General features: G+C 37.9%; 1 protein-coding gene across 3 annotated transcripts; it reads right to left on the reverse strand.

Moving 5' to 3' along the window:
* Window positions 1-12,681: 12,681 nt before the first annotated feature.
* LOC149549555 (shaggy-related protein kinase epsilon-like) lies at window positions 12,682-58,183 on the reverse strand. Of its 3 annotated transcripts, none has more exons than XM_089792895.1 (14): window positions 57,745-58,183; window positions 16,148-16,215; window positions 15,724-16,014; window positions 15,319-15,411; window positions 15,181-15,240; window positions 14,733-15,005; window positions 14,558-14,632; window positions 14,419-14,475; window positions 14,085-14,225; window positions 13,908-13,958; window positions 13,730-13,825; window positions 13,572-13,655; window positions 13,336-13,438; window positions 12,682-13,224 (listed from the first exon to the last, which is right to left on the reverse strand). In XM_089792895.1, the coding sequence occupies exons 3-14, from the start codon at window positions 15,994-15,996 to the stop codon at window positions 13,142-13,144; spliced, it is 1,389 nt and encodes a 462-aa protein (XP_089649021.1). In that variant the 5' UTR covers window positions 15,997-16,014; window positions 16,148-16,215; window positions 57,745-58,183; the 3' UTR covers window positions 12,682-13,141. The 3 variants fall into 3 exon arrangements, with proteins under 3 accessions (XP_089649021.1, XP_089649020.1, XP_089649019.1); XM_089792894.1 differs by lacking the exon at window positions 16,148-16,215 and adding an exon at window positions 54,905-55,123; XM_089792893.1 differs by lacking the exon at window positions 16,148-16,215.
* Window positions 58,184-72,089: the final 13,906 nt, after the last annotated feature.

A 72,089-nucleotide genomic window follows, 5' to 3' on the forward strand; every position in this document is an offset into this window, starting at 1 on the left:
ATGACATAATGGATGATAGGCTTTGTAATCTTCACTGGTGAATTCTCCAACCAAATTTTCATGTTGTGGATTTATCTTAATACAACTTTGATCCACTCCACCTTGAAAACCTTTGGGAAATTTAGGGCAAGAGTTAGCCCTCTCTTGGCTACAACCTTGTGTTCATCCTTTAATCTTCCATTCTCACACAATTTTTCATATGCAATCCTCAACTCAAGGTCTCCAATCTCTCCAATCTTGCACATATAACACAATCTAATGTCATGAACCATGATGACCCTTGGTGGAATTGTTGATAATGCTCTTGAAGAATCACCAATTAATGCAATATTGAGGTCTTCCTTGAATTTTGATGGGGGGCATGCTTCCATTCAAACTAATTTAGTATTACTAAACTTCAATGCATATTTTTTTCTCACTTGTAGACAAGGTCAATTCCATTCTTCATATTGGGGTTTGATTTGCAAGAAACTTCACAAATCAATCTCAATTAAACTATACACAACTTCTTTGAGATGTGGACAACAAGCACTAGATCTTCAATAACTTTGCACAAATTCGCTTTACAATTGCATTCTCAATTTTCTCTTATAAATTCTTGAAAGCTTGGTGAATAAAATGATATTTGAAATCCGCTTTATAAGGTTAAATAGTTGAATTAGGTATTTATAAATATTGTGTATGTTTATTAGGTGCTCAACAGATGTCTCGACCAACTCAATGAACCTCATAAAACTAACTTCCTTCTACTTTGCTTGATCAATACCAGTTACTCAGTTCATTTTTACAATCAACTTAACACATTAGTCTTCACTTGGTCAATAATATAGCTTGTTTCATGCTACAACTCAATCTTGACTAGACCCCAATACTGGTACTCAGGCTTTACCAAAATTTTAACTTGGCACCAAAGATGATTATTCTTTTCAAATCTTAGATTTGTCCTTGTAAATCTACTATCATGTTGATTTGGACTTACACGCATATAATATTAGGAACTATTGTATGATTTATCAATTTGAAACATATTTCCATACATACCTCATTATTTAGTTTGATCTATGGGAATCATCCAATCCATTGGATTGGATGATCTTGATCTCACCATTTCCACTATTGCTTTCATTTGATTTCTTCTTCCAAGTTTGATTCATCTGAGTTCTTGCTTCTTCAATGTTGACCTTTTCTTTCACATTGTTCTCTTCAACATTAATTTGTGAAGATTAGTTCATACAGTGCTTGCTAATTAGGTGACTAACCTTCTAGAAATTGAAACATACTGGTCCAAAATTTCTCCAATTTCTAGATCTTCCTCTAAGATGTATCCTAGCACAATTTTCTGCAATGTGTCCATACTTTCCATAATATTGACAATTCGCCCAAGTATTGTAATCCCAATTTATGGTATTACCTTGCTTGGGTACTTTTGCTTGACCTTTAGGTGTCCAATTATTCTTTACTTTAGATCTTCATTCTTGTGCCTTATGACCATACTTCTGACATGTATAACAATAACCTTCAAATATAAAAGTCATTGGTGTCTTATTGACCTTTGATCTACACTCATGTGACTGATGACCTTGTCTTTTTCAATTGAAATAATAACCATTGAATTTAGGTTTAGAATGTGAGTTACCAATATTGCTCCTTCAAATATTTGTTGTATGGTCTAGTTTTCCATAATGATGGCATATAGGCTTCTTATTCTTTGATTTTTTGGTCACATTCCTTTGTTCTCCTTTCTTTGATGACTCCCATTGCTCTACACCAAATAGGAACTCGGCATATCCTAGTCCAGAAGTGTCATGGGATCTTCTTGGTGCATTCATCTGTTCATTGAGAAATTTCATGGCCTCTTTGGCTTTGTTCAACCTTTAAATGAATTCATTTTTAGCTTTCAATTCACTCTTCAATTGATTGTTCTCATATCTCAAATTTGCAATCTCTTCCACCTTTCTAGCAATTTCGTGATTAGCAATTAGTAACTTATTGACCATGTCAAATTGATTGTGAATCAACCTCTGTAACTTGTTGATCCTTTCATCAAGACTTGTATTCATTTGTCTCTTTTCTTCATCGATTTTTTCTCTATCATCTTCAGCCTTTTTCTTCTATTTTATAACTTCACATAGTCTTACTCCTTGTATCTCATGTTCTCTTTCCAATGCTCTAAGTTCTTCATTCAGAATGTTGTTCTTCTCCAGCATATTTGTTATTATTGCATCAAATTCACTAGAAATTCCTTCATCAAAAAATTCTTCAATAGTATCTTCTTTGTATTGGGTGATATTTTGTTGAATTTCCATCTCTTTCCTTCTCTTCAAGGATTGCCTCAATGTCTCTTTTGTAGTCTTGACTCGTTCAAATGTAAGTTGAACATCAAGCTTCTAGTTCTCAATGATCTTTCCCAATTTTTAAGCTTCCATCTTCAAGATCTTTAATTCCCAGGTTGTTAGACTTCTTCCAAGAGTACAAAGCTCTGATACCAATTGTTGGAAATGTAATAGGAAAAGTAAGATTCTAAGAGGGGGTTGAATCAAGATCTATAAACCTTTCACACTTCAAACATGAACCATATTTGATATCTTTGTCATAACCCTTTTAAACCTTAACCTCATATTAGTGCAATCATGTATTTTAACATAACATCAAACCTAACTTCTAATTGCGTGAATAAAACATAGAAACAATAGATCAAAACATAACACTAGATGTGATAACCTAGAAACCCTCCAAGGTGAAGGTATTATTGCAATGGGGATGAGACCAACAAAATCTTCACTGTTACAGAAATAAAGATTGCATGTTAAAGCTACAAATTTGACCACTTCTAATGATCTACCCTATGAGGGGTTTTCCTTGTTAAGAGCTTACAAGACTACTAAGTCCTACCTTGATTAAAGGATTTAAACATTACAGCTAAGTGAGTACTCTATTAGGAGATTTTTAAAAACCTATTGAAGCTACTCTGTTAAGATATTTAAACCTTGAAACATCTATTAGAATGTATTAGTACCTAATCCTTCAGTTTGCACTTCAATATTGATTTCATATCTACTCTATGATCACATTTCTGATTTGATATGTCACTAACTCTACAATTCACCTCTAATTCACCTTGAAACTTCGCATCCAAACTCCTCTTTATCACACATGCAAATTAAGTCTAAAACCCTCCTTATATAATTATGTATTGAAGCTTCTAGATTATGACCAATGATCTAGATTCATCTCTTTCACCGCTTGAGCCTTCTAATTTCTTGATTGGCTAAATATGTTACATAGGGATTAATGATCTTCATTATCATGCTCAATCAGCTCCTTGATTACCTCCTCAATCTTTAAAACATGCTTCCATCTTGATAAATATGGTTTACATAAGTTTTTGTGACATTACAAGGAATTATACAAAACTATGTTACTTAGCTTCAATAGCTTCATGATGCTCGACTTTAAATGTTCTTCCTTGCCAATCCTCGACTCATACTGAGCTCGGCATGAACTAAATTTCTCAACTTATACTCTATATTCTTCTATCAGGCTCGGCTTTAATATCACTTGGCATATACTATTTTTCTCGGCAATGTTGGTGTCTACTCAAGTGCTTAGTCATAACTAAATACATACACAACTCCATATATTTTCTCAGCCCATTGTGATGGCTCGATCGTAGTGATGACTAACCAACTCAACCTTGAAATTGACTAAGTGTTTGACACTAATAGAAAATTTTGCCTTAGGGGTCAACACACACTTGGGAAGAAAAGGTAGAACAAGATAAACATGAAGATAAAGTTGAAAAGGATTAAGGAGAAAATTCAAGTAGGAAAAAAGAAAAGAGGAAACAAGAGAAAGAGAGAAAAAGATGTCTAAATCTATGATAGATTTTTTTCTTTCCTCAATAACCTATGAGGATCCCTTAAACAGCCTACTAGGTTTTAGGATCATCTTCTAAGTGTCTATTTGACTTATGGCTCCATTTCACAAGCTTCAATTGAAAGATGCTATCCATGCCTATGTCAATAAGGAACTTATTGAATCTTTAAAAAAGAGTTATAAGTTGGTAGAAGAAGTGAATGAAGCACTAAAAAATCTTACACCCTAAACTAATATTATCTCAAGTGCTAAAAATTTTGAATTGTTGATAAAAAAAATTAAATCTTACTCCACTAGTCTAAAGAATGAAGTAGTCAAGGAAAAAGAAAAGGAGAAAGAAAAGAGAATGTTTGAATTAAAAGAAAAATGTGCTCTTTCCCACAAAGACTCTTAGAGTTAGTTGTCAAGAAAATTTTCAAGGATGCAATACAATCCTAGGATGGTAACCAAGACATCAAGCACATTTATAGAATCTTCAAAGATCAACATCCTTCAATTGTCAAACTTTATTTGCAAAAGTATGTAAATTACAATTTATATAGAATATTTTTGTATTTTACTTAGGGGTAGCAATATGATGCAGGAGGCAATCCTATATGTTGGTAGTACTTTGGACCTTGGAATTAGAGAACTCAATTGAAGAAAGGTTGATGCTTGGTCATTATGGGTTATTCTTGGGTTATGGAATTTCCCAAGGAACCCGATAATCAAAAGAGCTTGGTGAGGCTTGAGCTCATGCTTGATTGATGTTGCTCAATCATCTCTTGGTCATGCTCGGCAATGCTTGGCTTACTCAGCGATGCTTGGGGAGCTCCTTAGGCATGTTGGTTTGGCGATGCTCAGATTGCTCGATAGTTTTGTTGGTGCTCAGTTGTGTGCTTTGGTGAATGGTTTTCTTGCATATTTGACTAGCTAACTTGGTGCATTTAATGCATGTGGAGTGTGATTGTGACATAGAGCAATCGTAGAGATGTGTGCTGACTTATTTGGGTCTTGGTGATTTATCCTATGTGTATTTAATTTTTTTGTAAGCCTGCTTGTGGCATATTGTATTTCTTTGGGTTCTAAATGGTTCTATTTGTAACAAGTCGACTTGCGGTCATGCAAGTATTTAAGGAGGGCTTGGATGGAGTTGTAGGAAAAATTCTGTCAGGAGAGTTGAGGAGCAGAGATTTGAGTTTGGAATCTAGAAGTTAGTAGGTACGGCTTATGAAACAAGGAGATTGTTTGATGGCTTGTGAGCACAAATTTAGATCTTGTTTGGTGCTTCTACCAAGTTATTATTGTGTTAAAGATCTGGGCAAGCTAGGGTTTGGGTTGAATGTTGAGGGATCTTGCAAAATTGTTGCTTTGCATTTGGCTATAACTAGGAAGACCTTACAGCCTCGCACATTGCATGTAATCAGTTGTTTTATGAATAAAGATTTGAGTTTGGTATCAAATCTTGTATCTTGTGTTGTGTTTCTAATGTGTTGTTATTATTGGGAACTAGATCACCTCTATTGGGGGTTCATCCAATTCTCCACTACATCAGGTGGTGTCAGAGAGAAGGTTGGATTTGGTTTGTTGATCTTGTGGATTTGTTACCTTGGGTTTATGAAAATCTTGGAAAATTCCTCCAAGAAGATTGGAACCTAGGGCAATTGATGATCTCTATGATGTTGTGGAGACTAAGATTTTAGAGAAGATTAAAGCAGATTTCAGATTTGAGATGGAGTTGATGAAAAATGAGATCATGAGAGATATTGTTGGTGTACCAAGGAATGTGGGTGCTAAAGATGGATATGAGGAAGTTCCTAAAGATTTTGAGGTTGTTGGATCTAGTGGTAAAAATAGAGCTGGTCGGTTGGATGGATCTGACACTCGGTTGAAGTTGAAGCACAAGATGGATGTTTCTAATTTCTCAGGTACTTTGAATCCTAAAGACTTGATTGATTGGATCGTTCAATTGGAAGACTACTTTGAGTTAAGAGGATATTGGTGATCTACTCAAAGTGAGTTTGGCACAAACTAAGTTAAAAGGACATGTTACTCTTTAGTGGGAATAATTTCAAAGAGATAGAGAAAAGGAAGGTGAAATAAAGATCACTCACTGGGGATTGATGGTGACTAAGTTAAAGGCCAAGTTCATTCCTGTTGATTATGAACTTGAGTTGTTTAAGATATTGTAGAATTTGAACTTTCTAAGGAGAAGGTGGCTCGATATATTAATGGTTTGAGATTCAATATTCAGGATGAGGTTGGTATGCTCAAGATTGATTCGGTTGAGGATGCTTATCAGCATGCTCCAAGGGCAGAAGATAAGTTGAAAAGAAGACATCAAGGTAGTTCCTGAGGGAAGGAGAAGTAGGATCACTCGATAAAAGATAAATCAAGTGCAAGAGGTAAATCAAAACATGTTGAAAAAAAGAGGATAGGTAGATGTGAATTTAAGGGTACTCGTTTTCATTGTGGAGAAGAAGGTTATTGATCTTTTGAATGTTCCCAAAAAGTCAGTGATAGGAGAGTTGTTGTAGTAAATGAGAATGTGGACTCGGTAAATGAACCTGAGCGGGAAGGGGAGAATTTGTTGGCTCGGCGAGTACTATTTGGTAAAAAGTTACTGGAACCTTGTCAAAGGAGGAGTTTGTTTTGTACTTGTTATAAGTTTGCTCGTAAATTTTGTAATGTGATTGTAGATGGTGGTAGTACTAATAACCTTCTTGATGAGGAAATAGTTCAGAAACTCTGTTTGAAGAGAGTGAGACATCCTTGTCCTTATAGGATCGGTTGGTTGCAAGATGAACATGCTTTAGAAGTGGGGGAGCAATGTCGTGTTAATTTTTAGATTGGATAGTATTTTGATCAAACTTTGTGTAAGTTGTGGACATGGCTAGTTGTCACATATTACTTGGTAGACCTTGGCAGTATGATTGCAGGGTTATGCATGATTGTGTCAAGAATGTGTTTACAGTTGAGAAAAGTGATAGGAAGTTTTTAGTAATTCCTTTGCAGAATGAAGAACTCAACAGAAGGAACTTGAGTTTTGGTCGGAGAGTTATGTGAAGGATTTTGAGAGGGTTAGAGATCAGCCTGGAAAATCGACCTATGGTACACTATGGAAGGATGTGAAGAAGTAGAGCAAATAGTTTATTGTTGCTGGAAGTGGTTGGCAGAAGTGGAATAGAGGAAAGAGTGCACAAGTTGAAGACTTGGAGGACATGTGTGTGAAGAATCAATTCAGGGTTTATGTGTTGAATCTCGTAAGGTGTTCTTCCAGTTACTATGAACATATTTTCGCACCTGGGGTGTCTAATGTAGGAGCATCCTGGGGTAGTTAGCAGTCTTGTATGTTGGGAGTACTTTGGACCTTGGAGTTGGAGAACTCGATCAAAGAAAGGTTGATGCTCGGTCATTATGGGTTGTTCTTAAGGTATAGTGTTGCCCAAGGAATTCAGCAATCAAAGGAGCTCAATGAAGCTTGAGCTCATGTTCAGTTGATGTTGCCTGGTCATCTCTTGGTGGTGTTTGGCAATGCTTGTTTTTCTTAGCGATGCTTGGGGAGCTTAGCAAGCATGTTGGCTCAACAATGCTTGGCTTGCTCGATGATGCTTGGGGAGCTCGGCAGGTGTGCTAGCTCAGCGGTGCCTAGATTGCTTGATAGTTTTGTTAGTGCTTGATCGTGTGGTTTGTTGAATGTTGTTCTTGCGGATTTGATCGACTGACTGGATGCATTTAATGTGCGTGGAGAGTGATCGTGACATGGAGTGGTTAGAGAGATATGTGTGGACCTATTTGGGTCTTGGTGATTTATCCTATGTGTATTCAATGTTTGTTGTAAGCCAACATGTGGCATGTTGTATTTCTTTGGGTTCTAGATGATTCTATTTGCAATAGGCCAACGTGTGACCATGCAAGTATTTAAGCAGGGCTTAGGTAGAGTTGTAGGAGTGATTCAATCAGGGGAGTTGAGCAGCAGATATTTGAGTTTGGAATCTGCAGTTGCGAATTTGTGAGAAAAGCTAGTAGTTGTGGCTTGTGAAACAAGGAGATTGCTTGGTGGCTTGTGAGCACAAGTTTAGATATTGCTTGGTGTTTCTACTAGATTCTTGTTGTGTTACAAATTTGGACTAACTAGGGTTTAGGTTAGATCTTGAGGGATCTTGCAGAACTGTTATTTGCTTTGTATTTGTTCGTAACTGGAAAGGCGTTACAGCCTGACACATTGCACGTAATCAATTGTTTTATAAATAAAGACTTGAGTTTGGTATCAGATCTTGTATTGTGTGTTGTGTTTTCATTGTGTTGTTATTGCTGGGAACTAGATCACCTCCATTGAGGGTTTATTTGGTTCTGCACTACATCACAATCAATATATATATTCAATAGACAAGACATTTTTATGTGATCTTTCCCCTTGATGTTAAGGGAGAGTATTTAGATATATGGAGTATGGTTACAATTTTGTGCATGTTAACATCAATGACAAATGGGGAGAATGCTAGAATGTTGGCATTGATGTTTTATTTTCCTAACAACATGAGCATGAAGATCTCTTATATTTTTTGGAGTGATTTGGAATGTTTGTCAGTATGTTGTGTCTTGTTGTCTATGCATCTATGTTTTGCATTTTGGTCTACATTCCTCCACAATTATAAATGTTGCTTTGTCATTTTGAAGATATCTTTATAGATGCAATAGTACTCCAATTCAAGTTTTCATGTGGTATGAAAGTTATAAGGTTCAGAATTTCTTTCTAGTAGTTTCTCCGCTGCATAATAGATTCTTTAAGATGTCCACAATTGTCAGCATATTGTATTTTGCATTGTGATTTTGGGAGAAGGTTAAGGATTGATTGTAGTGTGTGGTTTTCATTTGGCATCAATTTTCATTGTACCTATGTCAACTATCAAAGTAAACTGTGTGCACTATTTTTGGATATGACTCAATTTTGAATGAAGTGTATAGAGAAGACCTGAAGTATGTTTGGATTGGTATATATATGACATTTTTTGGAAAATGAGATAATATTTGATAGATATGTTGAGTCAAATATTGCGAATTGAGTCAAATATTGCGAACTAAGATCAATTTTGAAGTGCAAAGTAATCAATCAGAACCTAATTAAGTGTATAGAATTTGTATACTAAGGTTTAAGAGAATTGTACTTCATGCATATGAGATGCAATCACAATAAATTTAAGCTTTGTATACTTATCTTTATTGGGCAGTGAGCCCCCGATTGTAAGTTTTATTAGGCAGTGAACATCCTCATAATATTTTGTAATCTATTATAAGATATTAAGAACTAACCCTCTTTTACCTTTACATATTTCCATGTAAAAATCTTGGTATCATCTATTATTATGTATTGCTATTATTGCTTTTACTTCATATATTGGATTTGATTATGCTATGTGGATGGTTGTTAAAAGGTTTTAAATGTTTTTAAAGAAAATTTATTCGCCCCACCCACACCACCCTCTTAGTATTTTAGATATTCAATGGCCCTTGCATCACTGTATAATTCATTGTTTAAATTGTATTTCCATTAATATTTTCAAGTAAAAAATATTCGTCAACAAGATACTTTCAAGGCCTTTTACTTATTTTGTAATTAGTACAATGATAGTTGCATAATGAATGGTATTTTTTAAACATCATTTACGCATAATGCGTCTATATACAGCTACCTATATAATCACATGATATTAATCATGATTCTAATGTGTTAGTATTTGTGTAATGTTAGCATTAAACTTGTTGATAAATGTTGGCCTTTCAATGGAACACATGTTACCTTAAAAGTAATCAATTGTTAGGTGCTCAAGTTCTAAATTTGTCATTGTGTGTGATTATAAAGTTCAATAATTATGTGGACATTGCATGACACATTAATAACCTAAGGTTGGCCTCTATTATACTCATAGAAAGAGGCAATCACACACAAATGCTAAAATAGCAATCTTTAGCTAGAACAATTTGTAAGTGGTTATGTAAGAAAGGGCCACAAAGATATTAGCATAGGGGGTTGATTTAACATTCTTCACTCTCTTAAACTCTATGACTATAAACATCATTTGCATTTAAACAATACTTCATATAAAAGCAAAAGAAGTGAAAATGTAAAGAGTAATTATTATGGCCATTGACTTTAAGATGACTCTTGAGAGAAGGAAGTGGCTATCCAACAAACTAAAACATAAAATATATAAGAAGAGTTCAAAAAGAAAAAGAAATTGCCCCTAGACAAGATATGTGTTTGATACATCCAGTTATTTGCTGTAACAAATTTATATAGTGCTAAAATAATGTGACTCTTTGTACATACAACACAAATCGTCTTTTAATTTTGCATTATAATAATTATGTAATTTTTTAGTGTTCTGATGTTATGTTTACAAAACTACCTACCTATAGTACTTCTTGTTTCAATATCTTGATCAACAGTTTTACTCGAGTGTTTGGATTAAACATTAACATTGTAATTTTGCATTCAAATAGTAAGTTTAAATGCATTAAAAAGCGCACACATATTGCAAGAGCCTTGAATATGTTTAGAAAAGATCATTAGCGTTAATAAATGTAATTTAACTTTCAAATCATATGAGCCAACTTACGCATGAAGGATTACCAAAAAGACCAAGGAAAAAAAGGTGTGCAGTGTTTGAGCAAGAGACAGTAAAATACTGTTGCCTATAAAATGTTTAACAACAATTTTTAAGTTGTGCAACTAAATTCTATTGTTAAAAATATCAATAATTAAATTTTATTTACTCTAAAAAAATTATTTATAGTCTTCTTCCTAATGTGACTACGAGACTTCACGATCATTTACATTCGTGTCTATTAATACTTTATGTTTCGCAGAATCTTCTATGGAACTAATAGTTTAAAAGCTCTCCTAAAAGTAGATTTCCACTACTTCAAAACCATCAAGCTTACAAGCTTACACCACTACTTCAAAACCGTCAATCCCCATTACTCGTGCCAATCGTGCAAGCCCATTTACAAGTAGGCTTGTATAATTTGTTGCAAAACTCAGCTCTAGATATTCAACACGTCTAAAAAACTAATTCATTTTATAATAGTGACTAGAATACGCCATACAACCCAGCTACGAAGCGATGAGTTGTCCCATCTACCATTAATATAGTATATTATTCATGCCAGGGTGGATTCAAACTCATAATTTTTGTGGTCTTTGAAAAAGGGAAAATAGGTTCCCAAGAATTCCGAAATTCCTCAAAATCTTCCGCAGCTTTATACCAAATCAGTCTAGTCATCTATAACATTCTGGCAGTCATTTTGATGCCTCGGGGTGAATGCAAACTTGAAATTTGTCTTTCAAGTCATACAATCCACATAGAAAATAGATATACGTATCAACACATGGCTTCGTGCTTTATACGGATTACAACTAATCCACTTTAGATCATTGAGATGCAAACCATTTGCAATTCATTCTTTTTTATGTTAGTGGAGCATGCTGTGATTCTAAATGAGTTTGTCCTCCCATACTTATCAATTCCACCGATGACTTGCTTTATTGGGTTTGTGTTTCCACTTTGCTACTTCAGACTCTTACAAATGGTGGCTTTAAAGCAATGTCATTCTTCAAAGGCTATCAAATGACTCCAAACATAGGTGCAAAAAAAATGATGATGCTTCTATAGAGAATTGAGCAGATCATCTACATCACACTAGGAATGACAGAAGAAGTTCATTCATTACATCAACAGAGTTTGGAAGTTCAGATTAATAACATAATTGAGGCAATTTCAGCTAGAAAGATACACTTGACTTATCCTACTTCATATTTATAAAATATGAAGTAGAATTTTATATAGTGAACCATACTATTTTTAACTATACATCTGTTAATTAACTATACATCTGTTAAAGTATATGGAGCATTATTGCTGTCTTTTCCATATAATTTTTTTGTGTGAAATGGTGTCTTGTTCAAACTTGGAATGTGCACTTCATTGCTTTAATTAGAAATCTGATCTTTAGTGATGGCTTAAACTTTAATCAAGTTCCCATGTGGTGTTGCACATTGAAGTGAGCTAAAGATTTTGCGCTTTATCATCCTGATGATGGATCACAAAGTGTGACTAAAACATTGATGCAGACACTAATACACAATATAATACAGAAATTTGGCAATAATTGAGACTCAATGGTTCATTCTCCTCAACTCCAGTTTGAATTGAGGAACTATGGCAATTTATCTTTGAAATAATGCCTGTGGGTATCATGATTGAAATTCAGCAATGATAGAGACTGGATGGTTCATTCTCCTCAACTCCAGTTTGAATTGAGGAACTATGGCAATTTATCTTTGAATGAATGCCTGTGGAAATCATGATCGATTCTTGTGCTTTGTTTGTTGTCTTGTATTTGGATTACCAAAGTTGGATGATAACATCTTATAGTGTTCCTGGTGATTCAAGGTCCCTTAATTTTTCTGAATCTAAACTCTGTTACAGGGTTTAACAACTATTCATCTAGTAGATGTTTACCTCTGTTAGAAAACATATAAACCAGATTTGCCATTTAATGCATTTGTATTTGTGCCGATCTTTCTGCTTTGACATTTTTTAATGCTTTGAGATGAACAATTATAGCCTTGAAATAATTGAAGCCAGAACAAATACTAAGCATGGGTACAGCAGCAAGTCGTGTACCAAATAAATCTTTTAAAATTAAGTCATCCATTTATCCTGTGAAATGTTCGCAGAAAAAAAGTCACCTCATATGAAAGACAAATTAGAGTGCAACGAAAGGATGAATCAACGTCATTAAAGAATATGACCAGTAAGCTTAAAAGAAAGAACAAAGAAATGATGAATAAACCTCATTACGAATGTGTGTAATAAGTTTAAAAGCCATAAGTTGCAAGCAATCATGATGCTCAAAGCCGGCACTGATATCACTTGATCGATTGCTTCTTTTTCTTTTTCTTCCTTTGGATACAATTTAACAGTTTACAAGAGATCATCTTGAGTTCCAAGGATGGGTTATATAATAAAACAGAATTTTGTTTGATATCTTACTTCAACATTATTGCAACAACATGGGCCAGCTTTTTGTCTGCACTGACCAATGCTCATCCAATATAATCTCTTGTCTTCAGTGACTAAGCCCAGGACAAGGGGGAATTACATGCCTTTGATCGCAACCAATATCTGTGTTCCTTACTTTCCATGTACAACCATATAAGAATTGGAAATTGTCACCATTCTTACAAGAAGAGTCAATGCGTACCACAAAGAATGAGCAATTAAAGGTCGAGAAAAGGACACTGCTTTCTTGCAAACTCAGGAATCAATCTTTGAAGTATGTCTGGAGAAGCCCCCTTCAATTCTGTGGAAAAAAAAATGGATCACATGTGGCACAATAGACAAAGCAAAAAGGTGTTATACAAATAAAACAGCATCTGAGCAAACAAATCTTTAAAAAGCAATTCAAGATTACCAGGTAGTTTGAAGTTGAACAATGGCGGCAATGGACGGCCATTGGGCAAATGGGTGTTGGGATCTCGAAGCTCATCAAAAAAGGGATGTGTACATGCTTCAAGCTGTGTATCAAGACAATCCCCTTTTAGAATTTCTCAACTTCAACTGAAGGAAACATCTGCAACTTCAGATATCTTTAAGAATAAAACTGTCATCCATGCTCCAGACATATTTCAATGTATCAATGTGACTTACCGCATTGCAGCGAAGGTGTGGTGAGTACTGAAGGAGTCTTGCAATAAGATCAACAGCCTCTGCAGGAACTCGCTTGTTGAAAACCTGTAAAAGAAAATGTCATTTTCTTGTGGACGTAGAGGGAAAATTGCAGCAATATAGCAATTTATAGTACTAACCTTGTGCCAAGGGTGGGCCTTTATCTGTGGAAACTTGAACTCTGTATAATTAGGATTCATGCATTTGATCTCCTCTCGAGTGGGAGTGCCAAGAATCTACATAAAATAGATGTTTTTATTTCTGCATTTGATAGCATATCATATTGGAGAACACATCAATGACTCAAAGATAAATCACCTTAATTATCTCCACTAGTTGATCTACTCCACTCTCACCAGGGAACAATGGCTGTGCAGGAGTAATGAATACAATACAATTACTTTAAGACTCCATCAAATTCAGGATTCTATAATAACCCAAAATGCAGGAGACGAAAAATATCAATATATCAAAAAAAAAAAAAATTACATGTACCTGACCAAGAAGCAGCTCAGCCATAACACATCCAGTTGACCATATATCAATAGCTGTCGTATACTCTGTAGCTCCAAAAATGAGTTCAGGAGCTCGATAATACCGTGAGCAAATATAGGATATATTGGGTTCACCCTTAACCTATAACAAAGCTTAAACAAGTTTGTTCAGGATATGGCAAAAATATAAGGCACTCATTTGAATAACTTGGAGCAGAGATTTAAGACTTAGCAGATGTAGTTTTAAATTTATGAATGCTGCAAAATATAAAAGTAGACTAAGAAGCTATCTACAATTACAAGATGGGATTTTGATCCACAATCAATTTGCTTACCAGAACTTTTGCACTTCCAAAATCACATAGTTTGAGCTGGTGTGTCTGAGGATTGACCTATAAACCCACCTTCATCAGTAAATTATAGTTATATCATTATCATTATATTGATTTTGCCACAACTGACATAACAACTCACCAAAAGATTTTGCGGCTTTATATCCCTATGACATGCACCAATTGCACCATGAATATAAGCCAGTGACCTGCATATCTGCCAGAAACATATTGCATCATGTTATCTCCTAAAGCACAGACATGCCAGACAAGAAAATCAAAGCCATTTGAAGTCCATATAGAGAAACAATGTCAACCTGATAAGCATATAATTTTACATATATCAGAGGAATCCTCTGTGACATTCTGGCATAGTGTTTTGCAATGCGATAGACTGTTTCTGGTACATACTCAAGTACCAGGTTGAGGTAGACTTCATCATTCTCAGAAGTAGAGTAAAAGCAGTTCTTTAAAGTTACAACATTGGGATGATCCAGATGGCGCATTGTTTGTAACTCACGATTTCTATATCGTCTGTCCTGCAGGACCTTTTTGATGGCTACTGTCTCACCAGTCTCTAAGCACTTAGCCTGAATAGAAGAAATGGAATGATAGTCACTCAAGTTATTGCTATCAGACAAGAAATGACTTAACATTTTATAATCTGGCAATCTACACCAATAATATAACTACAAACGCTTCGGAAATAGGATCCATTTTTTTGGTATATCAAAGACTAATAAATTAAAGGCTCGACTGCCATACCTGAAAGACAATCCCAAAGGAACCAGTGCCTACAACCCGCTCAGCCTTGTAACTCACAGTCTGTAAAGCTAATAAATAAGATTAAAAAAATCATATTTTCAGGAAAAAGTTTTCCATTATAAAAAAGCAGAAGCTTACCTGCTTGGGCTGTCCACTGCTCCCACAAATGGTTGTCACAATAATTTGTCCAACATCAGTAAAATTTTCCTCAACTACAGGGGCATCCATTTCCTAAAGAAAAATAAGTTTTAAGCCACGCATTTGATACAAAAAACAAAATATTATCTTCACTCCTAACAATTTCAGATACAATATGAAACACACTCATAGACATCCAAAAGAAATATGATAAGAAAAGACAGTTCAGACTATAGTTTTCAAGCCAAGAATTGTTCTACATAGTGTTGTGTCATTTACTTGCGCCTTAACCACTCCATAACAAATAATAGTTTGGAGGCAATTGTATCTAAATATGTGAATTTAATATCATAGTACCAAAAATTCATGCAGATCGGAAAGCCACATACATGCTCTATTATTTACCTTGTCATCAAGACTATTGCTCTTATCATCACCAATTTTCAGCTCCTTCATCTCCTTTGGAAGGATATCTACAGTAGTTGACATCCCTTCGCCCGAAGGAACTACATTGCTGGAATTTATTCTTGAGGGTCCATCATGTGCGGACTCCAAAATAATATTATGCCTACTGATTTTCTTCGACGTCCCTGCTGAACCTTCAGCAATATATGCTTTCTTCCCATCTTTGTGAGCAATTTTTACCTCAGATGCATGTTCATTTTTCACCTTTTTCATGGTGATGGTCCCACTTCACTGTGATATACAAATAAAGATTTTTTTGTATGAAAGAACTTTAAGCAGAAGATAATATTCCTTAACGTTTACAACTACAAAAACATAGAGAAAATTTAACCTTCAGAAAATGATTTTTGCACACAGAAATTACCTATTGAAGATGGAATACCCCACAGAAACATAACTAGATATATACACATCATGCATGTAACCAAGGTCCTGCCATTGGTATACATGTCATTTACTCTACATTCATACAAATAATAGATATTAACAGTCCCTTTACATCCCTACTTAAAATAACAAGCATAATAAAGGACGATTACATATTAGACAACTCAAATTTATAGCAAATGCAATAGGGAACAATACATATCACTATCAAATTGATGAAAGAAACATCACACTTTCACTATTTTTTTTTTAAAAATTATCATTTACTCTCGTAACAAGCAATAAAAAATACACTCTACTTACTACCTTGTCAGGAAACAATCATATCCCTTACAAAATCACACGAGGCCAATCTAAATCTATAGATTAGATTTAGAAATAAATTTAAATGTTTTTCAAAATGACAGACTGCTCTCTTAGTTCACTAGAAACATGTATCGCCAGGGACAATTAATAGAAATAAAAAAACTAAACCAACATCACTTGCTGAGTTTCACAACCAAACATTGTCAAGAGTTGGTGGCATTAATAAACAAATAACCATAACCAAGGGTCTATCTTATTGGAAAACATTATCTGGAACAACCTATTAGCATAGATAAAAACAGAGAGTTTCAAAGCTGGGTAAACCAACAAAGTATCATACAGTCTCATTCAACAAACATCACAGAAGAACATCTGCAACTGTAAAACCTGTAGTAAAGAATTATCCATTGGATCCTGCACACAACAATTACAACCAAGCATCCCCATTCAATGTTTCGCATTGCCCCTATAAGCAAATGTGTACAGAAAAAGTTTTTGTGTCCTCCAAATTGTTAAAGCTTCTCAAGAACCAGCTAGAACTAGAACCTAGGACCATCCATTTGCTGCTTCATTACGCTCTTCTACTACACTACTGGCCCACTTGTGACCAATTCAGATATGGTCTAGTTGCGGTTCATCCTCCAACGCCCCTTGAGCTACACTGTGGTTGTTCAAGGCACCTCGCCTTGGTCTGGCTCAAATACAATGTTGATTTTTTTATGGACAAACTAGGACTTCAACCTACGACCATCCATTTTCTGCCAGGGTGCTCTACTGCTGAGATATTGGCCTACTTCTGGCCAATCCATCTACAGTCAAGATGTGACTCATTCTCCAACAAAAAACCAGTCACATGGTGGGTAGAATTATAGCAATACAACCCAAGATGTAGCCATTTATCCCATGCTATTTGGTTCCTCGTAACCTAATTCCTCAAGTAATCTTCTATCCATTTGATCACAATTTTCATTTGCCTATTACTTAGAGGACATTTGTTCACAATTTCCACTTACCCATTAGTTTGAGGATTTTAGTTAGAGCTTGAGGTCAATTCTATATATATATATCTTAAAAAATTCTTGCCAAGCAGATAGTTTTTCTTTCATAGTCACCAACAATGTTCCTTGGCAGCCCACGAAGTCTAAAAATTTCTCTATAGGACATATCAGCCACTTGTGGAGCCTTATAATGTAATGTCCCCTTTCTAGCATTCATAGCATGATGTTGTCGTTAGCCTATTTCCCCACAGTGCCGTAGGCTAACTAGGACATTAAAGGGGCTTAGAGGCCATTTGGCCTAGACAGTTTCAGTTGCAGGTCTTTCTGAGGGGTTCTGAGGCAACTTTGGGCATACTTACTATTTATAGTAAGTCATCTTGGACATGGCCGGACATTCAGTCATAGTGGTATGTCGATGGTAATTGTTTAAAATCGACAAAAAGACTTATTTATCATTGATAAGATTTGTTATGCATTGATAAAGCCATTTTATAAAGTTAAATTTAAATATTTAACTTTATTAATGCATAGACTATAGTTTGTGGGAAATATTTAAATTAAAAGAGTTCCCTTTATTCATATAACACAGACATAAGGTACATAAAGGGAGTTATGTTTTATCCCACATTGAGAAAACGAAGGATTGAGCTCTTGTGAGAACACTATAAAAGAAATGGAAAAGCTTTTTTTTTTGTATGCTTGGATGAAGATTAATGTTATGTTGCTGGATATCTGATTATCGGGCTTGGAGGACGGAATCCCTCTTTGCTAGCATTCTCTTCGCTGTTGGAAGACACAGTCAGGAGGATCAAGGGTGTTTTCACTTCAGGAAACACACTGGGTTTCATTTGGGGTGTTTGCATAAAGAAATTTACAAGGGTTTGAGGTGCAGATCTGAAGTTAGTTATTGCTATAGTGCCGCATGAACAGTATTTTGCTACAGTCGGCATGAACAGTATTTTGCTACAGTACGGCGTGAACAGTGTTGGCATCAAGTTTACTTGTTTTTCCGGCTGATTAGAAGTTTGGAGGGCTGGCCGACTACATCTGCAAAATACTATGGCCACTAATTCCAGGTTTCTTCTGTCAAATTTTGATATTTTGCATAATAATTGTTGAATACAAGTCTGAATAGTTGTTGCAGCCTTTAAGGCAGCTGTAGGTGCACATCTACATTTAAAAATCACCCTTTATTAGCAGATTGAAAGAGTTTCCAAATTTTTCATATACTATTGAATGTGTGCCAAGTGTTTGTGAAAATGTTATGATGTGTATTATGCATTTTAATGTCACTTCATAGTTGTTCGTAAATCTACTCATTGGAAAGCAATTTATTGAGGAAATCAGCTTTATGAGTTTGCATACAAAGTGTTTGACAATATTCCTTAAGTTAAATTTCTGCAAGTCAAAGTTCAAATCAGGGGAGGATATTACAGTGGTATCAGAGCTATAAGTCCTGCCATCCTGTGGAGGTCTTATAAGAAATTTGGAACTGGCGGATAGAGGGGAAAGTGTTTGATGAAATGTCAAAACACTAAAATCAGAGCATTTATGTTTGAGCATGCGACAGGGGCCTTATAATTTCCGCAATACCAGAGCAAGACAAAGTAGGAGTTCAGACATGCAAAGCAAACAGTCTAGTTCATCCGTACAAGGGGGTATAGAATCCAGTCATACAGACACAGCAGAGGTATTCTTTGATCAAGACAGCAATATGGGTGACCGAGATGACAGGAATACAAAATTAGGTGGAGGCGGGAATGCCGATCCAGAGCCTGGAGAGGAAAGATTCTTACAGTTATTAGAGACCTTGGTACAGGGTCAGCGAGTAGCAGAACAAAGGGCACAGGAACAGAATCAGAGATTGGATCTTATGATGCAGATGATGGCTCGTCAAATGGGGTTGAATGCTAACATGGGTGGAGGAAATAATCAGAATGGTAACAATCAGAATGGAAATGATCAGGATGGGACACATAATGGAGATGAACAAGTTGGGAACAATTTCGGTCATGCACCCCAGCGAGCTAGGACAGTGAGTTCAAGGCCCATGATTCCTACATTTCCTCCTAGAGCTCCAAAGCAGCTCGTACCAAAGCCCCAGATTACTGATATACAGGACCAATTGAGGAGAGATTGGGAAGCCGGAGGGCCAGATTTTACTGCTACAATTACCTTTAGAGAGTATATGGATGTGCGGATGAAACATATGCCACGTGGACATGACAGGAACCAAAGCTATGAGCTACAGAAGAAAGTAGGGAGACTTGAGTTACCATATTATGATGGCTCAGGAAAGTCTACAGCAAGAGCTTGGGTTCAAAAGCTTGACACATACTTTCAATTGAACCCTATGCCCGAGGAAGAAGCTATTAAGTATGCAGCAATTCATCTGGATGGGTTAGCACACGAGTGGTGGCATCATGGTATGGTCACTATGGGACATGCACACATTACCTCATATGTGGAGTTTACAGAGAGGCTGATTGAACATTTTGATAGGAAGGATCCAGAACTCCATTTCAAGGAGTTAGCTCAGCTTAAACAGTGGGGATCATTGGAAACATACATTTCAGAGTTTCAGAAACTTGCAGTGTTAGTAACAGATGTATCTGAACGGAGGATACTAGTTCTATTTATGGATGGGTTAGCTGATCCGTTGAGAGGGTGGATTAAAGCTCTCAACCCTCCCACTTTGCAGGAAGACATTAAGAAAGCTCGTGACATGGATTCCTCTTCATCTTCAAAAAATAAATTCCAGGCAAAGAGTTTCCCTTCAAGGAAAGATAAGGACAGGAAACCTTTTCATAAAGAGGTTCAGCCAACTAAGGAGGAAAGTAAGAGGTTGGACAATGAGACACTTAATGATCTCAAGAAGAAGAAGCTTTGTTTTCATTGCAGGGAGCCTTGGGATTTGTCACATAAGTGTCCATTGAAAGCAAAAGCTAAGCAGATGGAGTACTTTTCAGCCGAAGAGTCAGTAGATGGAGATTCAGAGCAGTCATCCGAATCAGATGGAGATGATGATAGTTCTTCATAGGAGGAAGCACGTGGTGATAGCACGATAGCTCAGTTGTCAAGTATACAGGAGGCCGTCACTTTCAGAGTTAGGGGAACCTTGGATGGACAGAGAGTTGTGGCACTCATTGATACAGGGGCGACACATAACTTCATTGATGAGAAGTTTGTGACACGCAGAGGGATACATACAGAGGAGCATAGGGGATTTAAGGTGATGGTTGCCGATGGCTTCAAAATTGAATGTACCAAGAAAATCTCCAACTTGCAGCTTCGTTTGGGAGATTATGACATGACAGGAGATTTCTTTGTGGTCAACATTGATGATCAGGATATGGTGCTTGGGATGAACTGGATGAAGTCTCTGGCAGAGTTTACATTTAACCTTGAGAAAATGGAAATGAGGTTTGAGGCAAATGGTAAGAAGATAGTGCTCAGAGGTTTGTCAGATGGGAGACTTCGAATGGTGTCACTCAAGCGGATGCAGAGTTTCTTTAGACATGATCAGGTGCAGTGGGCAGCAGAGTTTAGAGTAATGCCTGAGATGACAGAGCAGCATAAACTAGAGTATCCACCTGATGTACAAAAAATAATAACCAAACATACTAAGGTGTTTGGTGAGATATCTCCAGGGAGACCCCCGGATAGGGGAATCGAGCATGTTATTGAATTAGAGGAAGGGGCTAAGCCAGTTATCATCACACCTTACCGCCATCCGAAGAGATATAAGGATGAAATAGAAAAGGCAATTAAGGAGTTGATTGACATGGGGCACATACGGCCAAGCAAAAGTCCTTTCGCTTCGTCAGTAGTATTGGTGAAGAAGAAGGATGGTACAATGAGGATGTGCATTGATTATAGGGAGCTAAACAAGAAGACAATCAAGAACCGATACCCTATCCCGCGCATCGATGAGCTTATTGATGAATTGCATGGTGCATGCTACTTCTCCAAGATTGATTTGAGATCCGACTACCATCAGATACGGGTTAGAGAGGTGGATGTGGAGAAGATAGCTTTTAAATGCCACTATGGACATTTTGAGTTCTTAGTCATGCCCTTTGGGTTGACAAATGCCCCTGCCACTTTCCAGTCCTGTATGAATAGAGTGTTCAGAAATCAGTTGAGGAAGTTTGTGTTGATATTTTTTGATGATATACTGATATACAGCCGTACTTGGGAGGAACATTTGAAGCATATTGATACAGTGCTCAGTATTCTAGAGAGGGAGTCATTATATGCCAAGATGAGTAAATGTGAGTTTGGGATGACAGAGTTGCTCTATCTAGGGCATATTATTAGTGCAAGAAGTGTTCAGGTTGACCCAAACAAGATCAAGGCCATTCTGGATTGGCCACCACCGAAGAACACTTCACAACTCAAAGGATTTCTCGGGCTTTGTGGGTTCTACCGCAGATTTGTGAAGGGATTTTCACAGATAGCAGCACCACTTACAGATTTGACACGGAAAGATAGTTTCAAGTGGTCAGAGAGGGCTCAGGATTGTTTTGACAGGTTTAAGGAGCTGATGAGTACATGTCCTGTTTTAGCCATTCCAGATTTCACCAGGCCTTTTGAGTTGCAGTGTGATGCCGCGGGAGAGGGCATAGGAGCTGTTCTCATGCAAGACAAACATCCCATCGCATATGAGAGTAGAAAATTACGAAGTGTGGAGAGAACCTACAGCATCTACGACAAAGAGATGCTAGCAATCATGCAAGCGCTAGCTAAGTTCAAGCAGTACTTAGTGGGAAGCCGATTCACAGTAAAAACAGATCATAATAGCTTGAAACATTTCCTTGGACAGAAGGACCTTAATGACAGGCAACAGAAATGGGTGAGTAAATTACAGGCCTATGATTTCGACATAGCCTATGTCAAAGGGAAGAAAAATATTGTTGCAGATGCTTTATCTAGAAGGCCTCATTTGCTTGCTGTTGGGATAGTCATGGATGATTGGAGAGAGATGATCTTGGCAGAATATGCTAAGGATAGTTGGGCATCTAGCATTATTGAGGGAGCTATTCAAGATAGTTGATACACTGTCGTAAATGATCTGATCATCTACAAGGAAAGGATTTATTTAGTACCCGGGTCTGCTATGAAGTAGAAGATTTTGAGGGCATTTCATGATTCACCAATGGCAGGACATCCCGGATTCTTTAAGACATATCGGCAGGTGAGAGAGCGCTTCACTTGGAAAGGACTCAAATCAGAGGTGCTTCAGTTTGTTAGGGAATGCCCTGTGTGTCAGCAGAACAAACAAGAACATTCTTTTCCGGGTGGTTTACTACAGCCCCTACCCATACCAGAGAAGAAGTGGGATAGCATTTCCATGGATTTTATCACAGGCCTCCCCAAGGCACAGGGTCGGGATTGTATCTTTGTTGTGGTAGACAGATTGACGAAATTTGCACATTTCTTTACAATTTCGTCTACATATTCAGCAGCACAAACAGCAGAACTATTTTTTCGAGAGGTATTCAGACTACATGGGATACCACGGAGCATAGTCAGTGACAGAGACAGCAGATTTATGAGCCACTCTTGGCAGGAGTTGTTCAGGTTATGTGGAACACAACTCACTCCGAGTACCAGCTACCACCCCCAAACTGATGGGCAGACAGAGATAGTGAACAAATGGGTTGAGGGGTACCTTCGAAACTACATTGCAGGAGAGCAAAAGGCTTGGGTGAAGTGGCTACATCTAGGGGAGTACTGCTATAATACCTCTTTCCATATGTCTATTCAAATGTCCCCTTTTATGGCACTGTACGGGTATGATGCTCCTAATTTTTTGAATTTTTTATTTGGGGACAGCAGGGTGCCTAAGGCCAAGGATACTTTGCAGGAGTGTCAGGACATTATGCGATCCTTGAAGGAAAATTTGCAAAAGGCACAAAATCAGCAGAAGCAATATGTTGATCAGCACAGGGTTGAGAGGTCTTTTGAGGTGTGAGATATGGTGTACCTCATGTTACAGCCGTATAGACAGTCCTCTCTCAAGAAGAGTGGAGCAGAGAAATTGAAACCACGCTACTATGGACCGTTCAAAGTAATCAGGAGAGTGGGCGAAGTAGCTTATGGGTTGGAGTTGCCTGCAGACAGTAAAGTGCATAATGTGTTCCATGTGTCACGCCTTAAGAAGGCATTGGGTCACAATGTGGTGCCTTCAGTAGTATTGCCACCTCTTGATGATGAGGGGAAGCTTATCTTGGTTCCCGAGGCCATACTTGACTCCAAGGAGAGGGTGCTTCGCAGGAGGACTATCAGGGAGTATCTAGTGAAGTGGAGGAACCTACCTGTCGACGATGCTACTTGGGAAAATGAGCAGATATTGCAACATCCAGAGCTGAAATTGCTTGAGGACAAGCAATTTTGGGAAGGGTAATGTCCCCTTTCTAGCATTCATAGCATGATGTTTGACAAAATGAGCTCATTTTATCCAAAATATCAATAGCAAATGTGCTCTTGGCATATTCAGCAATTAGAGAAACCTTCCAATTAATAGATATACAATCATAGAGCAAAAATATGATATCCTAAAGAATGCATCAACCAGCACATTATTCTTTCCCTTGCATATTCAATGTCAAAATCATAGACTTAACCATTTTTGTTGCCTATCATTCAAATCCTTCTAGTTGAGGAAAAACTTCAAGCTATTACGACCCATTGTCACCACGAACTAAGTGTTGCACAAATTTGGCTAGTGCGTGCATGATTTCCAACATTTCCTTATCATAAATAGACAGGGTTCTCTTCGTCTCCTTCAGCTTCCTACTCTCAAATGCTATAGAGTGTATTTTGCACCAGAACTGTTCCAATCCCCTCCCCTGAAACATCACATTCTAAAACAAAAATAAGTTAAATAGCCAAAATAAGTCAGAAATTACTACCTCTTTGAGCTTGTCAAAAGCTCTATATATTTAAGCGTTCCAATAGAAGGCCCACTTCTTTTGCATATCCATCGATAGGCTGCAGGCTGTGAAAATCCATTCACAAGCATTCTAGAGTAGCTGGAAAGACCCACAAATTCTCTTAAATGTGAAAAAGTCCATAGTCTGGACCAATCCTATAAGCTTTGAACTTCTCATCCACACTAACCCCCTAGCCACTGATTTATGCCATAAATGTGATATTTCACTAAAACAAACTTACATTTCGATACCTTGGCATAGAATGAATGTTGCTCAAGTATACCAAGCATCTCATCTATGTGTCTCGAGTGATACTCCCATGTCTTATTGTAATTTAGATGTCATCAAAGAAAACCAGCACAAGTTTCCTCAATTATAAAATAAATACATTATGTGTGATGTCATAACCCCGCATATGGAAAAGAACAGTAAATAGTTCCAATCAACAATCACACAAAGGAAGGATCAGATATTGTTAATAGAATCAGATATTGTTAATAGAAGAGGATCAGTCGTGATTAGTTTAATAATGGGACAATGAAACTCCAAGATCAGCAAAGATGTGTGCTCCATTCCAAGACAAATTAATATTAATTATTGAGAACTTTAGAGTAACTGGTTTATTAACAAACAACAGTCACGAAGAGTCACCAACATTTGCAATTGCAATAATTACTGGAAAAGTCATGTCCTTCCATCCACAATAAAAAGGTATTATTGATATCTAAAATTGCTTTCTGATAAATGGCCTATGGGGCACGTTATGCTGTTTCCCTAAGCAACTTCTGGGATCTTAGAAGTCAGCTCTTCATTTTATGTAAAGGGAAAGGGTAAGAAGTATTACTAATCTACTCAAAGGCAATACCCCAAGCTCTTAGAACACTCAAGTATCAAATGCACAAGCTATCCAGGAAAAAGAATCTCAAGGCAACCTTGTCACAACTATATATTAGGCACAGTCAGAGATATCTAAAAAACCTTCATAAATAAGACATAAGAGGAAACATACAATGGCAATTGCAAAACAGAGATGCTTGATGCATAATCCACTCAGCAAAGACCAAAGATGCATATGCTAAAGTCAGTAAATTACTAAATAGCACAGAAACCATTTATGAAAAATGAATCTTAAAGAGACCAAAAGGCTATGAGCACGATTGATTGTACTATACTGATTCAAATGCACAAATACGATTTAAAGCTTGCAAAAAGTAGCTTTCAATATTTATGAAAATTCAAACATTCAAATTACAACATATTGCATTATATACAAGCAAAGGAACAGCCAGATCCCAACCAACAGCAAGCAGTTCCAAAAATGTGACACAGGGCACAGTCCGCAAAACAAAGAAGTTGAACATCCATCAATGGCCATGAAAGGGAGACGGCAAACACTCAATCCATTAACAAGATCAAATCCCTCAATGTCTGCTCTGCAACTGGCTCTGTACAAAAAACCACAACAGTATTGTTGATAACCACGCCAAAATTGAGAAAGCACCGAGTTCGCAGATGCAAGATGCATGGAAGCATTTGGTTGAAACAAGAAAGACACATGGCACTCAAGCGTGAAAGCAACTCTCAAAAGAATGTTAAACCTTCTCGAAACCCCACGAGACGACCACATGTATCACTTAACTAATGCCTAGGCCCACCAGCAAAAGGAATTGAGCTTAGCTCTTTGCAAAACACATGGCGCTCAAGTGTAGACTTCAGTGACAAGAAAAGAAAGCCGCTCGAAAATGCACACCCTGCTGACAGATGACAAGCACAGCAAAGAGGAAAATGAAGGGAGACATTGTAGAAGGAAAATGGTAAAAATTCATTCATTAGCGAAATGGTGAAAATTCATTCAGGAGTATATAATCAGCATTTGATTATGAAGGAAGACATTGTAGAAGGAAAGAACATCACGTCACTAAGAAAACAGATCAAGATACGAATTCAATCAGTGCATATATATATCTACAATTTCTATATTTACCAGTGGTATGATGCAGATTATAATGACTTGCATGATAATTATTAACTTGTGTCCACCTTGCTGTTAATGCACAACTATATGTTTTTTAATTGGAGTTATATCTTCCCACAAATAATATGACACGTGATAATTCCCTTCATGATTCTGATCCATTAGGCTATCTCATTTTGGAGGGAAGACATGGTACATATGAAGGATTGCAAGTAGCTAGAAAGCCACACTGGTAGAGACACCCTGAGTGGGGCAGGGGAGGCGAATTAAGGTGCCTTGCATGGTCTCCCAAGTGGTGCTTTGAAATGACTATAAGTAGGATAAATGGAATGTCAAGACAATCCCTTCTGCTGATTATTACAATAGTCATTTGTAATTATATTTATGAAATGTTGGTTTATTTACTTATTATCTAGTGATACTAACCTGGTTGCCAGATTATATCGAGATGTGAAAGAGACAACTCCCACTTCCAAGCACTATTCAAATGCTAAATGAGAATTTTAGGGCAGATTGACTGAAGTCCCAGTAGAGGACTTTACAAATGACTCAAAGGTGGCAGATGCAAAGGTAAACTCAAATGACATGACCAAAACTAATAGGCACCCATACCTACACCTAAAGGCTATTTTGAACCTAACCTTTATCTAATGATACTGTGAACATAAATCAACCTTGCAGAAGTACACAACACCATGAGGCTCATCTATCAATAAATAGATATTGAATATGGGTAGTATTTCTTGATTGTCTTTTTATTAAGGTCTCTATAATCAATACACATCCTCAAAGTGCAATTTCTTTCTTGACCAATAGGATGAAGGAAGAAAATGTGCTATAGCTATGACATATGTTTCATGTGCAACAACTCCTTAATGTCATGTCATAATAGGATTACAATAAGGTGTAGTGATGACAAGTTTTGCTCCACCCTTAGATCAATTACACACTAAAAAGCCCCCATCCAGTGGTTAGCCTAGGGGGATTTTGTTGAACACATTGCTATGTTTGTCCATAATGGACTAGATGCCAACATCATAAAACCTCCCATCCTTCAAGGCACTTGTATTGGTAATCAAATACTATGCTACCCAAGCTACTTGGTCTCTATAAGAAGCTCTCTCCATCCTCATGAGAATTTGAAACCATCATGAGACCCCCACCCCCCATAAGAGAGGCCACAGAGAACTACATCCTTCCCATCTGTTTTGAACTTCAACTCCAAGGTTTGATGATTTCATGTACTCACCAAGTGCGTGCAACCATTGCACTATCAATACCAAATCCATATCAGCGATGCTAATCACAGACAACGTCAACATGATACAACCTCCCATCCTTGGATGAGCATCTTTAATCAACGACTTTGCTATCCAAGCTACACAGACTATATGAAAAGCTCTTTCCATCCTCATGAGAAGTTGAAGCCTTCATGGGACACCCACTAGAGAGGCCACAAAGAACTACAACCTTCGCATTGGATTTGAACTTCAACTCCAAGGTTTGCTAATTTTGTGTACTCCAAGGTTTGATAATTTTGTCTACTCACTAAGTGAGTAAGATCAGATAAGATAAATTTATTAATGTCCAACAAGAGACCACGAGGGTCTATGGGACTGAAAAGCATACAACGCAACCGCCAGCAGCAGAAGCACCAAATGGTGTTCATGGAAAGGACAAACAGGAGAACAAAAGAACAAAGCAAGAAAAGACTAGATACCTCTCACAGTTGAGAAGTACTCCAGAACAGAAGGAAACGGTCAAAGGTGAGGGCAAGCCCCAGAACGTCTCAGATAACCACTGGAGATAGGGTGATGTTGCTTAGTGTATCCTCTACAAATATCATTTGTATATTTCTAGTAACAAACCTGTTTCCTGAGCATCAACAAGATTATCTGAAGAAAAACATATGCAGATGTAATACAGAATTTCATATTTGTTATTGGTGATTTGTGATAGTAGCATTCATGGTTGAAAATTATTGGGTTCATTGTGATTTCTGGGTTCATTTCCGCTATGGAGAAGATTGATGGTGATACGGCTCTATTTGAATATATTCCAAGTATTGAGAGTGGACAAGTGTGTTTTATAAGTAGCGCAGAAACGTTTATGGACTGGGCTAAAGGATGTATATAGCATTTGCTGACGGAAGTTTGGATGGTTTAATTACGACTGTCTTTGTCCAACTGTAATTAAAGTTACATCAGAATATCATTGCCACTTGAAGAGTATTACTCTTCGAAAAAATGTTATGTTAATGAATTGCATTTGCAACAGATTAGATGGGTTATAACTGAGAAGACTGTTAGTAGAAGTTATTGTAACCATCTATACCTGTTCAGTGGTTTGAAGATTGTATAAATGTAGTGTGACAAGCAACCGATTTGTGTGAGAGGACACATTGTTGATGAGAAGACTGATATAACAGTGATGTATCATTTGTTGAGAATTGTCTTTATACAGAAAAATATCTCTGCAGTTAAAAGAGTTGAGTGTGTGAAAATCAATGCTAAGTTGTGTCAAGTCTGACACAGAATCAAGTTAAAAAGACCGCAGACGTAATAAGAGAGTTAAAGCCTTGTCCAGTATAGCCAATTGATTTTGTCAATCTGAGAGAGAGTGAATGTTTTCATTAAGTCTGAAAGCAAGTCTTCTATCTGTCATAAAATTGAGAAGAATGTTTTGTATCACATCTGCAAGTTAGGGAGGTCTGTAAAACTAAGAGTTTTGTTATATCCAGAAGTTTGGGCCTTAAAAATTGCGGAGTTGGTGCTTCAGTCAGAGTTGGTGCTCTCAAGCAAAGGATTTGATTATTCCTTAGGGTTGGTGTCCTTAAAGCATTGCACTAAATTTTATTTGTGAGGCTGCATTAGGACAGTATATCCTAGCAGCATTTCTCACCATGGTTTTTCTTGTCCTGGGTTTCCATGTACATCCAGTGTTAAAGTTACTTTGTGCAATTTGCATTCTTTAAATTTCTACTTTATGCTTATCATTATCAAAGTTTTATTAACTAAGGATCACATATTTTATCTTCTACTGATTCATTCCACCTCCCCCCCCACTGTAGATGAATTGTGTTCAACAAAATGTATACCACATATCATAGTAGGTCCTGCCCCTTATCCCAACGTGGAAAAGAGAATACTCTTTGTTCCTTTCCTACCAAAAGCTTAAAGCCACTAGAGTAACTGAGTTATCATTAGGTAGTTCCTCAAGACCCACTTGAACTACTACCTCCAAGGATCCTACAACATCTATCGCTATCTAAGTAACTCTTCCTGCTGCACAGGTCACAAGTGAACCACACATCCTGGACTAGGAATCATTTCCCTTCCTAGAGTGTCCAGTGCTTATATTGTGGTTCCACCTCTGCCACCTTATAAAGGACAACAAGCAAATGTCCAACACATTTAGCATCTTGTCCACCAACTATTTATAATGATTATGAGCAAGATTGGGAGAAAAACAATTTGCTACAAATCGCCTCATAAGTACAGGAACCCTTCGTCTTTGTGTTTGCTTGCATATAATGTGATTCACCGTGATATACTGCTTGGCATGTCTTTTGTTTTGACCGTTTTAACTTACCTTTAGATGACATTTGATACTCCATTGGTATAAGAATAGAAAGGAACTGACCCTATTATGACATTCTTCTGTTTGCCATCTGCATATTATGTCATAAATGTGCTTTTGTATTGTCTTTTGGGGGACAATGCAAAGCGTTGAGGCATATTTGGTCTCTTCTATGTGGACCCATAAGATGATCTTTTCCTTGGGGGATTGCAATTTAAACCAACAGTGTTCTATCTATTTGAAAAAAAAATGATTCACAGCAATAACAACAATTTATAATTACCATTAAGAGTTTTTGGATTTGATTGTGTTGTAAAAAAAATTGCATCAACATTTCAAATCACATTCTGTGATCCACTATTAGGATGAGCATAAGAGAGCACAAGGAAATCAACATACTTATAGCTCACATAACGATGATAAGTAATAGTCAATGGAATCTTTATCGAATCCAGAAAATTTATTACATAAAATGAACATACAAGTATTTGTATCCAAATTAAAAATACCAAAATACCAATTCCTATTGCTATATACAATTCCTGCCAAAACTTGTAGTTGAACTTGTTGTCTTGATTACTAACAATGGTCTTAGGTGCCCTAAACAATAATCCCACAACCTAAGGTGCTCAAAAATCTGTACCAATGGCAAAGAAATGGGGTTATTTTGTCAATTTGTCCACCACTACAAAGATACAATCTTTTCCCTAAACTCATGGAAGTCTTGTAATAATATTTATGGATGTCCCTTCCCACTTCTGTTCAAGTATGGGCAAGGGTTGAAAAAGGCCTGCGAGATAAGTGTGTCCTAACTTGTTCTGTTTCCAAGTCGAACACTCTCTGACATGTTGCAATATCGTCTCTATGACCCCTCCAAGATAATCTCTCACACGATGATATGTTTTGAAGAATCTTGGATGTCTTGGTAGTGGGGTATCATGCAATGCCCTCATAACCTTGTCTTTTAGGATAAACTCTAGTTAAAGGAAAATTCTATATTTAATAATAAATCACCTCATCTATTATAGAATACATGTCATCCTGCACTTGTCCATCAACCAAATCACAAGCAAAAATGTTTTTGGCATATTTGGCTAGCGGTTGAGATTTCTAATCAGCTGAAATTTCAATGGGAGAGCAAAGGATGGGTTTCCTACAAAGGGCATTAGCAACAACAATATTATTTTTTCCCTAATATGTTCTACAATCAAAATCATATGCTTGAATGTTGCTTACACACACTTTTGTTATTGTTCATTGAAATAATTCTGTTCCCGGAGAAATACTTAAGACTATTATGATTAGTCCTAACAACAAATTTTTCCCCAACAAGATACTGTCTGAACTTTGCTAGTGCATGCCTCATCGCTCTGGATCTCTAAGTTACCTGCTCTCAAATGCAAAAGGGTGCAGGGTGCTTGTTTTGCATCAAAACTGCACCAATTCCCAAACATGATGCATCACGCTCAACAACAAAAGGTTACGCCATGTTAGGTAGTACTAAAAATGGGCATATGCTCATCACCTCCTTGAGCTTTTCAAATGTCATTTGTGCTTTAGCAAAACATTGAAATGCTCCTTTTTTGTAAGATCTATTGACGGTGACACCGAGTAAACCCTCGCACAAACCTCTGAAAGTAACAACACAAACCCATGAAACCTCCCAATTCTTATATGTTTCTAGGAGGTGGCAAATCTAAGATTGCATGTATCTTTTCCTAGTGTACTTCAGCACCATCAACTCCAATCACATCCCAGATAAAGAACCTCAATCATTCTGAACTCAAGTTTGGAAGCTTTTGAAAAAAGGAATTGTGCCTCATGATATTCAAGAGCACATCCAATGTTGCAAATGATCACCCCAAGTCTTACTGAATACCAATGAGTCATAAAAGAAAACCAAAAAATATGTTTGCAATCGCTCATGGAATGTGTGGCTCATGTAAGATTGAAATGTTGCCGATGCATTTATGATTCCAAATAGCATGACAAGGAACTTGAAGTGCCCGTAGTGACAATGGAAAGCATTCTTCTAAATATCTTCTTTGTGGACACTAATTTGATGATAGCCTTAACAAAGATCAATTTTAGGAAAATACATGGCCTTGTGTAATTCATCTAGAAGCTCATTGACCCTAGGAATGGAGTACCTATTCTTTATTGTCTTTTTCTTTGAGGCTCTATAATCTATACATATGTGCAACAACCCATCCTTCTTTACCAACACAACTGAAGAAGCAAAAAGGGTTGGAGCTAGGCTATATATGAGTCGATGACCCATTCTTAAAAGTTCCTTGATTGTTTTTTCAATTTCCTCCTTAAATGGCATAGGCATCGATAGGGCGTAGTGATTATAGGCTTTGCACTCTCTTTAAGCTCAATGATATGCAATGTTACCTCGGCGCAGGGGTGTGGCGGTGCGAGGGGATGTCGAGACGAGTTTCGGGTGCAAGAAAAAAAAAGGCCTCAATTTGGGGACGGCGGGGGTGCGGCGGCGGGGGAGCAGAGGGGGGGCGGGGGAGGAGGAGTGGGGGGGAGGTGGTTGCATAGTATATATATAATATATATGACTGAAAATGCTAATTATGAAATGATACTTCAATATATTATATAACATTAACATACCAAATATAGTTGAATACAATGAATAGAGAAAATTGAAATGTGATTCACAAACCATAAGTTCAAACTTGAAACTTGAAACTTCATAACCATTACTAATGACCATTTAACAAATTAACTTAGTTCAAGATGCAAGATTCAAAATTCATTGTTCAAATATGATTCTATAAATATCATATATCATAAAGATGCTCATGATGACAATGAGCCGAATAGCATGAAACAATGAAATAATAATGTATCATAGCCATATCAAAGTGAGTACAATAAACAAAATGACAAAATGTCAATAATGAGAATAGAATCATCTCAAGTGCTCTCTAATCATCCCCTATACAGAAGTCCTCATCACTGGAACTACTAGAATCCTTGTGAGTATGCAAAAACACTTCTTTTTTTTAAAACTTTTTTCAACGTCTTCTTGGAGCACCCAGCAAGCACCTAGGAAGCACCCCACGAGCACCCAAGAAGCACCCAAGCACCACGTCCCCCCCGGGTGCTCGACGGGTGCGGCGAGGGTGTGACAGCGGAAAAACTCCCGACCAGGGCACTCGGGTGCGTGACACACCCGCACCGGGTGAGCCGGGGTTTTGACTCGGGTGCGCTCACCCGAGTTACACTGATGATATGTTACAATCACGTGGGCTTGCACAAGGAAGATCTTCCAATACTACACTATTTTTATCCAATACTCACTCGACATCAATATGATACTCTGACTCAATGTTGGACAAGGTTTTGCTAGATACAAGGCATTGGACTGCCCATTACATATCATCATGCCTGAATAAAGCCTCCATCCTCCTTGCCAAAACGAATCAAGGACCACCATCTGTAATAGCCTTAAGAACAGTCTTCTTTCCTAAAACCATAAATTCCAACTGCATTTGCTTGAAGTCCAATGCCCAAAATGGCATCCACATAGTTGGCAAAATGGTTAGTGCTCTCCTCGGGGTTCATAACAAGGGACTAACCACTTCTTGTGGATTTTGTAAGTCTACTGTATTACGATAATAGATGAACGTCTATTATTAGTGAATGGTAATCTATTTGTAATCTATTGTAAATATTAGAGTTTTTCTAATATTTAGTTAGTTGTAGATAACTGTTAATTTTCTCCAAGCTAGACTAGAAAGTTTCTATTCTTTACGATTGTTTCCCAAGGAAACATCGTTCCATTCTTTTGCATATATAGACCTCTCGGTCTCTGTTAATAACAAGGAAGTATTATACCAATTACTTCGTCATATGCTATCAGAGCTAATACTTCAAGAAAATCGACAAAATTTATAATTTCTTTCGAAATTATTTTAGTCAATTTCTCTACAACCCACTTAGGGTTTCTACCTTGAGGAATTCAAATACTGAAAGGTATCTAGGTTTGAAAATCTGCAAATCGCGTCCATACAAACAAAACAAAACGAAGGTTGTTTTTGTTTATACATGATTGTTTTTTCTCCTACAAAAAATCGACACAAATCACGACTTCATCTACAACGTCCAAGAATCTGATACTCAACAAGATTGCTTGTGATTTTCTCTACAAATCGCATCTGCAAATATCGTGTTTTTTATACCTGTAACTCGCAATTTCTTGTGCGATTTCTTGAGCGTGTTTGGTGTTGTTTCCTTGACATCTCTGCGAACTCCAGTGACACCTCAATAAGCCACACCAATCCCAATGATAAATCAGGCGTTATCTCCATCAACTGGCCTTTTTTTAGGGTTTCTTCGCCTCCATAGCTGTCGCCTAGGGTTTTGTTTGAAAGCCTAATTTTTGGGTTCAAAAAAATTCTTGGTAGGTTTTTTGAGAACTCAACTAGGTTGTCCTCTGATTTTTTTGGGTGCCTCATTTTTTATGTCTCAATTTTCTAGCCAACATATCCAAAAACTGACAACATATTCCTTTTGGGTTCTTTGAGCTCTTTTCTCAATCATCCTACAAATTTTTTGGGTCTTACATTTTTTTGCCTCAAAGTACGTGCCTTCACAAATACTCAAACTTTTTTGGAAAACGTGCAATGGCATCTTTGACAAATATTTTGCTTGAGAACAACTCAAAATTCAATGGTCGAAATTATGGCACTTGGAAGCAACAGATCATAGCAATTTTTGAATATCGGAATATCGATCAAATTGTTATGGGTGTTATGAAGCGTCAAATTGATCAAGATACATGGGATTTGAATAATCGATAGTCAATAATGCTTCTCAAATAATCTATGGTTGATAATTAGCTCTCTCAGATTCCATCCGGCAAGACAACTGCTAAGATATGAGCATATCTCAAAGGTCTTCATGAGACTCCTGACAAAAGCAAAGCTTTCTTCTTGAAGAACACGTTGTTTTCTACTATCATGGATGAGTGAACCTCACTGTAACCTCAATAGAATAGGATTCAAGAAATTCGTGATTAGTTGCTTGCCATCGGTCGCAAGATGGAGGAAGAGGACATTGTGGTTATCACTCTTCGAAGTTTACCAAAGTCCTATGAGCATTTTATCAAGACTCTCAACATCACATCTTCTGGTGTTGATTTGAAGTTCACTGATCTTTGCACACTTCTGCTTCAGCAAGATCGGTGGAAACAACAGTTCCAACTCCACCTCCACAGAGCAAGCCTTTGTTGCCAAACCCTTACAGAAGGATAAAGGCAAGTTTCAGTAGTCTTCACCCGGAAGAACATTCAATGCAACTATTGCCACAAGTTTGGTCACATGAAGGTTGAATGTCAGAAATGCTTAGCTGCCCAATCTAAGCAATCAGGTTCGCAGCCCAAAACACACAGTTCAGAGCACACTGAGATGACTGAATATGCCTTTTACACCTCCATGGCTAAAAGGCTTGTAGATCATGTCAAGTTGTCTATCTAGTACATTGATTCAAGTGCCTCTCATCATTTCACCCATTGCAGAGACTGGTTCACTGACTACCTGCCTTATTCAGATTCTATTATTTTTTGTGGTGAAGAAGAGTACATTGTTGTCGACAAAGGCAACATTCAAATTCAGTCTGCTGGGAAGAATCTTATTTTCCTCAATGTGTACTAGGTTCCATGGATGGAACTACATCTCTCAGTCAGTCAATTGCTGTGACATTCTCCATAGTTGGATGTCACCTTCAGTTCACATCAATGTACCATCACTGATAGGGCGACTTAGTCTATTGTTCCAATGGGTCTTGAGGATCATGGTCTTTTCCGACTTATTGATTCTGGTGATTCTCAAGACTTAGACTTTGGCAACCGTAGGGAAGAGCTTGTCCTCAGTTTGCTAGAGATTCAGACCCAACAACTTGGAGTTTGTGATGCATGTCAGGCTAGGAAGCAACATCACACACCTTTCACTAGTGGCATTTCATGGCGAGCTTCTCAAATACTTCAACTTGTTCATGCCGATATTTGCAGCCCTTTGGCCACTCCTTTTGTTCTTGGGTCCAAGTATTCTATGTTGTTTGTTGATGATTTCAGTAAGAAAATGTGGGTGTATTTTTTTAAAAAGAAATAAGATGCATTTCCTGTCTTTCAAAAGTTATATTTTTAGTTGAAAAAGAGTCTGGGAAATATATTATTACTCTTACGCCAGAAAATGGGAGGGAATTTTGTTCTAACAAATTCTCTAGCTTCTTAGATACTCATGGCATCAAACGCCAGTTAACCACACTCCACACACCACAATAGAACAGTGTAGTTAAATTACGATACACAATGATCACCAAAATGGCTCGATCCATGCTCGAACACAGACATGTTCCGAAGAAGTTTTGGGCAAGAAGCAGTTAACACTACAGTTTATCTTTTGAACTGGTCACCCATAGTGGCGGTCAAAGGTAAAACTATGGGAGAGGCATGGTCAGGTCACAAGCCTAGAATTAGTCACTTGAATGTTTTTGGGTCCCTTGCTTTTGTTTGGATCCCTAATGCGTCACGCACCAAGTCGGATGCCAAGAGTTAGAAACTCATGCTTGCTAGATACAGTAGTCTTCACAAAGCCTACCACTTGATCGACACTAAGACATCTCGTCTCCTATACAATTGTGACGTAGTCTTTGATGAGCAGCGAGGACCATTCATGTTTGTTTCTCCTGTTCCTGATCCAACAGACTAGCCTATGAAGGCTCATGATATGGGAGTTGGGCTTCCATTAGGTCCACCTAATGGGAGGGCTCCAGTAGCTCTTGCGGCTCCAATTATACAAGTAATCCCTGTATAGACACCTCCTGCAAGATCACCTTGATTTGTAGATGCTTCACCTGAGTTTGATCCAAATTCTTCTGATAAGGAACCTAATCACCAAGCATCTCTTGATACTAATGTTGGTCGTTCTCTTCTCCGACCTAAGTGGTGGGCTAAGACACTTGTTGATCTTTGTGATGATGAGCTCATTGATGGGAGAACTACTCGAAAAAAGAGCAAACCTATAGAGCCTGTCAACTTTGCTCTCATGGCCAACATTCACAGTGTGTTTGATTCTAAAACATATTCCGAAGCTAAAGGAATTCCAGAGTGGGAACAGGCCATGACATCTGAACACCAAAGCCTACTAAAGAATAACACATGGGTCCTTTCTGATCTTACACCAAGGAAGAAACCCACTAGCTGCAAATGGGTTCACAAAATCAAATACAAATTTGATGGTACTTTGGATAAGTACAAAGCTCATTTAGTTGTGAAAGGCTTTTCTCAGCATCAAGGCATTGATTATGAGGAGATCTTTGCTCCTACTGCAAAGATGAGTACAATCATATTAGTCCTAACCATGGCAGCACAGTTTGGCTGGAAGGTCCATCAAATAGACGTCAAGAGTGCTTTCATTAGCTCCACCTGATGGAAGGGCTCCAGTAGCTATTGCGGCTCCAGTTATACAAGTGATCCTTGTACAGACACCTCCTGCAAGATTACCTCAATTTGTAGATGCTTCACCTGAGTTTGATCCAAATTCTTCTGATAAGGAACCTAATCACCAAGCATCTCCTAATACTAATGTTGGTCGTTCTCTTCTCCAACCTAAGTGGTGGGCTAAGACACTTGTTGATCTTTGTAATATGAGCTCATTGATGGGAGAACTGCTCAGAAAAAAAAAAGCAAACCTACAAAGTCCATCTACTTTGCTCTCATGGCCAACATTCAAAGTGTGTTTGATCCTAAAACATATTCCGAGGCTAAAAGAATTCCAGAGTGGGAACAGGCCATGACATCTGAACATCAAAGCCTGCTAAAGAATAACACAAAGGTCCTTTCTGATCACCAAGGAAGAAACCCATTGGCCGCAAATGGGTTCACAAAATCAAATACAAATTTGATGGTACTTTAAATAAGTACAAAGTTCATTTAGTTGTGAAGGGCTTTTCTCAACATCAAGGCATTGATTATTAAGAGATCTCTGCTCCTATTGCAAAGATGAGTACAATCATATTAGTCCTAGCCATGGCAGCACAGTTTGGCTGGAAAGTCCCTCGAACATCAAGAGTGCTTTCCTGAATGGTGATCTCCATGAAGAGGTCTACATGATGCAGCCTCTTGGTTTCAAGGTTGTTGGTAAAGACCATCAAGTTGTTAGATTGGTGAAAGCCTTCTATGGCTTGAAGCAAGCCCCTCGGGCATGGTACATCAATTTTGATAAGTACTTCAATCATCAAAGCTTCAAGAGGAGTTCTTCATACTCAAATTTGTACATCAAGCCACTAATAGTGACATCATCCTTCCGATTATTTATGTGGATGATTTAATCATCAGTTGCAGTTCGCCATCTTTGATTCTGGGAATCAAACTGAATTTATGCCAGTCTTTTGATATGAGTGACCTTGGGCTCATGCATTATTGCCTAGGTGTTTAGATTTGGCAATAGTCTTCCAGTATATTCATCTCTCAGTCCAAATATGTCAAAGCTCTATTAGACAAATTTTGTATACAAGATTGCAAGCCTGCATCTACACCCATGGAGAAAGGTCTCAAGTTATCAGCCAAGTCTAATTCTCCTCTCGTTGATGATACTACATACAAGCAACTAGTAGGCAGCCTCATCTACCTCTCTGCTACTAGGCCTAATATCAACTTCGCAATTAGCTATATATCACGCTTTATGACAGCTTCTAAGGCTGATCATTGGATGGCAGCAAAGTGTGTGCTTCGTTATGTGAAGGGCACTTCAGATTATGGACTTCTTTACTCTCAAAGTTGTAATCCTAGACATAGTGGGTTCACAGATTCAAATTGGGCAGGCTCTGTAGAAGACAAAAAGTCAACTTTTAGATGTGTTCAGTTTGGGATCCGATGTTGTCACATGGACCAGTAAGAAGCATCAAGTAGTTTCTCTCTCTCCAGAGAGGCCGAATACAGAGGGATTGTTAAAGCAGGATGTGAAGTTGTTTGGCTTCGTCGGATGCTTAGGGATATGTAGATGTCACCAATAAGACCGACTATTTTGTTTGTTGATGATGAAGGCGTTATCAAGCTAGCACAAAATCCAGTCTTCCATGAACGAATCAAGCATGTGGATGTTCATTGTTGCTACATACGACAATTGGTTGAAGACGGGACCATAGACTTGCAGTATGTTCCCACCACAAATTAGACTGCAAACATTCTCACCAAGCCTCTTGGTCCTAATAAATTTGTCATATTCAGAGGACAACTTGGTGTTGTAGACAGATTAACCATTAAGGGAGGGTATTACGATAATAGATAAACAAGTATTATTAGTTAATGGTAATCTATTTGTAATCTATTGTAAATATTAGAATGTTTCTAATATTTAGTTAGTTGTAGATAACTGTTAATTTTCTCCTAGCTAGAATAGAAAGTTTCTATTCTTTACGATCGCCTCCTAAGGCAACATCGTTCCATTCTTTTGTATATATAGACCTCTTAGTCTATGTTAATAACAAGCAAGTATTTTACCAATTACTTAGTAATTTAGTGGTTGTATGAGGAATTGGCAGGTTGATCTTTCAGTGCAATGGCAACCAAAATTGTAACACATTATTAAGACCCAAGCACATAAAAGTCACCTATTTAGGTGTAGTCTCCAATTTGCATGCTCAACTGGGGAATCATTCTAGTACAACAAAAAAGAAACCATTTGCAACTATGACACTATATCTTGGAAACTCCTCAATTTGAAGCCCACATTTCACAACTAGACCCCTATCGATAGAATTTATATATAGCAATGTTGTCCACTTAACAAACCATTCACTAAAGTACTAAGTTTTCTGAATTCGATTGTGTGTGTTTATTTATCATCAACGTTTCGGATCACACTACATGATCCATCATCAGGATGAGAAAGTGCATGATATTCGTTTCGGATCACACTACATGATCCATCATCAGGATGAGAAAGTGCATGATAGTAAAATATGCAGACTAGACCTTTCTCAAGAATTATAAGAAGAGAAGGGGGAAGCTTGCAAAACAATGCAAAGAAAATACAAAAAATAGAAATAAAAAGGTACACACACAAAAATATGAAAAAAGAGATAAAATAAAAAGGTTAAAAAAGAATTAAAAACTAAAAAAGAAGAAAAATTGAAACAAATAAATAGTTCATATATATAAAAACATCAATTAATATATACTATATATATATATATATATATATATATATATATATATAATAAAAAGTATAATAGCTATTAAATTATAAATATATTAGCTATTATATTATAATATAGCTATATCTGTAGTGTATAGCTATTGTATTATAATACAGCTATATATATGAAAAAATATAATGTAAAAGCTATATAAAAATATAAATGATATATATATATATATATGATAGATATAATATATATATGATATATATATATATATATATATATATATATATATGATATATGTAAAAAATATATATGACATATGTATAATATATATATATATATGAAAAAAGGTTAAAAACTACAAGTAGGCAAACAAATATCTATATATGCGCAAATTTATATATATAGGAGAGCATAAATATATAAATATATATATATATAACATGCATATAAATATACATACATATATACATATATATATATATATATATACCATTTGCTGCCCCTTAAGGATATCTTTCAACAAGAATGGCCGGTAGCAAGGAACTTCAAAAAAAATGGCAATGCATGGAGTCTCTCTAGCTGAAGTTTTCTTCAACTCTATCTGTGGTTGGTCCACTTGTGCATCTTCCTCATTAGTATCATCTTCTTGCTCATTCTAATCATCACCATCAAAACAAACCTTAATTAGATGAACTTTACCTTTCCCAAGGCAATGATGACTAGACTCTCATGGTCTTTTGCAAGAGAAGCATAATTTTCCCATTCTTAGTTCATTTCTTGTCTCATGTTCAGCTTTGAAAGGCATGTTTTGTTGCTGATTTGTGTTCCTTTGCCGAATATAACCTTCCTTATCAGATTTCCATAGCCTGAAAACTTTCTTCTGATGCATTTCAGAGGGAGTAACCTCCAAATCAAGAGCCAAACCAATGGCATAACTTGGCCTATGAGCCTTGACCAATCGCTTCAGCTTGTCACTTAATCCTTCTACAAACAACATTGTGACTATTTTCTTCGCATGAATGGATCCACGACAATTTTTTTTGATATTCTTTGATAAAAGTTTCCACATGTCCTACTTGCTTCAATTGGACTAATTCCTAGTAATAGACTTCTATATCCTTCCTGTCAATCCTAGTGATCAACCTTTTTACGAATTCCTCATAAGAATGCACCATGGCATGATTATAAGATACGAGACCACGATGACGCCAATTGTATGCTACCTCTTCCAAGTGCATGGTAGCAAACTAAATTGTAGTTTCGTCTTCCATGGGTTTAACTGTCAAAAGGGTATTCAATTTATGGACCCATGATCTTCTTGTTATTTTCAATCCCATCAAAGGTTGGATAGATACTTTGTTCTAAGTGCCAATTCTAACTTGCCATGTTGGTTTCCTATCTTGCCTTTCCCAATAGTCCCTCACCTAATCCTTTCATTGATTCATTAATTAATTTAAATTCATTAACTATCTCACATAAGCTAGAAGGTTAATATATTCATTGTGGGCCACCATCACTTCAGCTATAAAGTGTGTATCTTCCTTCTCTACCTTTGGAATTAGTTGACTTTCAATCCAACAAGGTTTTTAGGTGGGATGTAATGGTCAAGCAAACCTTGTATCCACTCTCCTTGTAACATTAAAGGTAGCTTTGTCTTGGTTCCCATGTTTAGCTTCACTTTTGTTGTGTTGACTACTAGACCTTCTCAATCGTGTACAATCAACTCTTAGTTATCCCATAGCTATGATCATTCTGTAATGGAATTGTTGCAACATTTGTTGTTATTGTTAGCCATAAAATCATTGAGTTGGTTATTAAACCCCTAGGCAGGCTTTCTCCTATTAGTTGTTTAGGAAGGTTTAGCATGTGTGGCCTCTTGCATATGTGTTTTCCTTCTCACCTCAATTTTGTGCATATTTCCAGCATCTCCTCTCCAAATAGGACTTTTGGTCCAAATTCGTGTTGCATTGGGTAGCTAAGGGTGACTTGGTTAGACGAGGGCAACTTTGGGTTCCCCCTATCCCTAATGTTTGGCCCCATATTTGAATCGAGTAACAATTATTTGTCTCTCATCCTGATGATGGATCACAGAGTCTGATCCGAAATGTTGATGACAAAATAACATACACAATCAAATCTAGAAACAAAAAAATTACATTAACAATTATTTCGTTTTGCTGGCCTCCTCCAAATTTTGCACCCCGAAATGGCTACGAGAAGTATATAAAAAAGGCTACCTCCCTCATTTTGGCAGTCATATCATTCATCTCTGCCAAGCATTCAAAAAGCAAGAAGCAGCACTCAAGAAATCAGGCATCAAGGATTCGAGGCATCTCAACCCACCATATTCTTTATTATGGCAAGCTTCAGAAACTTTCATGCAAACATGTCTTTACTGATTTCCTTTGAGATTTTTGGGGAGCCATGTTATTGCATCCATACTTATATCAGATTCCAAGAGCATTGCATTATCAAGGTATAAAACATCTTATTTATCAAATGTAGTCTTTGCTTCATACCAGCACGCTTTCATTTCATACGATTTCATGGTTGATTCCAAAAATCAATGTTTGACCCCTTTCTAGACAAACATTTCCCTGTTTTTCTATGTGCACAAAAAGGTGGCACGCTTGCAAGAAGAGCTACAAACAAGAGACTGGCTACAGTTTGCAACTGATTTCATAAGAAAGTGGTGGGACAAAGGCAAGTCAGTCACCCTGTCCAGGACAAAGGCTTGTGAGTCACCCCTGTCCTATTTTGACCCGAATTCAGTTTACAGTTCAGTTGCAGTTGTTGGTTCTCAGATTTGGTCCTGGAATTGATTTGTTAGTCCTTAGTCGTCTTGTGTATGCAGAAAACTATATTTTCTCTTGATATACCCTAGATCTTACATTTCCCAATTTCATTTGCATAGTCCCCAAATAGCAAAGAATCATTGCATCCACCTAGTGCTTAAGTCCTCTTGAGCCTAGTGGATCATCTTCCTTCCAATGTAAGAGAGGAGGTAGTCCTAGGTTTCCTAGTTTGCCCACACATCCTACTGAACTTTATTTTCTTTCATTACAGTTTGGATACAAAAAAGTTCGATGGGTTTAAGATTAAGTGAATGACCATGTCATTCCTTATTGAGAGAGACTACGACAACCCAACTAATTTTAGGGTTGGTATCAAGTCAAGAATGATTTATACATTGCGGGATTGGGCAAAAGATATAGTCTAAGTATATCATTGTCGCACTCACTAGAAGAATTTATCGAAAACTATTAGACTATAGAGTTACAAATTCAAAACAAGTGGGAAAGAGATGACAGTCTGAGGCATTTCTAATGGAGCCCCAAGCATGACTGAAATGAGAAGGAAGATGTGTGTTCAAATAAAACCAAGTCACTCAAGGACTCCTTGCAAGGGAGGATACTCCACAATGATAATCTTTGGTCAATTTTGAATATGATGTGGTAGCACACAAAAATAGTTACCATACGATGCATCAATAAAAAAGGGACCTTTTTAGGAAGAATCAACATCCTAGTATGGTTGTTTGGGATTTTGGAGGTAAGATCCATAAGACATGAGTCATTGCAAATGTTGTTGCCAGCCAGACTTAAAACTACTGTTACTTATATTCTCAACTTTCCCACCCATACTGGACACCTGCAGGAAGAGAATTGAAAAGGCATCTTCTATATTTAATACTTGATGAGGCATGTGGAAATGGCACAAAAAGGCTTCCAGCCAACATTTCTTTATTTCTAAGCAAGGAAAAGAAAAATTACAGCCATGGCAACTTATTTCAGTTGGAAGTAATATCTTCAGTCAGATCAATACTAGCAGCTGCAAAGGAGACTTTTTGGTCTAATTAATTAAGTGATGCATCAATAAAAGAGCATTATGTATGTCCCAACATTGTCAACAGAGTAAGTAATGAAGTTTAGGGTGATATGTGACTCCTGTAATCATCTATCTTCACTAATGCAGTCTTTCTTAAACTAATTTGCAAAGGGAATATCGTGGGCTCTCATGCTCAAAAAATGTAAAGGGCAACTTCATAACAAAGTTTTGGAAGAGGCATTTATTCATGATGTGGAAGCTTACACATATAATGATAAAATCGATAACGAAGAACAGGCAATGTGGAAACCGAGATTAGTGAAAATTTCTGCTAAGGAATATTATTAGTGTCCCAGGATTCATGAGCATGGATCTATGTTGTCTTGGCATTAGTGGATAGACATATTCAAAATGTTATTGCTTGAGGACAAGCAATCTTGGGAAGGGCAAACTATATTACCCCTATCCAGAAATAAATCACAATCAACCACCTATGTTAGGAGGAGCAAGTAATATTGTCAAAACTAAAATTTATTAAGAAACAAAAAGGTCAAAGGTACAAAATGAAGGGTTGTGATAATTAACAAGAAAACGTATATAAAGAAAGATAAAACCAACAGGAAGGCATCAATTTGTGAAGATATTTTATATTATTATTTTTGTTTACCGCATAGGTTAATTAAGAAATGCACATAGACAATGAACATACGAACAGTAGACTCCTTAGATTATATTCGCATATGCCAGAACATTACATTATGCTTCATAAGATAAGATGACTGATCCTTTACAATGATCCCAGACGGGATATAAATACTATCCGCCGATGACACTCCGTTGATGTAGCTGGCACACGAGATCGTCGGACTGTATAAGGAGGTTTATTATGCTCGCCAGCACGCGGAGGCAAACAGGGCAGCGGACAGCGTTGCAGCTCAGAGATCTCTAGCGGTTGAGAGGGAGGCAAGAGAAAAGTTAGCCGCTGATTTGGCCGACCAGCAAACAGCTTGGGCAGCAAAGCAGGCAGCACTATTGAGGGATATGGCAGTGGGAAGTGTGACCAGTTGAGAAAACTTGAAGCTGCTGCAGGCATGGAGTGTCTATGTACCAGAGTCACTGGGAGTAGGTGTTGGCCGAGAGGCTGTCTTGGTGGATGCGTAGAGAGCTCGGGAGGAGCTAATCATCTAGTGGGAGGCAGTGCAATGACACTTGGCTCAAGGTACCGAGGAGTTGAAAACAAAAAAAGCAGCACAGGTGGCTATCAAGGTCAACTTTGTTAAGGAGGCAGTATTGTGTTAGAAGAGGCTACAGGCACAGGACGAAGGTGAAAGTAATGTGTCAGAAACAGATTTATCTTGTTGTAACCAGTCCGTTAATATATGATGTCATCGGTAAATATTGTGTAGCCGACGGGTTGATGTCGTCGGTAGAAATTGTGTAATCACTTTGTAACCGACATCGTCAGTAAATAATTTGTAGCGGACATAATGTTGTGGTCGACGGACTCCTTCGGGAATGTTCGGCGGATAGTATTTATATCCCGTCTGGGATCATTGTAATTCATCTTATCTTATGAAGCATAATGTAATGTTCTGGCATATGCGAATATAACCTAAGGAGTCTGTTGTTCGTATGTTCATTGTCTGTGTGCATTTCTTAATTAACCTATGCAGTAAACATTTGGCGTCGTTGTCCTATGAACCTGGAAGGTGGGAGGAATGAAGATTAATGCCAAATCAGCTTAACAAGGATTGAAATAAGGTCAAGGGAAAAGATGGAATCCGTAGTGCGCAAGAAAACTTAATTCTGGCACAGCAAGCCAAATGCCGAAGGAGATTCCAAAAGATTGCCGACGAAAACTGGAGCACAGAAGAATTGTTGGAGGAAACTCGGCAGCAAATGGAATTGGTGAAAGAAGCATGGGAGGAGTTTTTGAATTTGTGTTCGCCGAGGGAAGAGAATCCAAACGGAAGAGCATCGACTCGCACGGCTCAAAGTGCCAACGGAGCAAGAGCGTGGAGTGAACTCTTCGTCCGGGATATACTTCCACAGGGGACAACTTCAAAACACCCTTCTTCACCAAGGTTCGCAGCTGTTGAGCCTGAAGATGTGGGAGAACAGTTCGCTTGTGTGGGAGAACAGTCCGTCGGTGTAGGAGACCAATCCGCCAGTGTGAGAGTGCAGTCCGCCGGTGTGGGAGACCAGTCCGTCGGTGTGGGAGGACCGAGCAAAGCCTGTTTACAGAAACCAATCATGATGGCGATACCAAAAGAGAAACTGCCAAAGTTCGATGGCGATGGTATGGCTGATCCCATTCGACACTGCAAAACATGTGAAACGATCTGGAGGGCAAATGGGATAACTGATGAAGACGACTGGATGAGGCAATTTTCGGCCACCCTACGAGGCATGGTAATTGACTGGTTTACTATTACAAATCCACAAAAGCTAAACAGTTGGGATAACATTAAAAAGGAGTTTTTGGCAGAATTTAAACTGTTACGGGATGATAATGAAATTGTAGCAGAGATCTTCAATACTAAGCAGGGGAAGAACGAAACCATTCGCATTTACACCAGGAAATTAAAAGATTTGATAAATAAAATGGAAAGTAAGCCAGCAGATGGACTTCAAAAAAGATGGTTCGTGGAAGGCCTACGCTCGAAGTTGCGAAAGAAAATGAAAATTGTGCTACCGTCGTCATACACGGAAGCTTATAACAGAGCATTGAACCTCGAAAGTGAGCAGAAAACAAAGAAGAAGAACACTAGCTCATCTGATTCTGATGACGACAAGCTTGCTGGAGAAGATAGCAATGACGATGAAGGCAGTAGCAAGAAGGTCCGTGCCCTACAGAAGGACATGATCCGCATGATTAAGGAGTTTAAAAATATGCAGAAGGAGACAAAGAGCAGTGAGCTATGGTGCACAGAGTCTAAAACTGACAGTCATACTAAAGGATCCTGTCCAAAGAACCAATTCTGCGACATTTGTCAGATCATGGGCCATTCGACAAAGGAATGCCCCTTTAACATGAAAACCAGAGGATCTCCGCAGGTGCTTCTTACACAGGTAGCTTCCACGTCAGGAGGGAACGGAAATGCAAACATTGATGGTGACACTCCGGGTGGGTACAGGAATAATAGCAGAGGGCAAAATAACAACAATGCGAACAACAACAATAATAATGGCAGCCGAAGTCGAACCCAGTATGATGCAAACGGACGGCCGATCGTTCAATGCTGAGCATGTAATTTGTGGGGTCATTTTGCACGGGATTGTACAACAGCAAACACACCGAAATTATTATGCAGATGGTGCGGACCCGACGACCATGAAGATGCTAAGTGCCCAAAGTCTAGAGTAAATTTGATCACTGTCGGCACAAATGAAGAGGAGGTTTTGGCAATTACACGGAGGCAAGCAAAGGTGTACCCGGACCCGACAGAAGAAAAAAGAAAACTAGGGGAAGTACAAGCGAAAATTGAGAAGGCATCGTCCGCGGAGACATCTCAGTTAAAAGACATCACCGACACCTTGGTAAAGAACTACGCGGAACAAAACATCGTATGGCAGATCTTACAAACGGAGGTACCGGTCAAGATAAGTGAACTTCTCACAATGCCCCAGTTACGGACAACCATTCTGAATCATACACCGTTTTCGAAAGCAACAGAGGACACAGTAAGGGGCAGTAGTGAAGTGACGACAACAGACCTAATGTTGCTGGCACTCACAACAGGAAGGCATCCGAAGGTTGTCGAGATGGGGATTTTGGAACATGTTCTGACAGACACAATTGTCAACGGAGGTTCCGGCGTGAATGTGTTACCAAAGGATACCTGGAAGAAGTTGGGAAAGCCGACGTTGTGGCCACCTACATTCCAGTTGCTCACGGCAGACCAGCACGGGATCAAACCTTTGGGAACCTTAAGGGCGCAACCGGTAACTATTGGAACATAGCCATTTTTATTGGACTTCGTGGTCATTCCATTGAAAAGAAAAGGACATGATGCTATTCTGGGACGGACTTGGTTGGTGCAAGCAAAAGTAAAACATGATTGGAAACGAAATACCCTGTCAATGGAGCACAGAGGCAAAAGATTCATAATTGACCTGCACACACAAATGGTAGGTGAAGAGGTAGCATCGTCAGATTCAGAAGGTGAAGGCGAAAGTGACGACGAAGGAAAGAAGAGAATGGAACCAGATAAAGGAGTGTTGACACTAGAAGGAGGATCGAATGACGACGACCTAGACTCGGTGAATGGCCTTTACCACTGGTAGATAGAAGACTACGAATTGTTTCTGAGTTGTAATATGTTAAGAGTCAATGAAGGTGAGAAAACAGAGGAAAATGAATGTCCGAAGGAATACAGAGAAGCAGAAGAAGGAAAGGTGGTTACGGCTGAAGAAGGGAAGGACATACAATACAAACCCAGAAAAAAGAAAAATTCCACTGTCCAGTACATGGTTAACGGACCGCACAGAAGGAAAAGAATGCATCGCACCATAAAATTACTTGAAGGGTGCCGACAACAAGGAAATAAGCTAGATGCGCGACGATCACAGGCACAGTGGGCGACGAAGGTGACACAGAACAGACATAAGGCATGGCATGACAAACTCAACAGGTTTCAATCGGGGCAGTTGGTACTCAAGTACGACTATCGGAATAAAATCAAACAGGAAATGTTTAAAACAAAATGGGTTGGACCATATCAGATCCGGGAGGTTGGCAACAATGGAGTGATAAAGTCGAGGACGTTGGACGGGCAAGAGGTACCTCACGCAGTCAACGAATCCTACCGTGCCAGGAAGATGTCGTTGCCATCACCGTTGCAAAATGATCAAATGATTCCCTTGTCGTCGTCGTTGCAAAATGGCGACGCCTAGAGGCAAAATTGAGGTGTTGTTCATTTTTTTGAAAACTGACCGCGGGCACGCTGTCCATGGAAGGCTGCTCCGCGGGCATCTGTCCACAAACAAACTCCGCGAGAACTTGTCCACGGGTAGCTATCAACGGATGGCTTTCCACGAGCTCCTGTCCACAGGAGGTCTCCGCCTGCGGAGTATTTTGTTTCTTCCCGCGAGGTCTTTTTTCGCTTGTCTTCCGCGAAGTCCTTTAACTGACGGCAGAGTTTTATATTGAAACTTCTTCCGTGGATTATTTTGTTTTCTCTTTCCGCGAGCGATGCACTGTTTCATTTTCTCTTTCCGCAGGCCTTCTCCCGGAGTCTTCCTCGCGAGTTAGCTACAGAATTTTCTTTCCCACTGGAGTGTTTCTTCTCAGAGTTAGATTTTGCTTCCGCACAGGACGGCATTGCATTGCATGGGAAGCATCCTTGTATCACAATTTGGATCAAGAGCAGTTCTCTATGTTGTGGCATGATCAGCCCCACGGGTTTTTATACCTAGAAGCATTGTGGCAAGATCTTGATTGTGCATCTGAGAGGTTTGATCATTGCGTGGGATTTAGGGAAAACATGCAGAAATAGCAGATTCGGTGGTTGCTTTAGATCAAAGTACGAGTCGAAGTTGTCTAGATATGAGCAGGCCATGCTTGGATCTTATGGTTTCTTCTTTCGTTCTTCACGATTGCATGATGATTAGAGATGTTGAAATTGCGACGTGTTGGCAAACTAGGAGCATGCCAGTAGGGTGGAGGCCAAGATTCAGAAACTTTCTTCAGCAGAGGAATGAGCTATAAAAAAATTAAAAAAAGACAGATTGAAGCAATTCAGAATGAGTATTGGATGATGCCATCGGAAAGGGGGAACATCAGTGGTTGCCAGAAAGAGTGGAATCGGCAGAAAATGTCAGAAATAGTGTGTTCCGTGCATTTTTTGTGTGGGTTCCGGAGTGCTAATTTGGTCTTGGCGGCGAGGGGTACTGCCCCTCGACCCCGCCCTGTATTGCGACAGGGAGCGCACCAGGGCGTTGCCCCCTGGACCCCCTGTCGTTGTGGATATTAGTCGTGGGAAGTGTGACCAATTCAGAAGACTTGAAGCTGCTGCAGGCATGGAGTGTCTGTGTACCAAAGGTACTGGGGGTAGGTGTTGGCTGAGAGGCTGTCTTGGTGGATGCGTAGAGAGCTTGGGAGGAGCTGATCATCCAGTTGGAGGCGGTGCAGTGACACTTGGCTCAGGGTACCGAGAAGTTGAAAACAAAAAAAGCAGCATAGGTGGCTATCAAGGTCAGCTTTGTTAAGGAGGCAATATTGTGTTAGCAGAGGCTACAGGCACGGGACGAAGGTGAAAGTGATGTGTCAAAAACAGATTTATCTTGTTGTAACCAGTCTGTTGATATATTGTCTCAGATATTTTGTAATTGTCGTCCGGAGACGACTTTTTCTTTTGGGGGGGATGATGTCATCGGTAAATATTGTGTAGCAGACGGGTTGATGTCGTTGGTAGAAACTGTGTAGCCGACTTGGTTGTCGTTGGTGATTTTGTACTTTGTAGCTGACGTCGTCAGTAAATAGTTTGTAGCAAACAATGTTGTGGCCGACGGACTCCTTCAAGAAGGTTCGACGAATAGTATTTATATCCCGTCTGGGATCATTGAAAATCATCTTATCTTATCAAGCATAATGTAATGTTCTGGCATATGCGAATAATCTAAGGAGTTCTGCTATTCGTGTTCATTATCTGTGTGCATTTATTAATCTATGCGGTAAACATTTGGCGCCGTTGCCGAGCTGTTCCTGGAGGCTGCAGCTAGCCAGATACCACTGGATGATTTTGAGGCTCCTCTGAGGGGCAAGTTGGCAGACGGGGAGCCTCCCATATTCTATTGGCGCCACTTGGATACAAGGGGAACAGCAGCAGGCCAGAAGAGAGTATTCTGAGGACTGGATGCTTCCGAAGATACAGATAGCGGACGGGAGGACACTTCGGAGAACGACGGGGTTGAGTTCGTGGAAGAGGAGAGCACTTCGACGGAGGTTAGCAGTGAGGCAGCGTGTAGTGGATCCACATTCTTTACCCCCCCTCAGCTGTCAACTTCGGCGCACTTGACTACCTACACGTCAATAATTCCCTCGTTTGGTCAGCACCATGCCCCGGTCGTGATGACCCCTCCGATGGTGGCAGAGGTTGTCCCACAGACAGTGACAAATGACCCGCGGACACAGACAGTCGCCGATATATTGCCGACGACTGTAGCGGAGGTGATTCCAGTTGTACCAACGGAGCAAGTTGCACAAGCAGATGTCATTACAGTGGCAGTCTCACAGAGAGCACAGTTGCCAACACCGGAGCCTGAGCCTGAGATTCGTTTAGATGTGATGGATTGCAATGCAGTTGTCATTGTTTCGTCATCTTTATTAGCAGAGGTCGAGCCAGCCGAGTCAGCCCAGCCAGTTCAGGAGGAGGAGAACATGGAGCCCACACAGTCAGAGCAACCGGAGGTGATGGATAGAGCTAGTATGTTTTTGAGGCAGCAGTTCCGACTCACTCCTACCAAGCGAGGTCCGTCCATTCAGTCTCCCAAGCATTCAAGAGCATCACCTATACCGCCAGAGCCTCAACCTCAGGAGGAGGGAATGCCACAAGTCGTGGTTGTGCCGACAGCAGAGGAGGCGGCACTGGATGTGGGCATGGCTCCCGCTGACAAGGAGGAGAATAGTGATGCGAAATGTTCATTGGAGAGCTTCGCCAAGGAGGATTACGGGTTAGACGAGGATAAGTGCAGAGATTAACTCAGGACTATGAAGTTTGCATTGAAGGGACACAATGTGGCAATCCAGGCTATGACTCGGCGGAGGGAGTGGCATTTGATCCGAGCATATATTCGTGGGGTTTGTCCGCGATGATTTCAATGTTGTTTCGTGGACAAAGGTTGGCCGGCCGTTGAGACACCTGAGATGTTGGCAGATTGGGCCACCGAGCCGAAGTTGGGACCGAGTGACACTCCGTTGATGCAATTGGCACACGAGATCGTCGAACTGTATAAGGAGGTTTATTATGCTCACCGGCGCATGGAGGCAAACAGGGCAGCGGACAGTGTTGCAGCTCAGAAATCTCTGGCAGTTGAGAGGGAGGCAAGAGAAAAGTTAGCCGCCGATTTGGCCGACCAGCAGGCAACTTGGGCAGCGGAGCGGGCGGCACTATTGAGGGATATGGCAACAGTTGTGCAGGGTACGAACACGGCTATCTGAGATGCCGAAGCAGCTATACGGGATAAAGATGCCGCTGAGCACAAGTTGCAGTTAGCCAGGAGACAGGCTATGGATGTCGCCCTTCTACTGAAGGAGGCTGTGGAGGTGAATTCTCAAATTCAGACAGATTTGCGCATCAGGACAGAGCAAGTGTATGAGTTGCGTCGCCAGCAGCACTCTTCTAGGACGCCGCCTCCTTCTCTCTAGTATTTCTTTTGTTGTCTGTGGGTTGTCTCCTAATTTTGTTAGTCGTCGGGAGACGACTTTTCTTTTTGGGGGGGATGATGTCAGGCAACTTGATTGTCGTCGGTGTTTTTGTATTCTATCGCCGACAGGTAAATAGTTTGTAGCGGACATAATGTTTGTGGCCGACGGACTTGAATCCGTCGGCCACAACATTATGTAAAGTCCGTCGGCCACAAACATTATGTCCGCTACAAACTATTTACCCGTCGGCAACAAAATCTTTACCAACAACGTCGACGACAAACTACAAAAACACCGACGACAATCAAGTCGGCTGACATCATTCCCCCCAAAAAGAAAAGTCGTCTCCTGACGACTAACAAAATTAGGAGACAACCCACAGACAACAAAAGAAATACTAGAGAGGAGGCGTCCCAGAAGAGTGTTGTTGGCGACGCAACTCATACACCTGCTCTGTCCTGATGCGCAGATCTGTCTGAATCTGAGAATTCACCTCCACGGCCTCCTTCAGTAAAAGGCCAGCATCGATAGCCTGTCTCCTAGCTAACTGCAACTCGTGCTCAATGGCATCTTTATCCCGTACAACTACTTCGGCATCTCGGATAGCCGCGTCCTTACCCTGCACAACTGCTGCCATATCCCTCAATAGTGTTGCCTGCTCCGCTGCCCAAGCTACCTACTAGTCGGCCAAATTGGCGGCTAACTTTTCTCTTGCCTACAAAATCTTTACTGACGACGTCGGCGACAGAATACAAAAACACCGACAAAAAATCAAGTCGACTGACAATTTTCCCTTGTAGAATATAAACCAAATTTCTAATAGGCTGAGGATGAACACCAACAGGTTCAAAATTAAAGATGAAATCCCTTAATTCCTATAGTGGAGTTATTGGACATGAAAAACTAATTTAGGCAGACTTATAGGCATCTCCATTGTAATTTTTTTGTAAGATATTGCAGATCAGAAGAAGCTTACAACAGAAATAATACATTTTCTAAAATATATAGTAAGCATTAAATACAACTATTTAATGAATAATTACCATGCAATTTCTAAGTTGAATTCATGTTTTAAGTAACTATGCAGCTATTATTGAGATAGAAGAAAAAAAATGCAAATTTAGAGAGGGGAAATTACAATATTTATCACATTTTGAATATTGGCATCTATATCAACCCATATAGCTACATATTTGAACCTCAAGTTTTTAATCTTCCCTTCATTTAAAGAAAATGGAGGTTATAGTTAGAGGTTTGTCCCCAATGACAACCTTTGAGACCATATAAACAATGAAATATAAAATTATAAGAGACTAGAAGACATCATTTTCTTCAACTATATGAATTTGCAATGTTACACCAGTAACAGGGGTACTTCGGGACACCGGGGTGACTTTCCGAAACGTGGGGAAAATGGGCCTCATTTCCGGGATGCCTTGAACTCATGTTTTAATTGACTATGCAGCTATTATTGAGATAAAAGAAAAAAAATGCAAATTTAAAGAGGGGAAATTACAATGTTTATCACATTTTGAATATTGGCATCTATATCAACCCATATATCTACCTATTTGAACCCCAAGTTTTTAATCTTCCCTTCATTTAAAGAAAATGGAGGTTATAATTAGAGCTCTGTCCCTAGTGACAGCCTTTGAGACCATATAAACAATGAAATATAAAATTATAAGAGACTAGAAGACATAATCTTCTTCAACTTTATGAATTTGCAGTGTTACACCAGTATGGGGGTACTTGACGACACCGGGGCAACTTTCCGAAATGCGAGGAAAATGGGCCTCATTTCCAGCACGCCAAGGCGAGTTTCCGGCACATGGGGAAAATGGGCCTCATTTTTAGGACAGCAGGGGGACGGCGGCAAGGGGAGGACGGGCCAGAGAGGGGTGTTGTATAGTTTACATATAGAATTTGGAATGCTAGTTATGAAATGATGTTTCAGTAGTTCACTAGAACATAGCAAATTAAAATACTTGCACATAGCAAAATTGCAACATGAATTAGAACCATTGACATTCAACATAGTAACATATTACATACCCAATAGTAACATTCAAAAATAGAAATTCAAGTACACATCCCAGCGGCGGCATGGTTGTGGAATGGCGGAGGTGGGGGTACTTGGGTACTCAAGTGCCCGGTGCAGGGACGTCTCGAGGACAGGTACTTCAAGGTCTGGGGGGGGGGGGGGTGCGAGTCTCCAAGTTACACTATGAATTTGTAAAAGATCTACTCAACAAGCAAGTAATATGCGATGCCTATGTTTAATTTGTTTTGTTATTTGTTTGAAATTATCAGTTTGTTAAGATCTTTACAAAGTTATAAATGTCCTTGCACATTTGAGTTGAGCATACTTTGATGCCACAACTCCTAATATTCAAAAGTTAGCAATCCACATTTTATCCCAATCTTGTAATGCTCCTGGTTGTGAATGCAATTTAAGTGTTTTTGAGACTATTCAAAAAAAAATACAAGTTGTCTTAAAAGTGCTTTAATGACCTTGTCTTTGTGCAGTAAAACTTTCAGTCACATAAAAAGAGGATACAAGGGCATAACATACATCATCTGCTTGATCTTGATGACATTGATCCATATTTAAATCAGATTGTTGAGGATTTCAAAGTGGATCCACTGTTTACTGAGGATGTAGTGGCATATGAGGAGACAAAATGCAAGGTTGGTGAACCATCAGGAGTGGGTTCGCCTAAAACATAGCTTGATCCTATGCATGAAGCCCTTGTTGAGGATACTGCAGCTATACTATCCACTCGCACATCACCTGGATAGAAGCAACAAATGTTTCTAGACTTTAGCCATAAAAGAAATTTTATGATTTGTACTGAAATTTAAACAAGTAGTTCATATGGTTTGTAATTTTTATTGATTTTTAAACTCATTTTTTGGTCTATGAAATATATTGAATTCTAATATGAAAGTAATCAGTAATATCTTCCATAAATTTAGTAATATGCGTGTCTTTTATCATTATTATTAAAAAATTATGTATTTTTAATGTTCAATAATTTTTAGTCCCGGATTTTTGTTGAGTTTTAGGTAGGCCAAATTATTGCTGTGTACAAGTTTTTGAGCTTATCATTGATTTTCAAATTATTGCATTCATTTTGATGTATGAATCTAAGACTCTACAATTTGAATTGGTATACCGTATTGGTATTGTTCACTTATGAATTTAAATAAACAAATGTTAATTTAGCATCGATCGTTTGTTGTATTGTGTTCTCAATTCTTAGAGTTTGTTACCTGTATTTCTTTTGTGTATCATACATCATTTTATCATTGATTATCTGTTGCATTGTGTTCTCAATTCTAAAAATTTGTAGCCTGTATTTATTTTGTTATATACATGCTGGACCCCAACCATTCCTAGAGGACCAAACCCTGTCTCGGAAACTCCAAAAAGCAATGTAATTCCTTCTTCAATTGATATTAAATGTTCTCCCATAGTGGCTATATGACATAAGGGCTTTCCTACATTAGTCACAGAAAATTTCTACAGAATCTCCTCCTTCAATGACTTTTCAGATTAGTGGCGATAACCTCTCTGAGGATTTGGCTTCTTTCAGTTCTGATAACTGGAGCATGGTTAAATTGCAGAAAGCTTCCTCAAGTTCGAGCATGGAGAAGCATACAAGAATATGCAAGGTCGCTGCATTCTCGCGTGAATATTAAAATAAAATCTGTCATAGCTATAACAGAAACAGTTTGTCCCCTTACCGTAATGGGTTTTCTCTTTGCTGATAGATTGTCTGGTTTTGTTGAGGCATTTTTTTAATCTTTTAGGTTAATATAAAATGAGAGGGACCCACTTCCATCACTTATCTATACAAACTAAGTACAACCAGACTTAATAAAAGGAATAATTTGTGATACTGCTACCAGAATTCAATTCCGTAACTTTTAAGTCAAACTCATTGACCCGTTTTCATGAATAAATGTTTATTTATTAAAATGGCTCAATAACACGGTAACCCTCTATAAATACTACCACAACCAAGGAAAATATATTAGTCCACTTCCAACAAGCATCAACCACGGCAATCCATGCTACTAGCAAATGCAATCAAGATACTCACTGATGTCTGCATCTATATTCTGAACATGATCAAGGGTTACTCCCAAATCAAGCATAATAACAGCCCATGAAACACAGTATAACACATTACCACACAAAATGGGAGAAGACATATATAGAAAAGATCCCATCATAGGAATGTGCCACCCTACTAAAGCGCCTGTAAATTATAGGTGTCTCAAACAATGAGTAACAGCTACATAGGACTGACATCACCAAAAATGTTAGCACTACAGAGAATAGAATGCTAAGAAATCAACCATGCGACTTGCAACACAAATGCACTGGGGTATAATAGATAAAAGCCACATAGGATTCGCATCTAAGAAAATATTAGCACTCCAGAAATGAGAATTCTAAGACATCAACCATAATACTTGCACCAGAGATGCGGGGAGAAACAAAGGAAAATAAGCCTGGGATACAGTACATATCATCATGCCCATAACAATCACAGCCAAGAATAATCCACGCAATATTACTTATACAAATAATAACCAAATGCCATTAGCAATACAGTATAAATAACTCAATAACTGCAAGCAATTTATGCTGAGATGATCAAAGAAATTCAAAAGTTACCCCAACAAAAAGAAGGGTCAATCCTTCGTAGAGTACTAGACAAAAACATCAAGTAGAACCCATATTCCTGACAACCATAATTACAGACACCAACAGATCCTCACCAACAACAAACTCGAAAGCAAGGCACAGACCCGCCAACATCAGACAACACTCGCTATCTATCTATACATATATGAATCAATCTACCTCAATATCAATGTCCTCCTTTCCATCATAAACACTCTCACAAAAATAATAAGCCAAAGCAATCAACGGGTCACTGACACTCTATCCTAAAAATCAAGGTCAACTTACATCTTTTTTGTAAATCCATGTCTATCCAATTTGAAGAATTTACAGACAAATGTCTGCAAAAGTCAAAACCAAGGATCATTTACCGAGCCACGTCCCCAACGATGGTAAAACCAAGAGGCAGGTTCTCCAACATTGAAAAACAATATATCAATCTATCCCTCTCTCGCCCCTAATAGTAAGCAATCAACAAGTCACTGACACCCATATCTTAAAAAACCAAGCACCACAGACTTCCATTACCAAAATCATCAACATTTTTTAAAACTTAAGAATCCACAATCCGTATCAAGAAAATTGAAAGCATACCCAGAAGAACTTTTGCATAAAAAAACAGACCCAGATGTAGTTTGGCACCTAAAAATGCATCTGATAGAAAAAATAGAAAAAATTACAAAACAGAAAAATGTCAGTATAAGAATATAACTCACTGTCCAGCTTGTTGCCACCATGTTCCTCTGTCTCTACCCCTCCTGCAGATTCGAATCGTAGCAATTACAAGTGGGTTTTTTGTACTTATCCTGAATTGAAAAGAGAATAGATTTGAGACCGCCACTACTGTAAGAGATCCACTTCTCACTGAGTATGAATGTTACTGGGAAGACGAGAAAAAATTGTGAGAATGAAGAGAGCGCCAGCAGATGATGATAACGACAAAGAAGAAGAGCAAAATGTAATGATGCTCTTTTCACTGTTACTGTAGATGTTCATCTTGGTGTTGTTATCATATCCTACAACCTATCATTCTACCCTTTATCTCGCCCCCCTCTTTAACAGAGCCGCTCCTCTGGACCCGAAATCCCCCTTCTTGACAATGCCCTAACCATTTTCATGCCCTCCGTACTAAACATTCGTTACGATTGTCGCCCTGATCAACATCAAACTTAATTCCTTAAAATATCTTAAAATTGTATTGGGTAGTAGGTTGAATTACTGAGATTTGCAATGCTGATCTGGACCCTTTGTACCGGGAGTCTCTTTGACCGAAATACAAGCGAACTTATCTAATTGGGTTTATTTCCAACTACAAGCTGAATACACTGTATTTGTGTGTAATAAATCTGATAAAGTTGGTTGTGGTCAAACTAACATTTGGGAGCCATTGGATCGATCACAATGAACAAACGTACTTCAAGGCAAATTTACCGCCTTTGGACTCTTTCTTCTTACTAGTCAGTGCCTGTATCAGATATTTACAGCGATGGATTATTCTAAATTAGGTTTTAATAGGACAATATATATATCTCTAATGGGAAATGATTTTTCAAACATTGAAACTACTATATACTATTCAATTTTTATTCAAGTCAATTTATACATATAATGACAAAGACTTTGGATGTAACTATATCTTTGGTATGAGATTTATTTATAATATTTCTAATATATCTATGTTTTTATTAATCTATCTAATTCATTTGTGTGGGTCATCTAGTTAAAAAAAGATTGGTGATTATTATTTTTTTTTTTTTTTTACCAAAAAGTGACGGAGCACTTGAATAATTATTTAATATAAACTAGTTCTCGGGACTCCTCAAAGAAAGAACTAGAAAGAAAACTCTAATTCCCAGCCCGGATACAATAAAAAGGTCAAATGAAGATACCCCAATGGGACCCTCCAAATCAAAACTTCTTAAGCAAGCTTCGTGATAGCAGCAACAACAAAAGAGTCAAAGAATAAGGGCATGCTGCGCATAAAAGACTAAAGTTGAAAGTTAACTATTGGGCTATGACTCTTGTTGGATGATATCTCAAATTTGAGGAAGAGCATGGGACAAATCTTCCATACAAAGGGTTTCTAGATAATTATCATCACAACCCCAATTAGCTAAAAAATTGGCGACTTTGTTCCCCTCACGATATACATGTGATTGTTGTTAAATGTATAGTAATATTCAATATAAGTTTGAATTATTTGACAATTATGATAACTAAAATCTTAAAAATAATATTATAATATTTATTATAATACAATAAAGTGTATAATAGAATGGTTATAGTTATCGCAATAGGGTAATTATAACAATAACATTCAAGTTTTTTTTTAAATGGATAGAACGTTCAAGTTTAAAATATTATTGAAAATGAGATGAAGATTCATTTGAAACATCTTAACAATAGAGATTATTTGTTGTTTCTTCTTTTAGAAGGGTTTTCCAATTTGTTTATGGAGCAATGAAGAACAATCACAAATTAATAAGAGGAAGCATCGCAAGCAAAAATCGGTGTGCTTAATTGTGAAATGGAAGATTCTAATGAATTACACCTAAATGTGTGCAATTTGAGAAAATCAACATGATGCTAGCTATGAAATTGAATGTAATGATCCTAAAATGGTTACAGGCAAGGCTAAGTTTATGTGAATTTTGGTTCTACATGTTATAAGTATGTTATGAGCAGATGTAAATTTGATCTAAGAATGCTCAAACAATACTAAATTTTCTCAAAGTGAAAAAAGTATAAACTCTATAAACAATTGGATAGTATCTCTTTATACAAATCCTAGGTGATCCAAATGAGCTCAATTGAGTTGTTCTTATAGATTTGAGTTGGGTTTGGAGGGCTGAGATGTATCCTTAAGGGATGGTTGAGATTGAGACTCTAACTGATCCATGTGATCAAGCCTTTGCAATTTAAGTCATTTATCCTTTAGTGATGAGTGTGTGAATAGGAAAAATTAATTAAATAACTCTAGCCATGGGATTTTAGATTTTGATTTAATCAATTAGGCTTAAACTTAATCGATTGATCTTAATTATTTACCTTTGAAGCTTGGTTTTTTATTATTGATTTTGGATTAATTATGCAATAAAATTGATGAAATTCACTAGCACAATAAAGTCATTAAATTGATTTGATGCCTTGGTTAGGGTTTTCTGACCTTGACTAAGATTTAGAGCAAATTTTATTGAATTGGGACCTCTTGATTAGACTGGTGTTGGTACCCATATGGACCTAGTATTAAATTTTTCAGTGTGGAATCATGAACCTCTTTGAACTAAGGTTCAAGTAGTTCGAAGTGGTTCAGGTGGTTCAGGGCGGTTCAAAGTGGTTCAACATGGTTCATCTTGCATATTCAAATGAGTGACAGTTTAAAGAGTTCAAAAGTACCATACTTTTAACCTTTTTCAACAATTTAAATCACACAACTGAAAAGTAAACTGCATGCATGTAAACATATAAATAAATATGAAATGAAAGCATGCATGAACACATAACATAAGAGAATTGGTGACCCAAAAACCCTCCAAGAATAAGAAGGTAAAACTGGGGTGGGGATGATACCCACAAAAATTATTGTAGCAATAATGTTCAACCACTTCTGATGGTCTTTCTAGTGAAAGGCCTACTCTGTTAAAAGCTTTACACTGTGTCAATAGTGACCTGGTTAGAGGATTTATAAACACTTTACATGAATTGTCACCCTGTTAAAGGATTTACAATAGGTTGTTAAACCCACCTAATACATAGGATTTTCAATCACCTTCTCAAAGGTTCTCCTACCTAGCTATTAAGCTAACCTATCAATATAGGAATTCCAACTTCTAGCACAATGGCAAGAAAGAATTAGAACAATAAAACCTGATAGTATGCAATCTCTGATTGTTGGATTCAGACACTTGATCTACTCTCTTTGATCTTGATCCTCTGAGATCTAATGTCTAATCTTGTTCCTTGTTCCTTATGTTGTTCTGATCGACTGGATATGAAATTGTTGCTTTGTTCCTCTAAGTCTTTCCTTCTTTAAATTGAAATTTTGCTATAATCTCCCCATACATTATTCTCTTCCACACATGCAAATGGGGTTTTCGACCTCCTTTTAAAGCTTGTGAAGACTTAGGATTAGGTATGGATCTACAATCCATATTGAATCTCAAATTCCTGCCCATACCTTGTATTTTTCTCATTAGTTGCATGCCTTCTCCATTTTTCTGATTGGCTGCATGTAGATCGCATAGGGAATGTAAATGATTCATCCTTATCCTTTTTCTTTTTCGAAATCTCTCTATGTTAGCTCCAAAAATGGTTTACATTTGAGTTTGTGAGGGCACAAACTTGTATGTTGATTATGTGTTACTCAGCACATACTGGACTACTGGTGCTCGACACATACTATCATGGATTGCTCAGCACCTATTACACTTTATCTCGCTCGGCACATACATGATTCTGGCTCACTCGGCATATGAATCATTCTGAATTGCTCGGCATCAACTGTGACTCGACGCCTATATGTTACTTAGCACTTATATACTACTCGGCACCTAAAGTCACTTGGCACTTGTTGAAATGCTAGCTCAGCACACACTATGGCTCGGCATACATAGTGTACTCAGCTTCAATACAAAAAGTGATTAAGTGTGTTGACACTCAAATGTCAAAATTATCTAAGGACTAACAATCTCCCCCTTTGACATGAGTGTCAAAAAACACTTAACTAGACATTGCTAATCTATCCTTATGAGTGCCTTATCCTCAAAGTTTCAAAATTGTTCAAAATTATATCAAAGTACCTTAACTCCCCCTGAGTTGATTGTGCCTTGTCAATCTTGAAATCAAAATTCTATGCTAAATGTGCTTGATGCTCTTTGTCTTCTGTCATGTACCTGTATTCTATACCTGTGTCTCTATATCTGGTTTATCAGAGCTTATGAAATTTTTGCATTTGCATCAAAGCAATTTTCCGTATGATTGCCAAAATTTCAAAATTTTGTATCTCCCCCTCTTGGCTATCAAAATTTATAAGTATCCTCCCCCTTTCTTATATCTCCATCAAAATACTATATCTTCCTTAAACATATATCTCCCTCTTTTTGACACTTATGTCAAAGGGCTCTAAGGAGTAATACCATACTTAGCCAAAAAGTACTATTTACCTCCATTATTGTTTTTAGAGTTGCATCCCAATTCTCCAAAGCTATGTCAAGTGACTTGTGCTAGATGACAGTCTCTGCAGCAAGGTGTACAAGTCCATCAAGTGTAGAAAGATTTGGATCTTTCTTTAATACTAGATCTTAGCATAAACTTGTTCCTTATGGAGGACTTCTAAATGATGGGTTATGGAGGACTGGATCTGTATTAATTTTGCCTTAATATTTGCTTCTTTTGCTGTTAGTACAGCTAACTCCCTTTGTGTGTGAAGCGATTGTGCAAAATGCTTCTCACTCTGAGCTGGATCTCTAGGTAATTGCATGCTAGAGATTTTCAAGTTCCTTTCCAAGCTCATTATTCTTTGATTAGTTTCTTGTGTGAAATTTTAAAAGTCACACAACTTCCTGTATAATGAAAAAATGTTTTCAAGGACAATTTTGGCCTTATCTATTGTCTTGGCTAACTCCACCTGTTCAAGTACAATTCCACTTGATATCTTCTCATCAACCTTTCCTTGAAACTTTCTTTCTGACCATTCCATGAGTTTAACATTGGTGTCCTAGTCTTCATTCGTCACCTGGTCAACTATGTCTGATAGTTGTTCAATTATTGGCTTTCCTTCATCTGGTGACTGCAAGCTGAAGGCATCCATGAAGATGTCCTTTATATCATGAAGTGCTTGCTTGTGTTTAAATTCTTTCCTTAATATTTCCTACCTCATCTTTCTATCTAATGCATTTTGCATTTCTGTCATTTGTGCTATTGTGATAGTTTTGGAATCATAGGAGGGTATCACAATCTCTTCATCTAGTTCAGGGCCTCCATAATGAAGTACCCTGGCCACTCTTGTTGAACTCGAGCCTGGTGTTGAGAATTGCAAGGGGATAGCATCAGTGCTTGGCTTTTGAATGGTCTTAGTAGGAGTGTCAGTCTTTAGTAGTTCCACCAAGGTCTAAATTGCGGCCTACTCTTTTTCTTTAGCTGCATTTTCCTTTTCATTTGATTTCCTCTTCTCTACACTCGACATCTAAACATTGTCACTTGTTGCACTTAGTGGAGGTGGTAGTGGCAGCATTAGAACTTCAGTTCTAGTAGCAGTGTATGTGAAAGGTTGTTCCTTTGGCTTCACCTTTTCTCTTTGTGGTGCTGCTACTGCTCTTTGTAGTTCATCTACACTCACCAATATAGGGCTTGTACACAACTATGCCTGTAAAGTAGATTGGTGAAGGATCTTTGAGAGATCCTCTACAGTAAGTGGATTGATGTTCTGAGTTGTCTTGTCAGCAATGTCCTTTATGATTATTGTCTCTGTAGGTGTAGTGGTTGTGTGAGGAGGGTTGGGAGGTGGCAATTGTGTGTCTTACACACTCTGTTCTTCTTCTTGCTACTGGTCAGCTATTGCTATAGTTTCTTCTCCCTTAGTTGATTCCTCTTCTTTCTCCTTATTCTCTTCCTCACTTTTCTTTTCCTCCTCTTTCTTTTCTTCTACCTTCTTCTTTGTTTCCTCTACTTCTTCCTCTCCTTTCTGCTCTTCTACCTTCTTTTCCTCTATCTTTTGTTTGGCACTAGTTTCTGCCTTATTGGTTTCCTCCACTTTATCATTGGTAATCTTGTAAATTGTTTTCCATAGCTGTGTGGATTTAGTTACAACATCTTCAACTTTGTTTTGAAGAATGCAAAAGGCTCTGTATTTGGGTGCAAGTTTCCCACTATGTTTCTTATTTGCCTTAGTTATTTGAGCCTTTGTCATATCAGGATTCACTTGAGCTAGGGTAGATTCTCTAATCTCCCTTTCCATCTTCAAACAATAATGCCACTTATTTTCCACTATCTCATATAGTTCCTTTGGCATGGTATTGTCAAGCTCTAGAGGTGTGTTCTTAAATTCTGCCATAATTGCATACACAAATTCCTCTATTTTATTCTGCTCTTCCCTACTAAGCTTATTAAAATTGAGAGACTTTAAATCATTTAAATCTACATTTTTTATCTTATTAAAAAGCTTATCAATTGCATATTTTGGAGGATAGATTACCACTTTAAATTGGCTTATGTCCTCAGATTCTGTCCGTTCATCATCTGTATCTGGTTGAGCCACATATCTTCTTCTTTTCTTGGGCTCTTCAGCTGGCTATGCAGTAGCTTTCTTCTTTTCCTTTACTGCCTCTTTGGCCTTTTGAGTTGATGCTCTTATTGTGGCCCTTATTGTTGTTGGCTTGGTTTGAGCTAGTTTTGTTACCTTCTTGGGCTTTGGCTAAGTTGTAGGTTGTGTTTTTGCCTTTCTCTTCTTTTGCTTGACAGGTGTAGGTGCTTCCTTGACTTCTTCTCCGTTGGCACCCTCCTCTTTATCTTCTCCTTGGCCTTGTGTTAGCTCTTTTGGCTCTTGCCCTTGCTCATCGTCTTCTTCATTGTCACCTTCTACTTCTTCTACTTCTTCTTCTCCTGCTTCACCTTCAATGTTTGCCCCAAATGTCTTCTTTATCTTTCTCACCATTTTATCTTTCTTCTTGATGACTGAAGTAGTTTTCAATTCAGTCTCTACTTTGGACTTGACAACGTCATATGTCCCAAAGTGAGGAGCCTTCTTATCAATTTCTTCTACTAGCAATGTTGTGATTGTTGTTGAGGCTTCATCAACATCCAATTCATATTATAATGGTCTTAGCCATCTTACCCTCGGTATTGTTGCTTGAATGTAGGTGAAATCAATATCAACAAAGAAACATATATTATTGGCATATTTCTCAACTAATGAGACTAGTATCCTCATCCTTTGCTTCATAGACTTCCTAAAGTCTTCAAAATAGTTTGTCATTTGTGCCTCAAAATTATCTCCCATTTGATCAATGAACTCATTGATTTGGGTGACTGCAGATTTATTAGAATTCCAGTTCACCTTCCTAATTGAAGGGAATTCTTCCATCACATAAAAGAATATGCACATAAGAACTGAGCCAAATTTTCATTAAGCACCTTTTGATCTCCTAATAGCTCTGCTGCAACATGAGTTCAGCCAAATCATAGGTATGATCTTTCTTCACCAACTTATAAGCCACATCAATAGCTATGCAGGGTATGTTGTTCAGTCTGCTAGATTGATAGAATTTATGTGAAATTATCCTCACAGCAAAGTCAAGTAGAGGTTCAATCACATTGTCAATGGTCATTCCCCTATTGTTCCATTTTGCACCTGTGTTCTTTTCAATTACTTTCTTTCTATCACTTCTCAAGGTCTTTGGCCGATCTAGGGTTGGAAGACCAGCAACCCTATGCACAATCCTCTTTGTAATCTTGATAGGTCCTATCTCTAGCCAAAGATATCCATCATGAATTTGGCTCAAAACAATACGAATCCATTATGTTTTGAACACCGTAGGAAAAACTAGGGTTTTGGTCAAACCCTTCTTCTCAACAACTTGAAACTCATCCTTCAATATTCCATTGTCACACAACTTATCATAGGCATTGAAGATTGCTAAATCACCTATGGCACCAATTTTGCAATTGTAGCACTTTCTCACGTCTTGGACCATGACAACTTTGGGTGGAATGACAGATAATGCACCAATTGGGTCATTTTTATAGGCAACCTCGGGTATTGGTCTGAATTCGAGTTGTTTGACTTCATTGCTAACAAGTTGAATCTCATGATCTTCCTTTGTTGTAGGGTTTGTAGAGCTAGAGGCCATTTTACTGAACTAGGGCTTTAAAATGTATTAAAAATTGTAACTCTATGTGGCTTGGCACTTGATAAATACCTTTGAATCGATGAGTTCATGTTGAATCTTTGTTGAAATCGATGCAAATAACTGTAAGGTAGCTGCTTGATCGCCTCTTTGCTCTTCTCATCTTTACTCTGTGTTTGAATGACATGACAATGAACAAAATTTGACCTTATACTGGTCAAAGACCTAGCATTAAATGTTTCATGCTTATAGCTATAAAACTTGACACTTGAAGGTTTCAGTATAAGTCGGCTTTCATTGTAGTTCATTTACTCGACTTCCACTAGTCTTCTATTTCACTCAGCTTCAACTATCAGCTCAACAACTATTGGAAACTTGGCATCCATTGGAGCTTCACTCGGCATCTAAGAGTAGCTCAACAACTTGTTCAAAATTTTGCTCGACATCTTTTCTCATGCAGATTTCTTCTTTGCAGTACTTCTTTATTCTTTGGAACTGATGTATGATTTGACTTTGTATATCAGTTCCATATACTTGTCTTGTGCTTAATTGGATGAAGTGTGATCACTTGACCTCTTGGGTGAAGTGATCTCTCTATTGGATGTACTTGATCCATCTCTTCTTTGCCATGTCTTTTTCATTTATGCCGTGATGTGTTCCACATCAACCTTTTCTTTACCCTTGTTGGCTTCTAACTTGGGTGCCTTAGCCTTTATTGGGCAATTCCTACTGATATGACTTGTCTTCAGGCAATTGAAACACATAGTTTGGCTTAACCATCTATTGTAGCTTCCTTTAAAATGTGTTCTTATGCAATTCTCAGGGATGTGTCCATACTCCTGACAATAATGATAGCTAGACCTGGTGTTGTAATCCCAATTGTAGTGATGTGCATGATTGGTTCCTCTTGCAAGCTGATTAGGTGTCCACATAGGCTTTGATCTACATTCAAATGCTCTATGTCCATATTTGTGGTAGTTGTGGTAGTGACCTTCAAATCTTGGTGTCCTCATAATATTTGTTCTGCATTCATGTGCTTGATGTCCCTGCTTTTTGCACTTATGACAAAAGCTTGCATTGGTGGGCTTATTATGCTAATGATTGTTCTTGCTCTTGCACACATTAGAGGTATGTCCCTTTTTACCACAAAAATGATAAGTAGGTTTAGTATTCTTACCTATCTTGCTTCTTTCTTCTGCAGTCTTGGATGATTCTCCTTGTTCAGTGCTGGTGTAGCCAAGTCCTAAAGTTTCATTACTGGCCCTTGGTGATTTCAGTAATTGCTCAAAATATTTGATAGCCTCGTTGGATTTGTAGCTTTTTGTTATCTCTTTCTCTCTTTTTAATTCATTCTACAATTGTTCATTCTACAATATCAGAGTGGAAATCTCAATGTCCTTCATGTTTAGCTCATGATAAGCATTCATCATCTAGCTTAAGGTGTCTAGCTGCATGTTTGAAATTTTCTAAAACTTAATTGTCTTCTCCTCCAATCTATTGGTGAGATTTCTTTTGTCATCTTCTATCATGGCCTTATCTTTAATAGCTCTTTTCTTTTGTTCAGTCACTTCACAAAGCATTATGGCTTGTGATTCTTGTTCCATCTTAAGAGATCTTATCTCTTCTGCTTGAGCTCTATTTTTCTCCATCAATTCTGCTATTATTGCATCAAATTCCTTGGAATCTCCATTTGAGAACACTTGTGTAGTATCAATCTCCTTGTAGTGTATGTCATTTTCAGCTATGGCTATCTCCTTTCTTCTTTTTAAGGATTTTCTCAGTTCCTCTCTGGCTTCTTCCACTTTATGTAGAGCTAGTTGCACATCAATCACCTGATTGTCAATAATCTTCCCAAGTTTGAAGACTTTCATTCTTCAGACCTTTTCTCTAAGCTATTAGGCTTTTCCTTTTGAGAACTAGTGCTCTGATACCAATTGTTGGAATGTTCAAAAATGGGAAGAGTACTTCTGAGAGGTTGGGCGGGGGCTAAATCAAAAGTACGACACTTTTAACCTTTTTCAACAATTTAAACCACATAACTGAAAAGTAAAGTGCATGCATGTAAACATATATAAATAAATATGAAATGAAAGCATGCATCAACGCATAACACAAGAGAATTGGTGACTCAAAAACCCTCCAAGAACAAGAAGGTAAAACTTATTGCAGTAATAATGTTCAACTACTTCTGATGGTCTGCCCTGTGAAAGGCATGCCCTATTAAAGGCTTTACACTATGTCACTAGTGACCTAGTTAGAGGATTTACAAACACTTTACATGAAGTGTCACCGTGTTAAAGGATTTACAATAGGCTATTGAACCCACATAATACATAGGATTTTCAATCACCTTCTCAAAGGTTCTCCTACCTAGCTGTTAAGCTAACCTATCAATATAGGATTTCCAAATTCTAACACAATGGCAAGAAAGTATTAGAACAATAAAACCTAATAGTATGCAATCTCTAATTGTTGGATTCAGGCACTTGATCTGCTCTCTCTGATCTTGATCCTCTGAGATTTGATGTCTGATCATGTTCCTTGTTCCTTATGTTGTTTTGATCAACTAGATATGAAATTCATGCTCTGTTCCTCTAAGTCTTTTCTTCTTTAAACTGAAATTTTTCTATAATCTCCCCATACACTATTCTCTTCCACACACGAAAATGGGGTTTTTGACCTCCTTTTAAAGCTTGTGAAGAATTTATTGATTAAATAAGTAAGATTGACAAATGAGTGTCAACACACTTAACCATTTTCACTATACATGCTAAGTATATAATGGAAGCTGAGCCAAAACTTTAACACATGTTGAGTTACAGATAGTGCTGAGTAGACCAGAAGACAATATGTGCCAAGCAAGTCACAGTAGGTGCCGAGTAGATGAGATGAATATGTGTCGAGCAATTCAGAATCCAACAGGAGCTGAGCATTATGAAGTTAATAGAAGCCAAGTGATTCAGGAATCAACAAGAGCTGAGCAATGCATAAAACTAACAAGTGTCGAGTAACGCCGTAATTCTATAAGAATCGAGTAATGCAGGAAACACAATGGATGCCGAGCAATCTAGAATAGATGGTGCTGAGCATCAGTATTACTTCATGTGCCGAGCAATGTAGGATCAACATGAAAGTTTGTGCCAATACAAATCATGATGTGAAACGGTTATGCATGACTCATGACAGGATAAAAGGATAAGATCAAATCCTCCCAACCACCTATGTGATCCTCATGCAGCCAATCAAAAAAATGGATATTTCATGCAGCCAATGGGTGAATTTCAAGGGTTTGAGCAGGAACATTTTATCCAAGGATGCATAACGAACCACTAATCTTTATAAGGGAGTCTTGACACTATTGAACAAGTGGTTGGAGAGAAGAAGGAAAGGTAGAGCCTATTATTAAGATCATTGCAGAACATTTTTGTCAAAGATTTAGTGGAAGGGACGACATTTACACATCTAGTTGATCATAACAGAACAAGGAACATAATCAGCAAATCAGATCTAGCAAAGACCAGAGATAGAAGAGCAGATCAAGAGCCTGAGATCAGCATTAGAGATTGCATTAGATCAGGTGTATTATTCTAATACTCTCTCACAATTGTATTAGGAATTTGGAAATCCTATTGAGTTAGGTGGGTTTAACAGCTCTATGTAAATCCTTTAATAGGGTGGCATTCTAAGTAGAATGTTCTTAAGTCCTCTAACAAGGCACACTCCTAACAGGGTCACATTTAACAGTGTGTTGTAGCCTCTAAGAGGGTAGGCCTTTAACAGGGAAAACCATCAGAAGTGGTTGAAGTCAATTGCTATAATAATTTTGTGGGTATCATCCCCACCCCATTTTTACCTTCATATTCTTGGAGGGTTTATGGGTTACCAAAATCTCAAGTGTTATGTGGTGATGCATGTTTGTTTCTCATGATTGTTTAATGTTTATATGCATGCATGATAATTTCAGTTATATGTTATTAAGGATTTAAAAGTGGATAAAAAGGCCAGTACTTTTGATTCAGCCCCCCTCTCAGAAGCACTCTCCCCATTAAGACATTCCAACAGACTTAGGGTTAGCTATGGATCTACGGTCCATATTGAATCTCGAATTCCCACTCATACCTTGTATTTTTCTCATTCGTTGCATGCCTTCTCCATTTTTTTGATTGGCTACATGCAAATCGCATAGGGAATGTAAATGATTTGTCCTTATCCTTTTTCCTTTTCGAAATATCTCTATGTTGGCTCCAAAAATGGTTTACATTTGAGTTTGTGAGGGCACAAACTCATATGTTGATTTTGTGTTACTCGACACATACTGGACTACTGGTGCTCGACACATACTATCCCAGATTGCTTGGCACCTGTTACACTCTATCTCGCTCGGCACATATGTGATTCTGGATTACTCGGCATATGAATTATTTTGACTTACTTAGCAGCAACTATGACTTGGCACCTATATGTTACTCGGCACTTATATATTGCTCGGCACCTGTTGAAATGCTAGCTCGGCACACACTATGGCTCAGCATACATAGTGTACTCAGCTTCAATAAAAAAAAGTGATTAAGTGTGTTGACACTCAAATGTCAAAACTATCTAAGGACTAATAGTTTGGCCTATGATGGTTCAATAGGGTATGACATGGTTTACATTGGTTTAACAGGTTCGATGGTTCGATAGTTTAAAATGACAATTTTATATACCTACAAACAGTGACGTGTAACTTTTTACTCAGGCATAATTTTTCAAATCACTTTGGTGGAAAGTAAGAAGATTACAATTGTGCCAACATATCTAGAAATTGGAAAGATCCAACAATGGGATAAAAAGTTATGCCCCCCATACTTGGACCTAGTTTTGCTGCTAGAAATATTAATGATCTGCCCAACATAAAGAATATTTTTATATTGGAACAATGCAGTAATGTGCCACTTGTAAAAGTATCATTTAATATGATAAATTATTCTTATAAAAATTTTACATCAATGTTTTATAAGGTTATCAAAATATAAATGAGAGAACATATGAAGAGCAATACGGTAGTCAAATAAGAGTTGTGTGATTCCAAGAATCAGTTATGCAAACTGAAAAGACACATCAACTTGCTATTTATGAAGGTATTTCAAACCATCAGGGGTTCCAATTTTTCTAAATTTGGCTAGGTAGACTTTGAGCGACAACAATATTAGAGACTGTGAATACATGGAGAGAAGGAAGATATTTCTTTTTCCAGATAGTGGTTTCTATATGTATCAAACAACAGAGTTTTCTTTTGTTGTGTTCAAAGGAGGAGTATTTTAATATATTAGAACTTTTAGTTTGTGTTTTAAATCTCTAATCAATGTTAATCTTTGTAATGTATTGGTTATCTCTGAATGCAAATTGATATATATGATTACTATCACAATTATATTTTGGACTTTGTACTTTAATTGTTTGTGTGTTTGGAAAAGACCATTCCTCTTTTTCTCTATGTTTGTTATGTAATGCAACATTTGGGTGAATGAACTTTGTGTCATTTATTGCTTATTTCTTTTCAGTCAATTAGTTTTTCCACATCTATGTCATGTTTACAGATAGATGTTTGTAAACCATTTGTGCTTTCTAGTTAAAAGCATCCATATTTGTATTTTTGTGAATTCATTGTAAATTATACAAGGAGTTGTACTTGGATAAATTCAGAGGGTGTTTACACTTTCTAATAGCGAAGTGACCCAACTATTAGTGCATATTTAGTCTTCCTATCTAGGCTTTTGGGGTTAATTTGTATGTTTTTCTTTGGAGGTCAATATGTTCACTAACAAATTTTTGGCGACTCTGCTAGGGAATTTGGAAATGAAGATCAATATTAATATTTGTTTCCTTAGTTTTTTTATTATCTCCATGTGTAGGAGATTGGCAATTCTATAAAGACCATGTCAGATATGAAATCCATGAGAAAGCCAAGGCCAAATAGCACTCTCATGGAACTTTATTCGATGGAGGATAAAGCATTGCACGAATTCATGGATAGCTATAAAGAAAGCATTTCTTGGGCTGTCTAAAATAATATAAGTTTGGAAGATGATGCTATGTCTTGGTTGCTATGGAGAAACTTCTGTGTCAAATTCCACAAGTTGAAAGAGTTAGAAGAAAATAGAAAAATGTTGCAAATATACCAGGAAAGGGTATCCCATTTAAGTGAAGAGTTGAAGGTTGATGAAGAAGAAGCTCCA

This window comes from Cupressus sempervirens, chromosome 7, assembly GCF_028749045.1.
Source record: "Cupressus sempervirens isolate cs-2001-9-10 chromosome 7, ASM2874904v1, whole genome shotgun sequence".
In the NCBI taxonomy this organism is placed as follows: domain Eukaryota; kingdom Viridiplantae; phylum Streptophyta; class Pinopsida; order Cupressales; family Cupressaceae; genus Cupressus; species Cupressus sempervirens.

Excerpts from the sequence above, each read along its gene's own strand:
- LOC149549555 (XM_089792893.1), bottom strand. The coding sequence starts at position 15,996 with ATGAAAAAGGTGAAAAATGAACATGCATCTGAGGTAAAAATTGCTCAC. Across the intron at positions 13,439-13,571 it reads CACACCTTCGCTGCAATGCG|CTTGAAGCATGTACACATCC; the intron begins GTAAGTCACATT and ends CTTGATACACAG. Across the intron at positions 13,225-13,335 it reads GTTCAACTTCAAACTACCTG|AATTGAAGGGGGCTTCTCCA; the intron begins GTAATCTTGAAT and ends TTTTTTCCACAG.